This window comes from Pieris napi, chromosome 6 (genome assembly GCF_905475465.1).
Source record: "Pieris napi chromosome 6, ilPieNapi1.2, whole genome shotgun sequence".
Lineage (NCBI taxonomy): Eukaryota > Metazoa > Arthropoda > Insecta > Lepidoptera > Pieridae > Pieris > Pieris napi.
Genome location: NC_062239.1, coordinates 9,722,826 through 9,794,914, shown reverse-complemented (window position 1 = coordinate 9,794,914; position 72,089 = coordinate 9,722,826). Strand labels below are relative to the sequence as shown.

Sequence of the window (72,089 nt, the reverse complement as noted above, 5' to 3'; positions counted from 1 at the left end):
AAACAAAAACTTAAAAATCCATGTAATGATGTTAAAAATTTTTTTTTTTTTTTCTAAATATCTAATCTATAAATATCTATCTAAATAATATTTATAATCGTTTTTTTATTAATACAAGATATTTATTGATTTGCAAAAAAAAAATTCCAGCCATTTGTTGATAATTTTTTTTTAAACAAATTGATTAAATCAATATTTTTTTTAAAAAATTTAACACAACTTTATTACATTACAAATTTTGTGATTTTTAAAAAAAATTTTTCCTTAATAACAATTTTTAATTGTTTATAATCGTTTTTTTTAATTTTCAATTGTTTAAATAATTTGTTAAGAAATTTGACAGTCCTCTATAAAGTAACAGAATTTTTTTTTTTTAATCAACAATTCTATTGTTTATTAACTTACTAATTTGTTATAAATAAATATTCAACTTCTATTTATTTTTTTTCTAAAAGTAATATTCATGATAATCAAAAAATTTACAAAAAAAAAAATTTCTATACTTTGTTATATATGGTTGTTTTTGTTAATTTTAGAAGTTTTAGAAAAAAAATAAACAAAAGTTGAATATTTATTTATAACAAATTGGTAAGTTAATAAACAATAGAATTGTTGATTTAAAAAAATTTTTTTCTGTTACTTTATAGAGGACTGTCAATTATGATTTTTAGAAAAAAAAATTTCTTAACAAATTATTTAAACAATTGAAAATAAAAATAAACTATTATAAACAATTAAAAATTGTTATTAAGGAAAAAAATTTTTTTTTTAAATCACAAAATTTTTAATGTAATAAAGTTGTGTTAAATTTTTTTTTTTAAATATTGATTTAATCAATTTGTTTAAAAAAAAATTATCAACAAATGGCGGGAATTTTTTTTTTTTTGCAAATCAATAAATATCTTGTATTAATAAAAAAACGATTATATGATGATTTAGAAAAAAAAATTTTTTTTAACATCATTACATGGATTTTTAAGTTTTTGTTTAAGTAAAAAAATTGTTATAAACAAAGTATAAATATTTTTTTAACTTTTATGGCACGATCTTGTTAAGTATGTATGTAAGAAAGGCTCTACGAAGCAAAATATTTTTACGACCATTATTTAAACATTTTTTTCACTTACAATTAAGACGGTCGTTCGAGAAAATTTCGTTAGTTAACAATTATTTAACTTGTTGAAAAATTAACTTTAAGTAAAATTTTCAACGGGAATAAATTAATTATAGTGTTCAGAACACACCATAATTTTTTCAAATTAAAAAAAAAATATTCAATACCTTAAATAAAATAATTAATGTGCCGTAGTCGCTTTTGACGCCACGCGCGAATCCTAAAAATGTCACCCGCAGACCTATTTTCAGCGTTAAATTAACATTATAAATAATGGAGATAGAGTTCTGGGAGTCGGAAGTTTTTTATTGGAAATTTCCTCCTCTTTCAGTATCTTTATTGAAATTTCTTAAATATTAATAGTTTATTAAATATTGGCAAAAAACTAAATGCCATTTTTTTTCATCTTTAATGGTCTATAACTTTTGCAATTTTTTATGTGCTAATACACGCTTTTAGCACATTTTTCTAGACGTCATTCCGGATGATTCCAATGAGCTATCGCACATAATTTTAAGAGCAGTATCTCTATTTTGTTCCATTTTCAACTTGTCGACTAGACTAATATAGATTTTGCATACCTATTTGTGAAATTAAATCGTAGCGTCAACATTGATGCTTGATCTTGATTGTTTTGCGCGCAAAAATATCATCAAGGTTATCAATAACAAAAATACTATCACAAAAAACTCTTTTAACTTTGATTCATTGCTTTATACGTATCTTGACGTTTCAAGACATTTCAATGTGAAGTAATGGGGTGAACCACGATCAATACAAAATCTAAGACAATATCATATTTTTTATTTTATAAAATTTTTGCGATTAATAAATAACACATAACTTTGTAATATTAATAACTTTTTTTTTATCTGTCAGGGACAAAAATTTAATACCAGATAATTTTTAAAATTCTGACATTAAACCGGTTTTAAATAAACACATTTCAAAATGATTTAGTAGGCTAATTTCATTTTAATTAAAAAAATAGTTTCTTATCTAGCAAACATAGCAACTGTAAAAATATATATATATATACATTTTCAAGTACTATTGACATTATCACCCTGATAAAAATTTGCAGGGGTTTTAAGGTGACATTTTTATTTTGAATTGCCTATTTTTATCTCAATAGATAACGGTAATCCGTCACTACTTCTTGTAGAATTTCAATAATAATTTATTTATTATTTATTTATTTATTTCGTTTTATTACATCGTCTGAAACTTTTACGTCTGTGTGTTGCATGTCGCGTGACGGTCGCAGCAGCTGACCGTGTAGTGTATAGACTATTATTTAATACTAGCGGACCCGACAGACGTTGTCCTGTCTTAACTATGAATATTGATTTCAAATTGGTATAATGAATTAAAAAATATTTCAGAAACAAAGTGTTTATTATTCTAATGCTTTATGTTATACAACATTCTTTGTTTGTTTTTCTGGCTCGCATATTATTATATTATCAATATAATAACTCCGATCGAAGCATTTATTTTGAACGATATTCATTTTTCTTACATCCTCTGACGATATTGACGATTAGTTGTGTTATGTCAAACGCCATAAGGTTACACCAAAAAGTTCGAATTGTATGGTGGTTAAGTATTCTTGACTTTTCTAATTTTCCGCGCAATTTTTTTCTTTTTTTCTTTTATAAGAACCTTCTCCTGACAATTACAAACACAACAAAAAAAAATCAGACAAATCGGTCGAGCCGTTTTCATGTGATGTCGTGACAACGGAAAACGGGTTTCATTTTTATATATATAGATGTGCATTTTGTATATAATCTAAAAAAATGTTAAGTACATATTATGTATGTCGTACTCTCTAAGACAAGTTCAATAAAAATATTAGTTAGAGACTTAGTCTACTTTTATTATTTCCCATTATCATTCCAATTTTCCAAGTATAAAATTAAGATTGATAAAGCTAACAATAGCTTACCCTTATGAAATATTATTCCAAAATTTTTTAGTTAAATGTCTATAATGTGAAAAAAGTTTCACTTTTACCGTGGTTTCATAAAACCACACAATCCTTTTTTATTTTTAGAGACAATTAATATCTACAGAGTTTTATTACACTCGCATATTAAGAGAGAGAGAGGAAGTGCTTGGACCTTATATTACAGTCTCTTTCTGAACTGTACTATAAAATTAAATAAATCAAATCACTACAACGTTGTTTTAGGTCTGGGCCTCATATTTCTGTATCTCTTTCCGGATCATTTATACATCTAATAGGAAAGTAGTTGATCAGCCACCATCATCATCGTGCTTGACACACGCCGTTGGCGTTTTGGGTCTAAGCAAGCTAAAGTATTTATAAATCTTTTAGTGACACGTTTAGTCACAGCCGTGTGGTCATTCAAAGTAATTTGACTTTGACACTAGTCATAGACAAGTGATGTTATTAAGGGAAATAAAACAGAAGATTCGTTAACAATTTATTTAACATAAAGTATGAATTAAAGCCATTAAAATATCTCTACGGTTGATTAATTAGGTAAATTAATCAAAAATAATCTAAATTATCTGGTGTCATCTAAATCTCAGTGCATCTATTTAATGTTATTATTTAAAAACAAATTTAAGGAATAAAAGGACTAAATCTGTGCTGATATAACTTATTAATTAATTAAAGATTATAGTATTGTCTTTCATTAACTTAACCTTTACACATTCAAAGAAAATACTTTTTAACCGGATTAAAGTTATGTATTATTATAAATTTACAATTATTTAACATTTTAAATTTAACCGACGTTTCGCGTGCTTTACAGCGTGCGTCGTTAAATTTAAAATTATGTTAAATAATTGTAAATTTATAATAATAAAACTTTAGACCGGTTATTTTTTTTTTTTAATTAAAGATTAGTTTTTAAATCATCGTCATACAATGAACGTGTAGATATAACATTGGCATAATAGTAGGCGGAAGCGCGTGGAGTACGAGGGCGGTCCGGGTGTGTGAAGTCAACGTCAACAAGACCAAACTTCGATCTAAAAAATCAATAAGGATATAATAATTAATAGATAAATAAATATGTATCGTCAACACATATTAGAAAGGAAATTCAGAAAAAAAAACTCATGTGTGCAATTCACACGTGGTAGAAGTGAAACCATCAAAAACAAAGTTTTTATAATGAATAATATGTAAATTATACTTTTTTCACTAACTAAATGTAGGACTATGTTAAATTTTCATTTATAAGTTTAATATCAATATCAATCTTTAATTTGATAAAAACTAAAATAATGGAAGTTTGAAATTCTATGATTATTACTTATTTAATTTTTTGCACATCTATGTTTTTTTAATTCAGAAAATGATCAAATACACGCCAATTTAAAGTTTATACACTGCACAAATCTTCCCATCTCATTCTCTCCCACGCTAAATCCTACGAATTTATGCGTCTGACTCTTTTTACTGTCGCTTTTTCCGTTGCATCCGGTTTGAAATCACAACGATTCTAAAGAAGTTTCACTTCAAAAATTACAGTACCATTTACGCAAGTGATACGTAACAAATAATTATAAAATTATCGGTTTTTTGTAATTTCTGCAATAAAAACAGTTTTAAAATTATATAATGGTTTTGACATACTATGTGCTTGACTAACATGATCACTGATACTTTTAACTCGTGTTATTCCTAAAAAAATACTAAAACTTTTAAACTATAATGCTAACATATATATTATATATAACAAATAGCAGACCTGCCAAGCGTTGCTGTGGCTAAGGTTTTTGTTATATTACATAGTAGCAAACTATTCAAGGGAAACGGTAGGAGAACACCAGTCATGGGGACCACCATGCTTTTTTGGTGGTAATGCCATTCAATTATAGCTTATGTGAAACGTTGGTACTTTCAACACAGCGCCATCTGTTACAATTGTATCAAATAATAAACAAATATTTTGCAATAAAATAATATTGAGGGTATAAATTGAGATGAAAACTATCATATCTTTTAAGTTGGATCAAACTAAACACGGTGTGCAAATTTGATTGATATTGGTTCGGTAGTTTAGGAGTCCATAGCGGACAAAAAACGTGACACGTAATTTATATATATAAAGATAAATAATTATTACAAACACAAAAACATTATGCTATACATAATATTGTTACGAACAGTTTTCTTAATTTTTTTACAATTTAGAGAAGTTTTCAGCAAGCTGAAATGTGATTTATGGCCGTTTCAAAAGTTCTCCAACCACGTTTCAGTTATTTTCAGACGAAGTTATGATAATGAAGCTTAGTGATTAATTGCTGTTAAGTGCGCCTTAAAGCGAAATAATTAGTGACAGTATTATGTGCGTGAAATTAATGAATTTTTGCGCGTATAATTCTATTTTACCCTTAAAGAGATCTATAGCTTTTCTATTCCATCCCCTAGCTCGTAACAATACTCTGATACTATCTCAGTAGATACGGAAATAATCAGAAAACTAAAGATTGTTTTCCGATAAAATTGTGAAATGAATTAAAATCTTGGCATATTATGAAACATATTACTTACACGTAACCATCATTCCACTCAAAATTATCCAAAAGTGTCCAAGCCGTGTAGTAAGTTACGTTCACATTGTCCTCGGTTATGGCGAGATACACCTGTCAAACATCTATATATATAAAAGAAAGTCGTGTTTGTTACAACACTTATAACTCGAGAACGGCTGGACCGATTGCCATGGTTTTTGATTTGTTGGATTTGTTTCCGTCCCGAATAGCAGAATAAGCAATAAAATATCGGATAAGTTATCGAATAACAATAAATTAATTCATTAATTTTACGAATGCAAAAACCATATGGTGCCATCTGTTGACAAAACTACGCATCATTTTACGTCGAATTCGTGTCAGTTCAAGAAATTCCGATCTTGAGGTGAATGAGGAGATGCATAACCATGCTTTGATCCTGATCAAAAGATGTTGGATATCAGAAAGTGCTTAACATGCAGTATCGCCATATTGACGCTAGAGAGAAGATGCCTAATGTGTAAAACTGCCATTCTTCTTTCGCAATGGCAAGCAATAAAACAATTCTGTATTTGCAAAATAAGTTGTATTAATGTTATTACCTTAATGAAATCCTAAAATAAGTTAAATTAAAGTAACAAGGATATTATAAGGTTGTAGGGCGGAACGAAGTTAGCCAGGTCAGCTAGTTATTAATATACTATACATAAACATTACTAGAGATCAATATTTTATACCCTCCGGCCAGATTAAACTCAAATACACCGCTCTTAGGTAGTAGTTTTATAATATTCTACAAATGTGTGAAGAAGATTTTATTACTAATTTTCTTCCTATAGAGCAACATATCAGCCTTGCGATTCTGTAACTCACTTTAAACAATAAACTACAAGGAGGGACCTTATCAAAATGCCAAATCGTTAAATAACTGCTTCATGACTGATTTGAGCGCGACCGCCGCTGCGAAAACCGCTGTGAGAGTTCGAAAAGTGAGTTACAGAATCGCAAGGCAGAATTCACTTTTTCATTCTTAGACTAAATGAAGAAAGTTACCATAAAAGGTATTTGGAAAAGAAGTCTTTAGCAACGTGCATCTTTCAATTGAAGTTTGAGGTTGGTAAAAAACATCGGGTAGCTGGCCTTTAAAATAACCTTAAACTTGCTGAACCGACTTTCAAGAAAATAGCACACCAATACTAAAAAGGCCGGCAACGCACTTGTGAATCTCATAGCATGGGCTGCGGTGTAAACATCCATGAACCTCCAGCCCGTTTGCCTTCTCTTATAAAAAAAATATAATTCGCAGCGTGAAGTACTTTTTTCAATTCGAACGTACCTGTTCCAAATGAGTCTTATAATAATTAACTCTATTAACATCATTAAGGTCCCGTTTATCACTGGCATAACCATTTTCCATTATTCTATATTCCATGTCCCCGTAGGTCTTCTTCAACCAGGACAAGAGACGTCGTAGTCCTTCTGGGTATTCCTGCAATTCACAAAATGTTAACTTTAGTTTATGTATGTTAGATCGTGTTGAATACTTTATATATGTATTGACGGAGAAGTACCCTAATTTAATCAAAAATATCTCCATACCATTATCATTGAAAATCAAAAGCCCTGAAAGCGTTAAGCACCTTCGGGGCTACCCTTTAAGACTAAAGGTGTCTGCCCACTATCCCGTAGCATACCATGACCGTACTAGGACCGTTTCAGACAAAAAACTATTCTTTGTATTGAGAAGTATGAGACTATGCCCACTAGACCGTTCCGTCACCGGCCGACACCGTAGCGTGCCATGCACGGGCCGTCAACTATTCGTTGGATGGAATATTTTGCCGGTGCGGACACGCACGCACACGTGCATGGCAGGCGACGTTGCCAGACCGCTGCGCGCAGGCGGCTAAACGGTGACTGAGCGGGGAGTATGACCGTTACAAACTCGTTTTAATCAACTAAGTGCCTAAATAATGTCCAATATTCTCCTTCCGTTTTGCGTTTTTTTATAGAATTGTGAATCCAGTAGCGTCGAGTGTTTTTTAGGCATTCCTCTTCATCAAAAATGATAGCAATCATTGCCAGTTGTTCAATCGTTAGTTTCCTTATAGCCATAAGTAACTATTTCAATATTTCACCACATTAACGCGTCTACGCAACACTGATATTAGTACGAGAATGAACCGATGCCTTACGAGTGTATTGAAAAGATTTCTGCCGTGTCACATACGGGCATCATACAGATAAAATACGGGTTACACTTACATACGCGTTGTAAACGGGTTCAGAACACTGTCGGCCCGCTTCAGTGGGCGAAATAGAGCGTACCGGATTGCTTTCCGGGCTGGATGCGTTCCTAGCACGGTCATGGTATGCTACGGGATAGTGGGCAGACACCTTAATTATATGGATATCCAATAATTGGCGGTAGTTGGTACTCCTGGACAAAGTACTGTTTAAAACAATCATGAAATAATTTAACGAATGTTAGCTTTTAATATTTATTTAATTAAATTCTAAACATTTTTATGAAACATATTCTTAAGAACAACTACAAGTGCGCATGTGCAATAATTACTCATTTGACTTGTTCGTATGTTTACGAATTGTTACGAATTGACTCGAATAACTGCCCGAAGTGGGATGGTCGAGTTGGAGTGGGGAATAGATGATGACAGAGGTTGTAACACATACGCACGGGCAATTCCTTTGTTCAAGTTTGAAGTTATACGTAAAATCAGTGTGTGAATTATAATGAATCAAGTCATCATTGGAGTGTTTAAATTCCTACCCTAAGAACTAGATCAACTCATTGGTCTAGTGGTTAGTACCCCTGACTGCGAATCCATGGGTCCCGGGTTCGATCCCCGGCTGAGGCGAACATCGATGTGATGAGCATTTGGTGTTGTTCTTAGGTCTTGGGTGTTTAAATTTGTATTTATATGTATATCTATCTATAATATGTATGTATATCCGTTGCCTAGTACCCATAACACAAGCTTCACCAGCTTAGCATGGGACTAGGTCAATTGGTGTGAATTGTCTTTAAAAAAAAAAAAAAACTAGCCCTTACACGATGAAACCAAATATCGATGTCATTATCCTAACATCGAAAATCTTTAGACTCATATGAAATCAGTATTTAGCAAGCGTAAAAAAAATATTTAAACTCTTACTTATCATTATCGAGAATTGTAATGGTTTATCGTAAGTTATATTGTATTAATACAGTGTTATTTTCCGTTATACTTACAAAGAACCAATCAGAAGAGGTTGGTGGCCACTCTGGCGCAGGTTCCAATAAGGCATTTATTTCTTCACAGCCGTATAAAGGCCACTTTCCAATGTTTTCTCCCTCTTTCGGACTTCTCACTAACCAGCTGGTATAGTAATTTAAGGCGTAGAAATCAAATGTTCCTACAAAATCAGGAATGATGTAAAAATTGTTTTTAGTATTTGGTAAAAATTGTGGCGTGGTTTTAATATCACACAATAATGAAGAGCTGTAAAAAGGTTTAGGGATAATAAATTTCCTATGCATGAAAATGCGCGAAAGACGGATGACACCAGTGCATTTTGTCAGTGCAAGTGCCTCAGTGATAGATCCAACCGAAATAAAAAAAAATATTTTTCTTCATGATGCATGGATAAAATAAATATATTAAAGAAACTTAATGAATGTGAGAAAATTCATTCTACCAAACGTAAAGATGCAAAGGAAACACATATTTGAAAGCCTAAAACTATTAATTTTTTGTTTGTTGTTATTTAGCCAATTTGTCATTGTATCGGTTAATATTAAGGTGTATATTGCAGAACAAAATTAAGATCACTAACGGTATTGATTTAAATCCAAAGTTAAAATGAATATATCTACCTTTAATCAAATTGATCTCTTCAGTAGTCAACGGTGGCAATCTGGATCTAGTGTAGCCTTCCTGGGCACTTTTCTCTGCGATATATTTTTCTACGGCTGGAGGCCAACCGCCTTCTTTTGAATAGATTGCATGGGAGTATAGTCCACCCTATAAAAAATTAAAAAAATATACTAAATGTGTATTATCAGTTTTATTAGGTGCATTCGAAAATATAAGAATTAAACAGCTAACTAAGCTGGCAGTATAGGAAAATTATGTTTTTATTTATTTGTGATCCAAACATCTATTGAGAGGGCTGACCCATACCAATGGTCAGATTTTTAAATACTCTTCGAGGGTGTACATCGTAATACTGAGAAACCGCGGACGAAAATGTAGCACTCAAGGTGGTTTAGAAGTTTTTAAGTTTTAATATAGTTTTAAGGAACTTTGATGAACATCCAAAAAACTAAAGCCATGACCAATAGTAGGAATTACAGAGTAATAAAAATAGATGACAACACAATAGATTATGTATCTGAATATCTTTATTTAGGTCAACTGATATCCAACCATGATTCAACTACAAAGGAAATAGAGAGAAGAATTGGAAATGCATGGAAGAGGTATTGGTCCCTAAAAGAAGTTATGAAAAATAGTCAAACAAGCATGCACATCAAGAGAAAACTTTTCAACACATGCATCCTACCAATTCTTACATATGGCTGTCAAACATGGGCACTTACCAAAGCAAAATGTGAAAGATTAAGTGTAACCCAGAGAGCCATGGAAAGAAGCATAATAAAGAAAAGAAGAATTGACAAAATAAGTAACAAAAAATTAAGAGATAAAACAGGGTTTGCTGACGTTGTGTATAAAACAAAAGAACTAAAATGGAAATGGGCTGGACATACCATAAAAGCAGATAAATGGAGCAAAATTGTAGCACTATGGCAACCAACAGGCCATAAAAGAAACAGAGGTAGGCAATTTAAAAGGTGGGCCGAGAAATCATGCAAATGGTTGGAAAGACCTGGACGAGATTGGTATACAATAAGGAAAAATGGAGGACAATAGGGGAGGCCTTTGCCTGTAGGCATACAGAATCAGTTATCGTAGATTAAGAAAAAACAATATTTATAATGTACTAGATGACCCCGTGAACTATGTTTCACCAACATATATTTCTGTGAAAACCTTTAAAATAGACCAAAAAGATCGGACCTCATACAGCAGACAACATATTATGAAACACATATTTCTGAAAGAATCTACAAATAAATGACTACCAAGTGACAATTTTTTATTTCTAAAAAGACGTCCAATTTCCCAACTAAGAACAGTTTTTATTGGAAAATCCAATTGTCGTTTTTAGTATTTTTCTTTAATTGTTATTTACGTTTCCCACCGTTTAAACCTTCCCTGATCTTCCACAAATATTTTAAGATCATAATTAGCCAAATCGGTCCAGCCGTTCTCGAGTTTTAGCGAGACTAAACGAACAGCAATTCATTTTTATATATATAGATATATTTTGTATTTCTGATATAAAGCTATAAATAAATATTACTTTGAGCGAACAAGCGGGTTTAGGCAGGCAGGCTCTCAGCATGACCAATACGTGAAATCGATGAACTATCGTAATAGAAAAGTGACAATACATATTTTATATGAATTGTATAGAAAATCTAAGAAGCGCCACGTGGCCATCATTGGATTCCTTTCTTAATTTGGAACTAAACAGAAACATCTCACCTAACTTGTAATCGTTAGAAGATAATAGTAGCAATAAAATAAAATCTTACATTCATCTGCAGTACAAGCTCGGCTAAATCTTCGTATTCCTCTGAGTGTGCCTGAGGCCAAATAATTTGATTTGTCAGCGAAACTTTTCCTGAAACAATTTCATTTATTAAACAAAAGACCAAAATTAAACCTAAAGAATTAAAAGTATATGGTTGGCAGGTAATAAATAAGATTTTCATCCAATTATTTGCTGTATTATCGGAATAAGAGTAGGTAATACTCGCTAGATTAATACGAAACTTATTTTTTTTTTATAAAAAAAATATTGGTTGTTTGTAAAGTAGGTTTACGATCGAGATGTTTACGTGATAACGTCTTATTGGTGATATAAGTTTTTGGGAAGTAAGGAATTAATGAAGATAACAATTTTTTCAAATATTAAATTACATCTATCGCTTTATTCACACTTTTGATGATAAATTTCGGGTGTAAAATGACAAGTTTACTTATTCGACTATGATATACATTTTTCTTCATACATTCACGGAATGACTGGCAGCGCTCGAGATGAGACGGGAGATCGGTCCGTCTCTCTCTCGTTATACCTGCGATCGCGCTCGTGAGGTTTTGGTGTGACACAAGTTTCTGAACATGTCACCCGACTAAAACGATTTTAAAGACGTTATCACGTCAAAAAACAAAAAGTAAAACGTAAGAAATGGCTTAGGAAAACAAGATTTAAGTAACAAGGCACTAACAAAGAGACTAGAACTTTTGTCAGTTCACTCAACGGTCAATAAAAAAGGTAACAGCGAATCATTACCAGCGAACGAACGCCGCGAAATCAACGGTGTCGATCCGTCCCAGTTCATATCGCATACTTAGCGATGCACTCAACTCCATCTTTGCCTATTATTTTTTTCTATCAAATGATATGTTTTATGATATTAAGGGTCTGTTTCACAATGTACGGATAAGTTCTACATAACTTCCAAATTAGCTATTTATTACTTATTGGTAGGATAAACACTATTGTTGCGTTTCACGACTGTCAGATAGGGCTATTCGTCACATGAAGTCCATCATAAGTTATGAGTCCGATGAAGTGTCAAATAGCACAATTTATTTTACAAATAATTTATGTGTTGCATAGCTATTTGGTACTTTATCCATACATTGTGAAACAGACCCTTAATCTATCTAATTGCACTGTTAACTAAAATATGATTTTGTCTCCTGTCAAATTGCACGCTGTGTCAGAATGATAACCATCAATATAACATCATATTACTTTAAACACAAAACCCTTACCCCCATATTTAGGCTTATACTCCTCGTCATAAAGCCTCCAAGCTTTCGCGTGAGCCAACAGCACGTTCTTATTGCACAGGTAGCTTCCAAACCCTGGACTATATATACCAGGGGCAAACGAGCCCAAGGTGTAAGTACCCTCACAAGCGACAATACCCTCATTGATGGTAATCCAGGATTTTACGCGATCACCAAAGAGGTCGTATGCCACGCGAGCATAGTCCGCAAACCATTCAACTATGAGAGGATTGGTCCAACCACCTGAAACGAAAGTTTTAAAAATTAGTCTTTTTGCCTCTTTTCATCTCAGCGTAATTACAGTGTGTCAGAGTGAGATGAATGATGTTATAACTCTGAATATGTTTATGGAAGGGTCGATTCATAAACATTTAAAATCCAAGGTAATCAGGCGTTTAACTAAGAAAACCCTTATTCACACTTAGCAGACAAGGAATAGATGTTGCACGCCGAAATGAAATGAAAGGAAAAATTAAGTCTCCGGCGTTTCAAAGCTGGGGGGGGGGGTAAAAGGTTCCCATTATACAAAAATAGACTCCAAGGGTATTAGAGTTGCTAGTAGAGTAACTCTCATATGGCAAATCCAATACGTTTTTTGACAAACAGGAGAGACACTAAGCGCTAAGTTTGAACTACTAATAAAAGTATTCTATATTTAATTAAACAATCAATTATAATAAAATAACTATTTACATTCGCTTTATCAGGATGTATGTAACATAACATATATAACATATATATATAAGGAATAGATAAATAAAGTTAAAAGGACTTTGAAGTAATATTTTCGCCGCTTTGATTGCATCCCAATTTATTTCACATAATTTTAAAAGCTTAACTGTGGTTTCACCGCGTCGCTAGTAGATTCATGTTGGACAATGTTTTTTCAATTAATTTAATTTATTTAATTCATGTTAACTTCCTCAAGAAATGAAGTATGCAAAATTATTTTTTATAATAATTACAGAAATTTGTGCGCTTGAGCAGCTTATCTTTAAGTACAGATATTATGCAGCACGCATTTTCAATACGCTACCACACCACAAGGGAGCGCGTCTATTAATAGCCTACTTGTCGTGTTTTTCTTTATCTTATTCTAGATTTGTGTTGTACAATTGTAAATAATAATAATAAATAGTCGGTGCAAACAAATTCAATAAGTCATAGTTACGTAGTTCATCCAACCAAGATATATATAGGTTCTATTATTATTTAATGCAAGAGACGATGGCAAGAGACCGGACGGTATGAGTTTGATTCCATGGAAGATGGGTCGGGTACTGGTATGGGATGCAACCTGTTCAGACACGCTGGCCCCTTCCCATCTACATGGAACCAACTACAGAGCTGGTGCGGCTTGTGAAGCGGCTGAAAAAAATAAAGCACGCAAATACAGGGGTCTGGGCTCAGAATATGATTTTGTCCCATTCGGTGTCGAGACCCTTGGTCCGTGGGGTCCTAGCGCTTTAAGGCTTTTTAAAGATATTTCAAAAAGGTTAGTCGACATCACAGGAGACCGAAGATCTGGCAGCTACCTCGGACAAAGAATTAGTCTAGCAATTCAAAGGGGGAACGCTGCCAGTATCTTCGGAACCTTGCCTAAAGGGACTCCTTTTAATGATATATTTTAGTTTATTTTAAGTTTATTTATTTATTTCAATGTATATTATTTTATTATTAGTTTTATTATTTAAATATGATTGTGGTATAATATAGGTTCTTGGGCCAATATCGTCTACTATCTACTAAAATATCTATCCATCGTCTCTATATAAAAATAACATTTACCCAGATCCTGCAACTTCTGCGGTAAGTCCCAGTGGTAGAGAGTGATAACAGGTTCGATTCCCTTCTCAAGAAGGCCATTAATAACGTCATTGTAATATCTCTTGCCGTCCTCGCTTATGTAGTTGGAGAAACCATTTGGCAGTAGCCGCGGCCATGATAGTGACAATCTGAAAAATATAGGTTGGACGACTTAAAACCCCAATTTTAAACAATTTTTTTGCGTTGTATTTGTTATACCTATGTACGTACTGATTTAAAATAATATAAAAAATACGTTATAAGAGTTTACAAATTATAATTGTATTGCTTGATCAAGGCGTTTTCGTTATTTTTTTGATAATAGCCAAGGTACCTATTATAATCATTTTCTAATTGATTAACTATGACAGCTTTGCGTATGTTAATTGCTGTCATAACTATAAATTACATCGTCGAAATGTAAATATTAATATGTCTTGCCAATATTAGTAAATTATTTCTGTTAGATACTATCATTATACATTATGAGAACAAAGGTAGTCAATATTTAAACTCAGATGTAAACTTTATACAGCTGGTTCCTACGTGGAAATACAACCGCGCAAACATTAACAAACGGTAACTATTGTCGACAACGGCGAAATGAAGGCGATTGAGGAAGCATTCTACGGCTGATCTTGCTCGCTCACTTGGATTTAGTGTGAAAATATCATTAAAGCATCAGAAAGATAAAAAAGCTAATAAGTGGTTGCTACACGAACTAAGTCATGCGAGACTTACGCGGCGAAGCATGCAAAGCACTCCTGAATCGGCATAAAAAAGAGAGAATTCTAAATCGGCTCTAACAGCGGCATTCGCTGTTAGAGTTCGGCTTCGGCATTCAATAAACAATAAACTACAAGCTCCCTCCTTATCAGAATGCCAAATCATAAAATGACTGCTTTACGACTGATTTGAGCGCGACCGCCGCTGTGAAAACCGCTGTGTGAGTTACAGAATCGCAAGGCTGTACCCTGCAATGAAAAGCATGACGACAACCGTAAGCGTTATATAAAAAATGCATCTTAAATTACAAATATTCAACTTCAAAGATAAAGACCTAATATTAATAGAATAAAACGTTTTCACAGCTATATCTGATACTGACCTGTAGAAATCTAGTCCTAATTCAGACGCTAGTTGAACATCTTCCCTCCACTTGTGATAGGAATCACAGGCCACATCGCCGTTTGATTCATCCACTATGACTGAAGGCTTTTTGTGACTGTAGGTATCCCATATACTAGCAGACTTGTCTGTTTATAAGAAGATTATTTTATAAACATAAGATGTTTTAACTGCTGTCTTGAAAGGAATTCAGTGTTTCTACAACTGTTGATTTTTTTTTTTAATTTAAGATATGAATAGTAGAGAGAGAATTTTTAGATTAATGTTGTCTCACAATGATTTCTTTCGCCGTAAAGCGAGTGTTAATAGCTCACACACAAAAAATATTGTTGTTTAGCCGGGAGTCGAATGTACTACGTCAGGGTAACACTGTTTTTCTACAACGAAATATCTTTACAAATAAAACTGTTTAGCTGTATGGGCCCCGATATACAAAATAAATACAGATAGATTAGAATATATAAAAAGGCGGTTTGTTAGAGCTTTATGCTCAAAGTATGGTCTTAGGCGCAAAATTAATCTTGACCAGCGTCTGGCCCACCCTCGGATGGTAAGTCTTGGAAGGTGGAGGAACACCTGTGCACTTTACATAAAATAGCACATCAAGGTACCGTCGCGTTCTGTGCTTATGTCAAGGCCACAACTATTTATGTCAAGTCAAAAGTCAAAAATCATTTATTCATATAGGTAACACAATGTACACTTATAAACGTCAAAAAAGAAATAAACATTAAATGCTTCCAATTATACATTTTGCCAGTTCTCAAATCAAGAGCGTAGAACGGAAGAGAAGAACTGGCAATAAACTCTCCGCCACTCGTTTTAATCTCCAAGATTTTTTTTAAACAACGTTTGTAAGGAGCTGCAACCATTACACCATGTTCCACATGACATCTTAAGTAATAAATAATAGTAAAATAAATTAAAAAACTAAGATTTGCCCTCTATCAGCAGGAGGCATGGTGAAATAGGAGCACGCACTTACATTCTCGTGGGAACAACACGCAAATACATAGTTGACATCAAGTACGGTCAATCACCACAAGTAGCCGTTTACGATTATGACGCATGGCCAATTGGCCAGCCATCGGCCCTCTCGCTATTTTAGGGAGAAAGACAACCCGATGCATGTACACAGCCATGATACCCACAGTATCAACAATGTATCCCGGAATGGTCCGCTCGCTAGAATTTGCAAGTTTTATAATTCTTGGTGCTCTCATGTTGATATTTATCACAATAGGTTTTATGAATTTAAAAAGATTATTCGCGGTGAACACTTGCAACCTGAATAACTTGTATTTTTTGTCATCAAATTTAATATATGTTTACTGTATGTTAATATATAGAAAAGCTGTGTACAGGTGTACCTAATTGAACTTCATGTTTACAAATGGTTTATAGTAACTTTATGTATTAAATCAATCTGTGATCTGTTTCTGTACCGAACATGTAAAAATAAAATTAAAAAAAACAACTACATATATCTATGTTACAAAAATTGACATGATATCAAATAAAGTTTCCTCAGTATCACACACTGTAAACTTTCAAGAAATGAAAGCACTTTTTTCCTATAGTATTTGATTCGAATTATTAATAATGTTGTGGTTGTTAATTATGAATTTGGCATGAATATTTACTCACCACTAACATTCCAAGCCCCTTCAACTTGATAAGACGCGGTCGCCGCTCCGAACTTAAATGCGTCGGGGAATCGCCGCTCTCCGCGTACGACTGCTATTAACGCACTAGTAATATAAAATATATTAATCTAATAACTTTAAAATTATCTTGTTTTAACTTTATACTAATATTTAAAGTTATCGGGATAAATAGATATATAGATCCTAGTGTTTTTTTTTTTCATTAAAATTTGAAAAAATAACTGCTAAGGCGAGGCGATAATTCACTTTAAAATTTTATGTCACCGTTATAAAAAATCCATAAAATACCATACATACCTAAAAACGATTAGCTTTAAGCAACACATTGTTTCGACTGAGTATACAATATACATTGCCCAAGAATTGTGATAATATTATCAGTCATCAGCTAATTTAATCTTATATCCGATGGCTGGCCATGCGTCTTGTTCGTGAATGGATGCTGCTTGTGGTGACTGGTAGTACTTGAATTCGTGTATGTTGGTTATTTCGACTATGTGTTTGCGTGTTGTTCCCACGAGAATGTAAGTGCGTGCTCCTATTTCACCATGCCTCCTGCTGATAGAGGACAAATCTTTGTTTTTAATTTATGTTATTATTATTAATTACTTAAAATCACATGGGACATGGTGTAATGGTTGCAGCTCCTTACAAACATTTTGTAAAGCAAAAAAGCGATTAAAAAGAGTGGCGGAGAGTTTTTTGCCAGTTCTTCTCTCCTGTTTTACGCCCTTGATTTGAGAACTGGCAGTTAATGTAAAATTAGAAGCATTAATATGTATTTCTTTACTCACGAGTCATAAGTGTTTAACATTATGTTACCTATATGATTAAATTATTTTTACTTTACTTTACTGTATCTTATATTTTAATACATACCTACATACTTACTTATTTAAACAAGTGGCGACAAAGCTCTACATGGCTACGAAATTATTATAAAATTGATATCGTAACGGCCGCCCAACTTAACGAGATTTCATACTTTATGGAATACACATTTTGCGCATTGATTTTTACTCTACTTTGGTACCACGGTATTGGTTGATAAATGTTAATAACGTACTTATTTTATCACGAACAGGAAAATTAGTAAACTCCCTGTTAAAGATTATTTAATAAGACACTAGAGTGTCTCTCTGGCTTAAAACTAGTAAGTAAGATAAGTAAATTTACGAACTATTGGTCTAAGATCCCGCTATACAACGACCTTCACCGAGATGCTTATTTAATGAAACTTTTTTTATATATAATTTAATATGTCAATAAATATAATCCATATGGGTTGCCTAGCAAATTTCAGTCCAGAGTATGTTTAATTAATTTAAAAAAAAAATATTTTTTTAAACATTTCACCGGTATGATTATTAGATAAATTCTATACCAATCGAAAGTATGAAGCCCATAGAATATGCAAACGTTAGGTTGTTTTTAATCAATTCATTATTTATGTGTATATTTTTTATGTGACACTAAAGTATATATACATCTTTAGTATAAAAGAAGGTTATAGTGATACATATATAATACTACCCTGATTCAAAATATTGATTGAAAAAAGTTCAAAAAATTTACTACATGCAAATTATAAAAAAAATTTTTTTTTTAAATATTAATTAAATATACTCTGGACTGAAATTTGCTAGGCAACCCATATGGATTATATTTATTGACATATTAAATTAAATATAAAATAAGTTTCATTAAATAAGCATCTCGGTGAAGGTCGTTGTATAGCGGGATCTTATACTATATACTATCAATCTGGTTCACCAAAATGTACAAGGAATGAAAGCTACTTGAAAATGAGTTGTATAAATGTTGCTGTAAAAATGTTGACATATTGTGTATTACAGAACACTGGTTAAAACATGTGAACTTGTGTTCAAATTTTGTATTCATCAGATTGGTAGTTCGTTCTGCAGAGGAAATGCAATACGCGGTGGCTCATTCATTTTGCTTGGTAGAAATATAATATAAAGAAAGTAAGGACATAGTGAGCCTCTCTGGGGAACGCCTTGTCTTGTGTGGAGCTGGAGCACTTTATCATTGTTAGTTTGTATAGCCCTCCTTCAGCTCAATATCATAGCTTAGAAAAAATATTAGAACAGGTACTGTACAAATTGCAAAGTCCAAGAAAAATTTATCGTTTGTGGAGACTTAATGTAAATTTGCTAGACAACTTTAGTTCAAGTAAACGTATGCTTGATCTCTTTAAATCATATAATTTAATTAATAATTTTATTGTACCTACTAGGGTAACAGCCACGACGCACAGTGGTCTGAAATCCCAAAAATCTGGCCAAAATATGAAGCCATTGGAATTCCATGAATTTTGGTAACCTTACGTTTTCGGGGTCGCTGATCACGAACTCGAAATTTAGAAAAACAAAATGGCGGATAAAGTACTCCAAAAAGTTTCTTCGAAAACGTGTTTAATTCCAATGAAAGTATGGACTCGGGGGTTTTTGGGTTCGCTGACCAAGAATTCGAAGTGAAAATTTCGAAAAACAAAATGGCGGATACGGCAAAAAAAATTTCAAAAACGTGTTTAATTCGGCTAAGTCTAGACTCGGGGGGTAAATGAATGAATGAAATGTAATGACAGTTGACATTTGAAGATTTGGGAAGAAGAGCATTGGAATATAGTAATTAATGATTATTACAATGACAATGAACATTTATAATATAGTTTAGCACCTTTCACAATTTATCACTCAAAAAAGTCAAAAGTCAAAACTGTCGTGCCATCATCGTCAGATGCATCGCACGTCAATTCGAAGAAATCTGTCTAGATTCTGTAACTGAAGGTGAAATAAATAGTTCAACTACGTTCAGGGATAACTATTGATGATCTTAGTTTCTTTGGAGGAAGTTTTCACTAACTCGATATTATTGGATCTGACGTTACTAAAAGTCTATCCGATAACACATTTTTCACATAAATTTTATCAGAAAAAGTACTGTGTGTTGGGTCTCATTTTTTTACGACGAAAAAAAATCAGTTACGCCATTAGCTTTTTTAACAAAACTTGTATGTTTTAAATCTACAAATGAGCTATTCCTGCGATCTGAAAGTCTTCAAAACAGAATAAACTATATGCATACATACAGTTTCGTAACCTATATTTTTTTCTATGCCTTAAAGGTATATGATAGCTGAAGCTTAATGCTTCGAAATTAGAAGGTAGAAAATTTGGGTGTCACCAAACCGAAGGAATATTTATAAATATACAGAATTTAATAACCCATTTATTTAATTAAACTTAATCGTCATTGAAACGTCGTGTTTGGTTATAGCGTTTTACTTTTCATTAAAGGAAAAATCTATAGCGGTAAGTGTCAAAAACTGTACGTTACAAACAATAATAAACTTAAAAATATATTTGAAAATAAAAAAATATCCTAGCAACTATATTTTTTGGGTTATGATTCTTTTTCCAAATTTTGAAAAGATTTTTGGCTCTGGTGAAAATTTGCTATTTTCAGCTTGCTTGCTTGCATCGACATGTTCTTATGGCAAAGAACATCGTGAAAAAACAAGAATTTCTTAGACCTTAAAATCTAAGTTATATATCAGGCACACAAGAGGTGATCACTTACTTTATAACAAAACTAACTGCGCAACACATTGACGTAAGAAGTTTGTATTTGCTGTAAGCCTCAAAACAGGAAACAATTTTTTTTTTCATAAATTTAATCAGACATAGTACTGCGTCGATTACTTTAGATCTTATTTTTTACGACGAAAAAAAATCAGTTACACCATTCGGTTTTGAAACAAAAGTAGTATGTTTTAAGCCTACAAATGAGCCATTCTTTCGGTCTAAATAGTGGAAACTATAACTATGCTTAATGCTGGCCATAAATACTGTTACATTAAAACTTTTCTTTTTTTAATTATTTTCAATTTGGATCACGTACATTTTAAAAAAATCTTTAGATATTGCGCCATTTCACATATTTTTGCGTGTTAATTATCAAATTACAATATGGAATGGGGTGTTAAAGAAAATAGGATTGCAGTGATCGCCTTGCACAAAGTGTGTATTGAGCCGTCGGTCATATTCCAGATACTTCAAAGCTTGCTATCAGGTGTATGTTCGTATATCGTACTATCAACAGATACAACAACACTTCGTCTGTCGAAGACCAGAAAAGATCGGGGCGGTTAGAACTACAAAGGCTGTTAAAGCCAGAATGCATCAGAACCCCATTAGGAAGCAAAAAATCTTATCGTGAGAAATGAACATGAAAAACATTTTTGTGAAAATGGAGTGAAAACTTCAGCCGAAGCGTATCAAGATATTGCATAATGTTATGAAACCTCACAGCAATACACTTTTAAAAAAAAAACCGTGGACTTTCCTGCAGGATTTTACACCTGGTCAGAAATCACTAGCCAAGCCTGGCTTGAAACCAACGTTCCCGACTTTAGAAAGAGCTGGCCCTCATTTAGCTCAGACCTCAACCCTTTAGGCTTCAAATTATGGTCAGTTTTAGAGGAAATGGCCTACGTTAAGCGACACGGTGACATTAAGTCTTCTAAAAAAGCGTTGGAGGCAGTGGCGAAATTTCCACAACAAATCCATAGATTTGTGGCCAATCAGATTAAAGGTCCGTATAAAAGCAAAAGGTGGCCAAATAGAATATTTTTTTTTATTTTTTGCTGAGACTATAATAAATATGTAGGTATCAATTTTAATAACATTCGATTACTTCATTAAAAAATGCGATTTCATTTGTAACAGAACTTATGGCTGGACAAGGTACAACCCCTTCATACCTATTTGTGAAATGAAATCGTAGCGTCAATATTGATTCTTGATCTTGATTGTCTTGCGCGTAAAAATATCATCAAAGTTATCAATTCAATAAATCTAAAAATAGTACATCAATCGTATTGATCATTGATTTTGACTTTGATTGATTTATTTACTATCTCGACGTTTCAAGACTCAATGTGAAACTCGGTTAAACGACGAGGCGTCTAAGACAATATCATATTATCTTTATATATATAACTAGCCGTTTCGCGCCCGCTTTGCTGGACGAATTAAAATAAATTTTATGTTTCATTATTTTATTTTTTTTCATATTTTTGTTATTCTTCTTTTTAACTTCCCGCTAAGAAAATTGAAATATTTCGAAAATCGAGTTTTTAACAGATGTTGACGTTTAGAGGTTCTAGGAAGCCTCCCCGAATGTTTCCGCGGTGAAGTCCGTATGGATAATTTTTCATAAAAGTAAAACAGCAATAAAAAAATGAAGGAACGTTGGAATTTAATAAATAAATAGCCATAAACCATCTAGGAAAAATTTCGCATCGAATGGTGGTAGTTTCATGTCGATACGATCAGTGGTTTAAGCGTGAAAGAGCCTCAAACGAACACCATTTTCTTTTTATATATATAGATAGAAGAAGATTCTTCTGTGAGTGTGTATGTCACTGAACTTCTCACAAACGACTGGACCGATTTTGATGCAATTTTTTGTGTGTGTTCAAGGGGATCTGGGAATGGTTTAGATTCACAAATCATCCCGGCAGGTGGCGCTGCAGTCGGTACTTTAATATCCTAATAGCTTGAAATATCATGCAGGACAACGTCTGTGGGGTCCACTAGTATTTTATAAAATCTTTTCGACTTATAACTTTCCAATATTAATAACTTTTTTTAATCTGTCCCAGACAAATAATCCCAGACAATTTTGACAATAACGGTATTAAATAAACATATTTTAACATGTTTTAGGAGACTTAAGTCATTTGCACAAAAAAATATTGTTCACATAATATCTTATAAACATTCATACTATTATTAACATTTTCAAGTACTATTAAGATTATTATCCTGATAACATTTTGCGGTGATATAAGACGAGATTTTTATTTTGGATTGCCTTTGGTTATCTTAATAGATAACGGTAATCTTGTGGATTTTCAATAATAATTTATTATTTTTAGAAACAAATATCTATAGGGTATTATTATAGAATTTCATATTAACAGAGAGCAGTGCCGGTTTTAGCACTACCAGTGCCATGGGCGAGATTTATACGGCGCCCCGTAACTGCAATTCAGAACCATATGAAAAAAGGTAAATATATTATGAAATTACCATTTATTAAAAAAAAAACAGCTTTTTAGCAATTTCATTCTCGATTGACAAAGTTGCCAAGTTTGTCAATCGGGATTGTGATATTGTCGATCGCAGATAGGTTTTTATCAGCTTAAGTTTAGAGAAACTCCTCTCACCACTAGCAACCGTTACAGGTATAGTTAATAATATGCGCATTGCTATCCATACATTTGGATACAGTTCTAGTAAGTTGCGATCTTTGATAAAATTTAAAACAAAAACAGGGGTAGACACATTCTGATCAGGCAAAAAGATATCAGACTTATGAGTTCATCACACAACATACACCCATCTATATCTGATTTAGAGTCTACTGTAAATTTCAATTAGAGATCACCACAGAGTTTGACAAGGTCAGGTGTTTCCGGAATCTGTTTTATATTGTAAAAAAAAAAACAATATTCCAAGAACTCATTTAATAGACCACAAGCCCATGAACAAAAAATACCTGTGAAATGACCCAACCTGAATTACGCTTAGAAGGCTGTTACTATATCTGAAAATAGCTCTGAGCACTATGCCGTCATTTCTGAGCGGTACATGTGAGTACGTGAGTAAATGGACTTTCTCAGGTACAATGGGGGAATTTCGACTAATTATTAATGTACGGCTTTGTTATAAGTGTATAGATGATTAAAAATAAATGTCGAAAAACCTAGTGCCGTACAAAAGTGATGGTGCCGGAAGTCGGTGCAAATTTTTAATTCGACGACAGTTGCAGAAGCAATATAGGTCATTTATTACTGTACGGCATTTGTGTGATTCCTTTTGGACACATATACAGATACTTTACCCGTAAACGCCGTACATATTTCCAGCGGAGCGGTCGAAAGCCAAGGGTCGGAACCCTACCCCTACACCCATATACCCTAAGGTCATTGTAAAATGTACGGCAACATGTTAAAAATATTATTTAACACGGACAATAATGTTTTATAATTATGCCGTCCAAATATTATAGTTAATATTTGTGTAATTAAATATTTATCGAAATTTCAGGATTTACCAAGTTTTTACTGCTGTAAGATCAGAGAATAATGTACGGCAACTTGTTTTTTTACATAATGTTACTAAATATTACCGTTGTACATTATAGCCGTTCATTATAAATGGTAACAAATAAAAATATTATGATAAAAAAAATATGAAATTTCCGAAATTTAGATCACTTTTCAAATGCTCCTAGAGTAATATGGGGAGTAATATTTTCAAAGATTATTGTTATTTTATATGTAACAAGTATAAATAAACAAAAAAAACCAGATGCCGTACATTTTACTCCAGATTATTCTTTACAGCTGATAAAAACTTCGACGACGTTTGAGGTGTCCCTTAAGGTCATTAATAACTGTACATATCTGAGTATACTACCATAAGGCTGTAAAGTATATTTACAGCCTTATCGTACCAGCAGAGAGAGGTAAAGGAAAAATATTTTTAACAAAAATAAAAATATAATACAGGGCGTCCCAAAGTTATGAGACATGAAGGGAAAGTACCTTAAATATCGCAGATAGGGTATTTTACTAAAAGAAGACTTTATGTTATTTTTAAAAGTAAGTAATTCTGCATTCAAAGATTTTTTAAAAACTACTTGCCTCGTCTGGAAATCGAATCGGCTTAAATTAAAAAAAAAAACCCCTACTTTTATGATGCCAATCGAAAGAATGGCCAAAACCTAATAACTTTTCTAAAGTAACAGACTCGTAGGGGATTTTTTTAGGCCGAATACGATAGATAATGTTTTTAATTTGATTAAAAAGATATATTCACGCTGTTCCTTTCTTTTAAAATACTATGTTACTTAAGAAGAGTTATTAGTTTTTGGCCATTCTTTCGATTGGCATCATAAAAGTAGGGGTGTTTTTTTTTACATTTAAGTCGGTTCGATTCCCAGACGAGGCAAGTAATTTAAAAAAAAATCTTTGAATGCAGAATTAATAACTTTTAAAAATAACATAAAGTCTTCTTTTAGTAAAATACCCTATCTACGATATTTAAGGTACTTTCCCTTCATTTCCCATAACTTTGGGACGCCCTGTATTGGTAGGCGGTGGTAGCGGACTATCGAAAGTGTACGGCATTTATCTTTTATTGAAGATTGTCTAAAGTATTAATAACCTGTGTTATTGCCGTACAGATAAAAGTCACCGGAAAATGACTCTTTTCTGAGGAAAGTAATTTACCCCATACACCTATGTGTTCCACAAAAAATGTACGGCATGCTGGAAAATGTTATCTATTTGTGAAGTACTCTCAAGATCATTTAATTTTATGTTGTTTCATTTCATCATCACCTATATGCTAATCAGACATATGTTGCGACCCTTGGCTTTCGACCGCTCCGCTGGGAATATGTACGGCGTTTACGGGTAAAGTATCTGTATATGTGTCCAAAAGGAATCACACAAATGCCGTACAGTAATAAATGACCTATATTGCTTCTGCAACTGTCGTCGAATTAAAAATTTGCACCGACTTCCGGCACCATCACTTTTGTACGGCACTAGGTTTTTCGACATTTATTTTTAATCATCTATACACTTATAACTAAGCCGTACATTAATAATTAGTCGAAATTCCCCCATTGTACCTGAGAAAGTCCATTCACTCACGTACTCACATGTACCGCTCAGAAATGACGGCAAAGTGCTCAGAGCTATTTTCAGACATAGTAACAGCCTTCTAAGCGTAATTCAGGTTGGGTCATTTCACAGGTATTTTTTGTTCATGGGCTTGTGGTCTATAACTGTTCAAATCTTTCATTGACTGAAATTAATGTAGTGTCCAAAAGACAGTTGAAAAATTAAATCTTAATTTTTTTTTTCCGGAGAAGCTAGCAAGCACCGCCTGCGGTGCCCCTTTATATCCGGCGCCCTGGGCGGTTGCCCAGTTAGTTAGTTAGTTGCAGTGCCGGATAAAGCCAGCGCGGGGCCGTAGCAAAATCTGCCTAGGGGCCCTTGGTTAGGCTTTAGGATTTAAATAGTTCGCCTGTTTCCTCGAAATACTTATAATCGATATTATATAAAAATCGATTAGAAAAGTACAATCTCGGCTACGTGAACTCGCAAAATAAATGTATACCTATATAAAAATAAAAATCTGAAGGGTACAAATAACTAGCTAGTCTAAATATGTATATCGAATTTAATTAAAATTTGAAAATTAACGTTAAAAAGATAAACACGTACTTATTTTTACGATTATACTAGACGAAGTCGAGTTTATTTTTACGTGGAAGTGAAGCATAGACTAAGCGCTTCGCGTTAAAGGTATGCAAGATATTTGACGCTACTATCTAAATTAATACTTTTTTTATTACGGTCAGACAGGCATTGGAGCGCGGGGCCCCTAAGTTCGCGGGGCCCGTAGCATTTGCTACTCTTGCTATATGGCTAATCCGGCACTGGTTAGTTGCCCACCCTAACGCCGCTACTGAGAGAGAGTGAGAGACTAGAGCCTTGAACCTATAAAGTATTTTTCTTAACCGTATTATAAAATTCAAGTAGTAAGATATAATTTTAAATTAATTACAGTATAAACTATTTGTAACGTCATTCGTTATATCGAAAATACTCTCCTTGTTAAATTTGTTTGGTTTAACACAAAACCCATACATTAATTCACTCTTTACTACTTACTTTACTTCACCGCGGAAACATACGGGGAGGCTTCCTAGAACCTCAAAACGTCAACATCTGTTAAAAACTCGATTTTCGAAAATTTTCAATTTTCTTAGTGGGAAGTTAAAAAGAAGAACAATAAAAATATGAAAAAATAATAATAATGAAACATAAAATTTTATTTATTTCCCATTATTATTCCTGCGAAGCGTACGGGAAATTCTCTTCTTAAATAATACTTTATTAGGTCTGGGCCTTAAATTTCTGTAAGTATGTTTCTCGATAATTTGTCAATCTAATAGGCAAGTAGGTGATCAGCCTCCTGTGCCTGAAACACGCCGTCGACTTTTTGTGTCTGAGGCAAGCTGGTTTCCTTAGGATGGTTGCCTTCACCGTTCGAATGTTAAATGCACACATAGAAAGTCCATTGGTGCACAGCTGGGGAACGAACCTACGACCTCGCAGATGAGAGTCGAGAGGCCAACACTACTCGGTGCTAAAATTAATTACTACGAGAAAACTATTGAAAATAATAAACCTATACTTGTGAATTTGCATACATATGCTTGTGTTTCTGTGTATATGTGATTTCTTTATTAATTTTTCTAAGTTAAATCGACGTAGGTAGGGACAGAACACCTACTAATTTTCAAGGCAGTTTTTGCCGCGCACTACTTCTATGTGGAACCAGCTGCCAACTGAAGTATTTCCGAACCAATTCTTAAAAGGCCGGCAACGCACTCGCGAGCCCTCTGGCATTGAAATTAATATGACTTAACATCAGGTGAGCCTCCTGCCCGTTTGCCCCCCGTTCTATAAAAAAAAAATAAAAAAAATAATGAAAAATATAAATAAAACAAATATAGATAGATATCTGAGGCCAAGGTTTACAAAAGGTAACAATATGCATAAAATAAAAATACAATAAGAATTTTTACATTTATTGTACAAAATTCACAGCGCTTATCATTAATTAGTATTTAACTACTATCTTAACCTACATAAAATAACACTCCAATTCCTATAATTTAACTTAGGATTGCAAAGATAAAAATTTGTACATATTTTCATTAGTCATATAAAACAGTCTAATTGCACCATCAAACTGTACCTCTCTCTCTTCATCACAACGTAAACACATTATGATAGAAAGAGACATTAGACCTATTAATTATTTATGATATTCACTACCTAAATATGACGCAATGCTTAGTTCATAAGGCAGAATGAACGAAAATGTAAAGCGGGCCATAGACGGACCGCATGTTGCAGTCAAGACCGACTGCAATATGCGGTTTGCTCAGGAACTGCTCGAGCGGTCCGTGTATTGCGAATATGAATTTAGTATGGAAACTGCAGATCGCCGTGACTTGACTGCAACATGCGGTCCGTCTATGGCTCCCTTAAGCCTTATATAGTGTGATGTAAAGATCAAACTTCTCTAGCTAAATCCTATCGCTAAAATACTAGAATCAAGCCGGTGAATTTCACATACTGTGTTTTAATTGACGTCATGAAAAAATTGCATTTATTAAGGAATTCATGTGCTATATAATATACTATAATGAAATTGTCCGACAGCTTAGAGCAGACATTTCTATAGCTCGTATTCTACGCGAATAAAACCTGTGAAACCATTTTTACATTCCAAAGAACACAACGAATCTAACCACAAATTCTGATGGAGGTGGTAGAATTAAAATTACGAGTCCAAAGTCCACATAAAAACTACCCTCACACAGATATAAGTCCCGGTTTCCGTCCGGGCCACGCTTCTTTTGCGTATTTCTTCCTTTTGGGCTCGTTTGACGATGCTGCTGACTCTTCTTGAGCTAAAAAGCGGAATTACATTAATAAAAAAAATATTTAAATGTTTAAACTAGGGTTACAATTTAAATGTTAGACTCATAACGAAATTTCGACTATGATTGGTCAAACGTACGTATGACGTAGCATGTCGCATGCCAACGTGGCCAATCACAATAGAACGGAACATAGCGTCATAGTCGTAGAATAGAGACGGATCTGACAACCAGTAAACTTTACAGGGTATTTCAAAATAAAATAATCATGTAAGGTTTTGTCATAATTATTTTAATTCATATTCTGTTACTATGAAATTAGCATACAAGCAAACAAAAGGGTTTGTTTTGAAACAAAATAAAAATAATAACATTAAATTTTTTTTACACAGTTTTCTAGACAAATCACATGTTTTTATCAAATCCGTCACTTTACCGACTGATTAATTTGAAATTTAAAACACGTGGTTTTTTTTTAATGTAGCCGTAAAATTTAGTCTTATAACTAACTAACGTTAGTTTAGTCAATGTAGTATCCAATTATGATAAAAAGTGGATTTTGGATTTTTTTCAAATCCGACATTGTTCTACGATCATGACGATAGTATCGTTTAGGCTTTCGTTAGACATCCTATACGATTCCACAAGAATCGCTAAAAGTTTAAAAATGTGTATATTTCTTTATGTTAAAATATTTGAAAGTCAAGGACAGTACTGATAATTCAATTCTTAATTAAAATTTATAATTAGTTCTTTTTTTGTTATATCAAATATAAATTACTTTTGTATAAAAAAGTTATTTTATTTCGCTTAATTTCGCGTTCACATATTATAGTGACGCCATTATTTTTTATATGTTTGTTATATCGTGTTTATCCTAATTTCGTGGTCTAAACAAAAAATAGTCTGGTTTTGACGGGCATAATATTAAACAATCACAAAGTTGTTCTTCAATCTTGCGCATTTATCAAAGCGATCCAAACAAATGTATTTGAAAACAATACTAAAAATGTATAAACCATACTAACTTCTTTAAAAAAAAGCTTTTAATTAACATAAATGTAAAAATGCCCAACAGTTATCAGAAATTTTAGCTGTATTAAGCGTTTTTTTTTACTTAAATGGCTCAAAAATCATTAAAATATTTGAATCAATGAAGCTAGAATCTTACCTGAATTTGGCAGCGGCGGATGTACGCTGAGATGCGGCTCGGGTCCTTCCATTTCCACATCAGGAGCTGGATTTGGTAATGATATACCCAACCTACAAAGTATCGTTATTTATTATCCAAAAAAAATATCAATAACTAGCAGACCGGCCAAGCGTTGCTGTGGCTAAGGTTTTTGTTATATTACATAGTAGCAAACTATTCAAGGGAAACGGTAGAAGAACACCAGTCATGGGGACCACCATGCTTTTTTGGTGGTTATGCCTTTAAATTGTAGCTTATGTGAAACGTTGGTACTTTCAACGCAGCGCCATCTGTTAGAATTGTGACTATCAAATAATAAACTAATATTTTGCAATAAAATAATATTGCGGGTATAAATTGAGATCTATCCTATCTTTTAAGTTGGATCAAACTACACACGGTGTGCAAATTTGATTGATATCGGTTCGGTAGTTTAGGACTCCATACAACGTGACACGTAGTTTATATATACAGTAGAACCTCGTTAAGTCGAACCTCGATAAGTCAAAAACCTCCAAATCTCGAAAAAATGTTTTGTTCCCTTCCCTTAAAACACCAAAACCTCCATTACTTGAAATCTTGACCCTCTGTTAATCGAAATAATCACCGAGTCCCTCCAAGCCATTTTGGTACATATTTTCACTCTATAACTCGAAAAATTAAATTTGCCCTCTGTATCTCGAACATAGGAACGTTATTTTACAACCTTTACAACTTGATCATTTGGAATTTATTATCTCATTGGTTGGAACAAAAATAAGTTACCGACTTTAAGAACTTGCCGACAATGTGAGTACACTATTGTTTCTTAGAAAACATTTTAGGAGTATACAATAATAAATTTATGACTCATGGAAACACGTGTTTGCTTGCTTTGCAAAATTTATAAGAATAAACCTCAAACTCTTTATGTCGAATCAAAATCCGCCTAAGTCGAAATCCTCCATAAGTTGAAAACTCTATAACTCGAATTTTTTGGCGTCTCCCTTGATGTTCGACTTATAGAGGTTCTACTGTATTAAGATTAACAATAATTATGATAAATTCAATGTAATCTTTATTCTAGTCTTTCTAGGGTTTTGACTTTTGACCCTAAATCTAAGGTCTTTTACCCATATCATAAAAATTTACTAGTATTTTATACCCAATTGAACAGTGACCGTCAGGTTGGCTGACCAAATTTGACATCGCAATCAAACTATACGCCATATTTTCCTACCTATTTCATACTATTTGCTACCTCTGCAGTCTGCATTAAAAAGAAGATAATCAAGAAATAAAGTTACCGGCCATTCTGACGCAACCTGTCGTCGTGACCACCATCATTTAATTGGGTTCTAAGAATCTTTGAGTGATAGCGTTTTTATACATATTTACTACCTATTTTCTACCTGAGCAAACAAACTTAAAAATAGGTCTCAGAAGCCTATAAAAAAATATTATTAATATAGCCATGACGGGTCTAAAAACGCCTACAAAAAAGGTTAAGCAAGAGTTCGGCACGTATAATTAATCACAGCATAGCATTGTATATATGTTTGGTCACATTGAACACGAAGAGCGGTAAGACTTTGGAAAATCATATAAAATCGAATAGGGTTTATACTTTATACGCATGTGTCAAAAAAAATTCAGGGCAAAAAGTATTTTCTTCTCGTGACGTCATTTTTTGTCACTAAATTACTCGAAACTTCTGTGAAAGTATTTAGCTATTATACGAAAAGCCATACAAGGTGTTGCATACGGCATTCTGGACTCTGAATTGGCTTTTTTTTTTCGCGCATGGCGCAGGCTCAGGTCCTTCGACCATGCCGCCTAATCTTTCGTAGAGTTTTTCCTTTATATATTAAGTTGATTTATCTGAATTGCTGTGTACGAAATGGCATCTTGTAAAACTAACCTGGCTCCAATAAGGCTGAATGGCGACGACGTAGGCGCCGGCAAATCCGAGTACAAGTTGGTGCTGCGAGATATCTCTTGCAGGCGGAGGGAGTGGTGTATGTGAACTGAAAATTCAATAGAAAATTAATAGCTTGTAGGTGGATATATGACAAAAAGAAAAAGAAAACAATAAAACCTTTATAACAAAAAAGGGTGCGTGTACTTATGTACGCGCGTAAGAAGTTATACTTCTTTGGCATAAACATAGTTTTCGATTGCATGCAAATAATTAATTACAATTAAATAATCAAAGTCTGGAAAAGGAGTCATCATAGTCAATAAAGTTCAGTTTACATTTGAAATATTAAATAAATAAATATTTATTATTATTCTCTTACATTAAGTGTAACATAAATTCTATTATTATTCGAATGTTGTTTTTAAATTATGTCCAATGCCGTAGCGTCTTCCGTGGGAAACTTCATTCTGTTAATTTTGAATTAATTTTGTCACGGTGCGCGCGCATCGTAAAATTTCACGCTCATAAATTTTTCATAACCCGCCTAAAGAAGTTTAACTTCAAAAAGATAATGAAACCCTCATTATCTTTAAGCTCATTACGTCCCAACATACCAAACCAACATACCGTCGTCCAGGACCAAATAATTCCTGCTATTATTCGTAGGTTTATTAAATATATTCAATAGAATTGAAGATGTGAGCGTCATTTGTTTTTTTATTTCTATGATAAATTAAAAAAAGGCACTCTGTAACTATGTTTTACCATCGGACGTCGAGGCAGAACACAATATACCATCCGAATCACCCCGTTGTTGCACAACTGAGCGTATTTGCCTCTCATCACCACTATGTGGAACCAGCTGCCCACTAAAGTATTTCCGAACCAATTCGACTTAGGGTCCTTCAAGAAAAGTGCGTACCAATTCTTAAAAGGCCGGCAATGCACTCGCGATCCCTCTGGCATTCAGTATCATTGGACATTAGGTGCCCCTCTCCCCCGTTATATAAAAAAAACCGACATCGACATTGAACCAGACGGGTTCATATCTAATTTCAATCTTAACAAAAAAGGTAAAATCGCTATCGCTATTGGGAGTTATAGAGTACCAGCTGACAAACGCTTATTCACAATTAGGCCTCTTCTTGTATTAATTCAATTTAGTGAATAACTAAACAAAACTATGTTTACTGAAACTTACTTTCATCGGGATTGTGTAGTTTGATCTTCTTAGATGGTATACTGGAATTGGGAACTATAGTTGACCGCACCAGATTCCTAAAGCGACCCACAGATGGATCAATGTCTTCTGGATTTATTATATCCACCTCTTCATTGAATGACACATTCCGTTTCTGTTTCTTAGGTGCTCCACTTGGCATTGTGGATGCTCGCTTCGTACCAGTTGGAGGCTGAAATTTAAATTTTGTTTATTGAATATATAGGGGGGGGGGGTCGGTGTTGGTCTTAGTGGGGCGGCATAATCTATGTCAGGGAATATGCTCCTATAAAAAGCTAAGCATACCGAAGCGCACGCCTAGGCAATGGAGCTAGGCTATCAGGCGCGCACCGAAAGTTCTTCATACACGTCCACGCCATCTCTGTACTATCGCAGTGGTACATAGATGGGCCCACACTAGTTCTACCTTGTGGGCCGTCTCCTCCGGGCAATGCTGTGATCTGCTACGAGCTCCATTCGCAAATACCTCGAGATCGCAGTAGCAAAGTATGAAGAACGAAGGCGAGTCTTCGGCGCCTTAACCGAACCAACTGACTAAGGGAAGACAACCCTGACAGAAAATCACAAAAAAAAAATGGAAGCAAAACCTAAAAACAGTATACCCCAGGAGGGTACCGGTGTAGCCGGAGAATCCCTCTCTGAGCCTTGCTCAGGCTGTCCCACGTATTCTGGGGGGGGACAAAGTTTTGCTAAACAAAGATACACTCGCAGAAGAAACCTGTAAGAGGGTGGGAACCCAGGCCCCCTTACCAGTTAATGCTGCTGATTCTAATGTGAAGGATAAAAAGCTAGTTCAGCAAGCCTTTCATCCTAGCCTATTTCTGGCTCGACCAAGAAGCTCATCTCTAAGTTCAGTAGCAGATGTTAACATCCAAAGCCCGACAGCTCTATTGAATAGAGTGCAGACAAATTCTAAAGACATTCACATAGACAAACAGAATCCTCCTAACTGGCAGAGAGCACCGACACTAAGGAACGCCAAAAGGAAAAAAGTTTCCTCACCATCTCCAGATAGGATACCAGTTTCCAATCAATTCAGCGGCCTTCCAGTAGATCAGGAAGCAAATAATGATGTAGAACAAACTAAAAAGATATCTAAACCTCCGCCTATAATCCTATATGGTATTGAAGACCTAGCCAAACTTACCGAACTCCTGAAGTGTGCCGTAAACAAAACCGACTTCGTCTACAAAATAATAAACCAAAACCAGCTGCGCATAAATTGCGCCAACGTGGAGGTTTACAAAAACATAATAGACCTTATCCGTGAAAAAAGACTGATCGGACATACATTTAACAGGAAAGACAAAAAACCGTATAGAGTGGTTATCAAAAACCTACATTATTCAACTCCTATCCTTAAAATAAAAGAAGCACTGGAAGACACGGGAAACGTAGTGATAGGAGAAATAATAAATGCAAAGTATGGACCTGAAAAGAAACCTACATCTACATTTTTTGCAACCCTACAACAAAGTCCGAGCAACAAAGAGATAAAAGGTATAAAGTACATAAACCACCAATCGGTCGTTATAGAGGAACCACGTAAAAGGAACTCCATAGTCCAATGCCAAAGATGTCAGCAATATGGTCACTCTAAAAATTACTGTATGAGGCCCTATCGCTGCGTGAAATGCGCGCAAGCACATAGAACAGGAGACTGTCCAAAGCCTGATCGAAGTACTCCAGCAAAATGCGCCTTGTGCCTCGGTGCCCATCCAGCCAACTTTAAAGGCTGTGAAGTATATGTAGAAATCCTATCGAGAAAATCTAAAAGGCAGTATACCCGCGCATCAAGGATAAATAATAATAATCCGGAACGACAACGCAGCTCTAAACAGATTCCACCTGAGATGAACACACTACCACAGTTAGAAAATAATAAACCTATTGGTGACAAAAACTCCCAGTCACTATCACAACCACAACACTTATCTAGGAACAAAGAAATACCTAACCATGGAAATTATCGATCAAGCTACGCCGATGTGATAGGATCTAACCAGAATACTTATAATACACCAAAACCTACAATTGAAGAAATGTTAGTCAAACAAGCTGAAAAGTTTGATCATATCTTACAACAAATGAGCACTTTAATCAATTTAATTACAACATTAGTCACGAAAATGTCCAAATGACTTCCCTAAAGATAGCTACCTGGAACCCAGATGGGCTATTGCCTAATCTAGAAGAAGTAGAAGTACTACTACACACACACAACATTGACATATTATTAGTGTCTGAATCTCACCTTACAGAAAATAACAGAGTCACATTACGTAATTTTAATATTTATGCTACAAACCATCCCGACGGAACTGCACATGCAGGAGCAGCTATAATTATAAGATCAAACATCAAACATTATGAACAACCACAGTTTCAGAAACCCTACATACAAGCTACAACGGTTGCAGTTATAGATAGAAACGGTACGTTTAATGTATCCGCCATCTATTGCCCCCCCCAAGCACACTATAAAAGAAGAACATTTTGAAGAGCTTTTTATATCACTGGGGCAGCGATTCATAGCAGGAGGTGATTGGAATGCCAAGCATGTTCATTGGGCCTCTAGGCTAACGACAACAAGAGGCAGAGAGCTTAAGAAAAGTATAGATAACAACAATCTGACAGTGATTTCAACGACGGACCCGACCAACTGGCCGACTGACTCAAACAGGCTTCCGGACGTCATAGACTTTTTCGTCATGAAAGGCCTGTCTAGACTTTCTTACCAAATACAAACTTGTTTAGACTCGAGTACAAACCATGTTCCAGTTATATTGACTATTGGAATAACTGCCTTGAGCAAAGAACACAGCCTTAAATTGTACAATAAACGAACTGATTGGAACTCATATCGAGAACTGGTCCATGACAGACTAGACCTAAAAATTGCCTTAAAAAGTGAAGCAGACATTGATCACGCAATTCGCTTACTAACCGAAGTGATCCAAGAAAGCTGCTGGATGTCCACGCCCGAAATCACTGCTCGTCTGCCACAGAGTAAGACCTACTCGGACACCATACGACAAAAAATATTAGAAAAACGAAGGCTACGTCGAATATGGCACACTAGTAGACTGACATATGACAAAACGGCGCTTAATAAAGCGATACGTGATTTAAAATCCCTAATATCCGAAGCTAACGAAGCAGCCTTGAGTAAACACCTGGAAGGATTGACATCAACAAAAGCAACCGATTACTCGCTCTGGAGAGCCTGCAAAAACCTAGCTCGACCACTATACCAAAAGCCACCACTACGAACGCAGAACGGGCAGTGGATTAGAACGGAACGAGAAAAAGCTGAAGTTTTTGCCAATCATCTCAGTCATGTATTCAAACCGAATGACCCCAGGCCTAATGTAGATGAATCGGATATCGAACTAATCATTGACCAAGACCTGCAACTTGATCTACCATTAAAACTAGTGAGACCACGGGAAATTAATCGCAATATCAAATCTATGGACAATAATAAAGCGCCGGGCTATGACTTAATAGACAAAAAGGTCCTCGAAGAATCACCACGCAAAGTGATAGTGTACCTTACAATGCTGTTTAATTTTTTACTATACCTTAACGATATACCCATTCAAACACGCACTAATCTCGCCTGTTTTGCCGATGATACGGCATCCTTTACTTCCTCCAAAGACCTGGATTTGATCATAAGTCGCCTGCAACTTTCACTCGACTTATTGACCACCTTTTTCAGGAAGTGGAAATTAAAAATTAACGCCTCTAAAACAGAGGCAATTATGTTCTCCGGGACTAGATCGCTGCCTACTCGTACCCTCAATATTGAAGGATATGCGATTCCTTGGAGTCGCTCTGTTAAGTATCTGGGTGTCATATTAGACAACAAACTCAACTGGACCCTTAACACACAATACATCAGGCTCAAGAGCATGAAGGGTTTGAATGCACTGAGCCCCATCTTAAATAGAAGATCGTGCCTCAGTAGCAAAACAAAGCTAAGTGTATATCGAACCTTAGTACGACCCTGCATAACTTATGCCTGCCCAGTATGGAGCAGTACGTGCCCTACTAATTTAAATAGCTTACAGGTTGTCCAAAACAAAGCATTGAAATATGCATTTAACACTCCGTTTCGAACAAACCTCCAAAAATTTCACAATGAAATTAAGTTTCCGACTATTTATCAGTTTATATTCAAATTATCAAAAAAATTCTATTTACATAACAACCGAAAAAGTAAAAATAAATATATTAATAACCTTTGTAAAACGCGGATGAAAAATTTACCTTACATCGATAAATACAACAGATACAAATTACCCCATCACTTGTTTCTTGAGTGCGATGAATAACTGGTTATCGGTGGCCCGCGCAGGTGCGCGAGTGTTGGCCATCGCGTCGCGCGCGAACTCCGGCCTTATTATTAATATATATAGACCTGGATTACGCGTGCGTTGCGTGACTGATGCTCGCGCTAGCCTTAGCGGGTGACTGTTCCTATTGTGATTGCTTGCCGTCCACTTTTGTTCTCGGTGCTACCCCATTTATTGTTAGAACTATATTTAGTTATTCAATTTAGGCATGTCAAAATGCAAATCTCATCTAAAGATTGCATAATTACCAGGTAGTTTACCTCATTGTTATAAATTGTTTGTTATTGTTAAAACCTTTCGTAACATTATAACTTTAGTTTTATAAATTTTATAAGTTTTAAAAAAAGCAAAATAGCTGTAAAAACGTGTCTAGTTGTAAGTTTGTTACATTCCAGGAAATAATGTACACTGGATATGTAGCACTATAAATTTTTGTGAAACAAAATAAAGAATTTTTGAAATTGAAAAAAAATTGAATTGAATGCTGTTTAATGCAATCCTAAGAGCTGGGTACTACCCAGACTTATGGAAGGTATCACAAGTGACTATGATCCACAAACCTGGAAAACCGATTCACAAAATAACTTCATATAGACCCATTAGTCTGCTGCCTATAATGTCCAAATTATTTGAAAAATCGCTACTACACAGAATGCTGGACATAATAAAAGAAAAGCATATCATACCAGATCATCAGTTTGGCTTTAGGCAAGAACATGCCACAACAGAACAAGTCCACAGAGTATGTAGAAAAATAAGAAACTCCCTCGAGAGGAGAGAATACTGCTCATCTGCATTTCTAGACGTACAACAAGCCTTTGACAAAGTGTGGCATAAGGGTCTTTTGTTTAAAATAAAATCCTTATTGCCACACACATTCTATAGGATTCTACAATCATACTTGTCTAACAGACTATTCCAAGTTAAAGAAGGTGCCAGCACATCCGGTTTTTACGAAATTTGCGCAGGTGTGCCACAGGGCTCAGTCCTCGGACCCGTCCTGTACACACTGTATACATACGACCTACCACAGAGCCCAGAGATTACTATCGCCACCTTCGCTGATGACACGGCTCTACTTACCTCCAACAGAAGTCCCATTCTAGCCTCTAAAATTCTACAAAATGGCTTAAATAAGGTAGAAGACTGGTTGGCCAAATGGAGAATTGCAGTTAGTGTGTCCAAATCGGTGCACGTCACTTTCACGCTCCGAAAGGAAGACTGCCCCCCTGTCACTCTAAATGGCACCCAATTACCACATCAAAACACAGTCAAATATTTAGGAATGCATTTAGACCGCAGACTCACCTGGAAAAAACATATTCAAACAAAGCGAGACGAAATTAACCACAAATACAAGGGTCTCTACTGGCTAATGGGACGAAATTCAAAACTATCCACTGACAATAAGTTGCTCTTGTACAAAACCATTCTCAAACCCATATGGACATACGGAATACAGCTTTGGGGATCTGCTAGTGCCTCAAATATAATAATAATACAAAGAGCTCAAAATTACATACTCAAGCAAATATCAAATACCCCATGGTTTCTCAAAACTACAGAAGTCCATGAATTTCTTAATATGTCCATGGTAAAAGAGGAAATAATCACACATGGGTATAACTACAAACTAAGACTTCAAAAGCACCCCAATCAGCTAGCAGGACAGCTAACTATACCAGAAACTACTCGACGACTAAAAAAGCGGCGAGACATTTTTGATCAGGACAACCCAACAGACTGAGTTTAAATAAGAATAGGGAGGCTCCGCTGGGAGTAGCGCCTAACACGTCAAAAAGCTCTCAACGTATCTACTTATAGTCGCAAAGACTGATTGTATGATTATTTAAAAAAAAAAAAAAAATTGAATATATTGGTTCATTACAATATCAGTACAATGAGAACACTTAAATAATTACTATATATGTAATTATTTAAGGGTGATTTATACAGGGTGGTCAAAAAGTCGTGGATCAAACGCAAATAGGGGATAGATGAGGTCATCATCTGCAAAAAATTGTTCTACGGGAGGTCTCTAAGCTCAACCCCTGCAGAGTTATAATTTATTTTGCGTTTTATAAGAAAATTGACTGTTTTTTACTAATTCTTATTAAAATTTGAAAAAATTTACATCCTGTATCTTTTAAATAATATCCAATAGATTGATACTAGTGAGTTCTTCCGTTAGACATAGTATTTATAATTGTTTATTGAGTGTATTGAAGATAATACTAAGTTATACAATATAAATTTTTTTCAAATCAAAACTTTTTGTTTACTTCGGCCCCCACTGTGAAAAAAATTACTCTACCGAAAAGTGACCCTGTATTTGAAGTTTTGGCGCATTTAATAGGGATTCTGAAAAGGTATTACACATGGCCATGAGTCGCTCTAATATCTTTCTAGAAAGAATTACAAACCACGATTGTGCGAACAAATTATGACTCTGCAGGGGTTGAGCTTAGAGACCTCCCGTAGAACAATTTTTTTGCAGCTGATGACCTCATCTATCCCCTATTTGCGTTTTGATCCACGACTTTTTGGCCACCCTGTATATTACCCACTAGGCCAACACTGCTCTTTTAATAATTTTTAAACTTCTCAATTTAATAATAATAATAAACACTTTATTCATGACAGAAATATGGTTATGACAAAAGTCATCTATCGCTAGTCCCCACACTAGGGAGACTGTGTTGTAGGTAACTAGATTTCAATTTTTCCGTAGTACATGGTGCATGTTTAATATCATTTTTTGAAAGAAAAACTAGTCTTAGTGTTAAATCTAATCAAACACAAGTCATATAAGTATGCGTGAATGTATGAGTATGTGAATGGGTATATGTATTGAGAGTGTAGCTGTTATAATTGTCTGCTGTGTCTGTGTTAGTTTTTGGAGAGAGTAATTTCAACATATGTAGTAAATATATTACCTTTATTACGTCTGCATCGTCGTTCGTCGGGATTCCCAACATAGAGATCCTTCTGTTGTGTGCAGTGTTGAATTCTGTTAAGTTCTAAAATAAAATGTTAAATTTATAAATAAATTTAACTACATATGTATGTTCAAAACTTCTTATTAAATTTTTGACATAGCAACAGTTTAACCTAAGCAATCATCTATCTTTGCTACAATGTAAATGATTAAGTTTTTGATGAATACATAATAGGTTCATCTGTGGCATGGTTAATCTCAATGTGAATGATTTATAATTACAAGTCTATTTTGACTTTAAACTTTACTGAAATTAAAAGTCAAAATCATCATCAGTCCTCCCACTTACCCACAAATAATAATATAGAAAATGTTCACTTGTTTATCGGTATCAGAATATTAAACTTTTAGACTCACTGCATAGCTTAATTAATTCAATTTTGAAAAAGGAAAGGTTCTCTGTGGCAAACAATGTGACAACAAACTAAATATAATCAATCCTATTTTTATATAATTAATAGAATGTACTTACATCTAATTCAGTCTGTGTCTCTGGAAGCCCTAATAAGGCACCTTCTGTTTCAGTATTAGGTAATTCCTCCATGATACCTCTAGAATTACCAGTTGGCCTTTCTCTGTAAAATAATTACATCCATATATATTCATATATTGAACATGGTATTACTGGGACAGTCATTTTTCTGCATCTGTTTCAGTAATCATATTTTAAACAAAATTGTTGATCAGTACTCTGTGTTAAGTATCTAAAAAATATTGATCTACTGTGCACATTAATCTATAGATAAACACACAAAGGCTTTGTGCTCATTGTCAATAGCCAATGACTATTTAGGTACACATATTGCCATTTACATATGGAATGTATACAGAAACTTCATTAACATTTCAGAAAATAAGTTAGCATTTTAATAAGCAAAATTATGTATTTACAGACTAAAAATGACAATGAAAACTTTATTTTTATAAGTACCTTATAATATAATTCCTTGTTGATGCACCAAAGTGAAAATTTGAGTCAATAGGTAATTGTGTTGGCTTGTTTGGATCCAAACGCATTTTACCTATATATGTGCCATGTGCTGGAATTTATATTTCAAAACTTACAAACAATAAAATTGAAATACAATAAGAGAATATTAAAATCATACATTACAGTAAAATATTATATATAAATGGATACAACCCGTGAATAAGTGATCAGCCTGTGTCACACTTCATAAATTTTTAGGTCTTAGGTAATACTAGTTTCCTCATGATTTGATTATATATGTTTTATTAAAATTCCATAATATTATAAACAGTTTTATCTTTCAAACCTGTAATAGTGCACATTTACTTAAAAATTTTACTTACTACTTCCCAAATCCACTAAAAATGCTCTATTCAAGTTTTTATGATATACAAAAGCTGCATGAACCCTTGAACAACTTGCATGGTCAATGCAAAAGTCATTCATTTGAGGGTTTCTTCCAAAGAGGTAGCATTTCTTCTCATCAAGCATAAGTTTCTGTATCAACTTGTCACCTTTTAAAACATCTAAATGAAGGCCTGTTGGTGGTTTTCCTGCCCTATAATCATATTTAAGTACAAGATAAAAACTAAGCTCATTTATAACAAGTATGGGTTACAAACTAGGTATCATAAAACCTAGGTTAATAAATAAGAAACTCAAAAAATTAATTCCTATGTGACTAGAGCCAAATAATAATCAAAGAAATGTTTAAGTCGGTACAATAATAAATAATGTAATTGAACTACTAAAACTTATTAGTATAGATGCAAAATAGGATTGAAATAGGTTGGAATGTCGGCGAAATTTATTATACTTAATACTCACCAATTGGGCACCTCATAATGATTAGCCATTTCACAATATAAATCTCTTATTCTGATACCTAGATCAGATGTTATTATTATTAATAAATCCCAATTTTAATTCAGTTGCTAAAACACAAAACTTATCAACCTCTCATCAACCTACCATTTTTTATTTATTGAAAGCACAGAATACTGAGTGAATGAATTAAAGACCATGGTAAAATGTCATTTAACAATATTCCCAACACAAAAGCTGAAATCGACTACAGGATGTTGTTATTTTATGTGTGATATATAATATTATATGTAACCCAGAAACACCCAATACAAATGCGAAAACTAATGGTAATATTGAGAGGACACCATTAAAATTGCATACAAAAACGTCTGGATCCGCATTGCTGTCGCTATTGGAAGCTGCAAGGTACCAGAGGAGAATGGTCACGTGACAAAACGTGAGCTAATATCATTCCCATACAAATTCTTTTATCGTTAGTGGGTCACGTCTGTCGCAAAGTAAGTTGTTCATAAGAAGTTCTCTAGAGTCTAAACTCTAGACTCGTGTCAAAATATTGCAGTGGCCGGTCGAATTGGAGATATTTGTATAGTTACCTATTATTATCTCTATACCAATAAATATTTCCTTGCCTATCATAAATCTTAACCTTAGGGCATATCTGTCCTACAAAATCAGAATATCGCGAATTTAAAACCATAGATTTACGTATTCATTCGAGGGGCATTACCCTCTTGAGATAAATTCTATATTCCACCAACTGTGTGACTTAGGCCTGCCAACTGCCATTAAAACGTATCCTGTTATAAAAATCATAACTCTTTTATTTTTTTTAATTTATGTTTATTAAAAATGTAATACGCATACATTAATTTCAGTATAACGCATGCAGATAAATAAAAATATAACCAACATTTTACTTTAAATAATATTTTATTACTAAAACTTATCCATAGTACATTATAAAAAAATGCAACTGCAAACACCTAGGAAAAGATTTTGTGACAGCTGACATTTTCCAAGATGCGCAAGGCTGCCTGCGCGTGTGCCAGTGTCAGAAAAATTGATGATATGAGTGTTTATGTGTTTGTCACATGCGCCGGCGCTTGGCTGGTGTGCTAGAAGGCGGCGTCGAAGTGTTTGGACGCCGTCGAGCTCGGCGGGTATTGCTGTCTTCATCTAAAAAATAAACAATATGGCATGACAACAGAAAAAGTGGAAATGATATACTAAACTTCTGTCTTTTATGTAACAATGTATATAAATAAGATTGTTTTGTTTGTTTTATTTACCAGCAATGGAGCTGACTCTACTTTTCTGTGAAGACGATTTTCTGCTTGAGGAGCTATCGCGCGGTCCGGATGCATTTGAATCGCGTGAATCTCTTCTTCTATCTGAAATAAGAAATAGAACATTTTTCACTAAAAGGTTGTAACTACTAGGGTGCAGTTTGTCTAATATCTACTTATATTACTGCTAATGCATACTGCTGTATATAACAAAAATAAACCATATTTATATTAATTGAAGTTATTATTAAAATGTTAATTTCTAAAATTACATATATACTATACATGCATAAATCTAGGGCAATTTTTTTTTAACAATTTGATTTATAAGAATAAAGTTATTTAAAGTTTCTTAAGTTCACTTTACTAGATTAATTTAATTTAGATTTATAGGTATTAAAATTTTAGTAAATGTATTAAATTACCATAATCTTTTTCTGACTTTATACTAGGTGTGTCTGTTGATGCATGTGAACTTCCACTCTCCTTCCTTGTCTTAGTAGCAAGAGCGCCAATACTATCTTTACGACCTTTAATTTTACATTAATAAGTTAATGACCATTTTTCAATGCAGAAAACATTTGTGTACTATTTTTTTCTCTTGAATAGAGACAAGATCAAATTGAGTCATAGATATTTATATATTTGATAACCTTAGATCTTCTTTTATTAAGAAATAATTATACTAGCCAGAAGTAGTAACAATATCAACTTGATTTTCATTCTTTAGATTGAACTACAAAGGGTAAACATGGTCATACCATTGAGAGATACAAAAATAAATATTACAATACCTTTAGACGCAGTACTATCTCTTGATGCAGTTCCTCGAGAGTTGCTTCTAGGGGCTGGCTTTGGTGAGGGGCTTCTTCCATCTGAAATATCACAATCACATTAACATGCATAATTCTTTATTCCTAAAGAAGAAATGATTTCTAAACTACAATATTAAAAGATATGTTAAATGTTTCTACACACCATCACTATCATCCCCCAATATAACATCTCTACATTTTTGCTTCAACAAAGCGCCAAATTCACCGTCAGACAAACTAAAAGTTACTTCCTGATTCGGAAAGGGTATGGGCTCCGTTTCATCCAACATAGACGTGTCGTAAAGCGTTTCTAAATGCTTCCAAATATCTTGCGTGGATATTTCCTTAGTTATAGAGTTTGAAAGTTTCTCCCAAATACACGCCATTTGAAAATGTTTATTTATACCCACAGGCTTATGATTAGCCATTGCATAAAATAATTGAATTTCCATATTGACGTCCCAATCTAAAGTGTCCGCAACTTTAGTATCGGAAGATTCTTCTTCACTGGAAACCATAGTTTATTTTAAATGTTGCTGCACTTTCACTTGTATTCCTTTAATCGAATTATTGTAAATTCACTCTTATACTGTTATAATACATTTTTATCATAACTTAACGAAACTGCAGTGAACATTGAAAAATTATAATAACAAAAACAATCAATTCGCAATCATTTTTTTTTTTTTTTTTTTTTTAATTATTGGCCCGCACGGTTTGTGCATTGTGGCCCAGGGTCAAAAACAGGGAAACGGGTAAAAACATAAAATTATCGTCTGGAAAGGAATTTAGGAATAGAAAATAATGAATCTATAAAATAAAAGATCAATTCTTATAAATCTACATAAAAAAGGAGTGTAAGAAAACATATTTACATATATTTACGTTCATATTGTCTAAATTTTTATATTATTACTTAAGATAAAAGCTGCTAAAAGTTTATATACATGTGGGTCCAATGTTGAAAGTAAACATGATATGGATGAAGGGAAAGGAATTGGAAGGGAAATGAGACCTTCGAGAAGAGCCGACCGGTCGCGCCGAGGACAAACAAATATGATGTGATTTAAATCACCTACATCATATCCGCAATCGCACGTAGGGCTCTCATTAATATTTAACTTAGTAAGATGAGCTGGGGTGCAGACGTGTCCCAGTCGCATACGAGACAGTACTGTTGTAACTTTTTTACCGAATCTCAGTCTCCAAAACCAGGGCTTACTGGGTATAGAAGGTTGAATAGTACGATAATGGCGACCTTTTGAACTATCTTGAGACCAGGATTCAGTCCAAGAATTCCTGAGATAAATCCCTGAAAGAGACATCAAGTCATGCGCATAGTTTCTAAAAATGTCCACATCTCCACTCTCCACCGCCTCATTGGCTAAACGATCAGCTTTCTCGTTTCCAGATATTCCACAGTGACCAGGAACCCATGCAAACGATACGGAATAGTTTTCTTTTATACATTTTAATAGCAGGTTTCTAATTTCGGAAATGACAGGGAATTGATAATGTGATCCAAATGGGAACCGGGCTAAGGCATTCAAAGAACTTAGTGAATCTGTAAAAATTACAGTTTTTTGAAGTTTTAGTAGAAGGATGTATTCTATGGCTTTAACAAGGCCAATACATTCGCCAGTGAACACGGAGGATTCAGGAGGGAGTTTAGTTTTTTGAACAATATTGTAATTAGAGTGCAGTACACCAACACCTACACAGCTATCTTTGGAATGCTTAGATGCATCTGTAAATATTCGATGCCATTGTGGCCACTTGGTGTCAACAATATAGTTAAATGTTAACTTTTGGTTTTGCTCAATTTTCACAAGACCTGTGCTAGTATGTATATCAGGAGAGATTACAAGGGAATCATAACTATATTTGAACAATGGATTAGAAGTCGCTTGGTGAGTAGGAGCCTCAAAATAAGTAAATCTTCTGTAACTTTCAACCAAACATGGTGGGCGTTTGTTTTTCCAATAACTACAATTGGGGATTAAAGATGCCAGGCAAGTCAGTTTAGGTGTTAGGATATGGTTACTGAATTGGATACAACGGAATAGGAATTTATCAGACAGAAATTGCCGTCGTAAGCTTAATGGAGGCTCTACACACTCGACTCTCATACAGTTGATTGGACTTGACTTCATAGCTCCTAGGACTATTCTCATTGCTTTAGCCTGAATACTATCCATTTTTTTAAAACCAGAAATATTTCCTGGTTCCAACAGAAAAGTACCGTAATCCATTACACTTCTGATTATGGCGTTGTAAATCAGTTTTAAGGAGTGTGAATGCGCTCCCCACCAGATGCCCGATAAGCATCTAAGAATATTCAAATTACGTTCACATCTTGCAGTTACATATTCACAATGGGGTACACCGGTAAGCTTGGAATCTAGAATTACTCCTAAGAATTTGACGTCATTAGTCGAGGGAATCAAAACACTATTGAACTTTACATGGACCGGGGGAGGCCTACGCATTCTGGAAAACAACACAACCCTACTCTTGGATACAGATAAGTCTAAACCATTCGAATTAAGCCATGATTTTAAAAATGAAAGGGAAGATGTTAGAGCTTGGCAATTATTTTCAATCGATTTTCCCGATTTGTATATAAGAAGATCGTCTGCATATTGTAATACGTTTGCTGATGCCTGCAATGATGTTTCTAAATCATATGTGTAGATGTTGTAGAGCAAAGGACTGAGCACAGAACCCTGTGGTAATCCTTTCCACACAGTCCGCGATAGTTTGACATCTTCGATAAATAAATTAATGTATCTTTCTCTGAGCATATTGATAATAAAGTTTGACAGAATCGGTGGTACATCTAAGTAAAGCAATTTTCCCCTAAGAACCGATATAAGAACATTGTCATAAGCTGAGCTTATATCTAAGAAAGTAGCTACTATCGACTCGTTGTTTGAAAAAGCTAATCTTATGTCCGTAGTGAATATACCTAAGCTATCCATTGTGCTTCTACTTTTCCTAAAACCGAATTGTGACGTTGCTAATAAATTTTTACTCTCTAAAAACCATTCTAAACGGATTTTAACTAGGTGTTCTGCTGTTTTCATTAAAACAGAAGAAAGGACAATAGGTCTGTAAGAAGAAGGATCATCGGCTGGTTTATTGTCTTTTAAAATAGGGATAATAGATTGAGTGATCCAAGACTTGGGAATGCACCCAGAAATCATAATAGAATTTATAATATTTAAGTACAGCATCAGCACACGGTCCGAAAGGTTTTTCAAAAAAGAATATGGAATCCCATCTTCTCCTGGAGTAGAATCTTTTACGTTATTGAGTACACCTTTAAGTTCGATCAAAGAGAATGGAGCGTTTAATCCAGTTTGGTCATCGGAAATGTAAGCAGGAATAGATAATGGAGGAAATGCCTGTTCCGGTACAGAAGGGGGTGCAAGATGATCCATGAACTGATCAGCTAGGGTTAGCGGTAATTTAGAAGAGGGAGAATTATTATATGCAGATCTAAATCTACGAATATTACGCCAGACCTCTGACGGGCTGACGTCTGGGCTAATGGAGGCACAAAATGATTGCCAACCATCATATCTCTTTTTCTTAAACAATTTTTTAGCACTACGGGCAGATTCTAAATATAACTCGAAATTTTCTTCTGACATCTCCTCACAGTAATTTTTTTCAGCCTGTTTTCTTTTTTTTATTGCAGCTGTACATTCATGATCCCACCAGGGAGGCGAAGGAATTTGCGATCGGAACTTAGTTTTAGTGCAAAAAGATTCATCGGCAGCTTCAATCAAAACCTGAGAAAGAATTTCGGCAGAGATCTGATCACCTTCTTGAGAATAAATACTAGTTTTCCGCTCTACTCGTTGGTTGAATAATTCCCAATCAGCGTTGTTTAATCTGTATTTAAAACGAGGAGAGCGAGTGGTTTTGGTAGGTTTGTGTGAAGGAAAAGTAATTACAAGTGGAAAGTGGTCACTACCATACGAAGATGCAAGAGGGTGCCAGTCCAAAGTTGAAGCTAAATCAGGTGAACATAAAGATAGATCAGGCGCACTTGCACCTTCACTTGGACCAGTAACACGGGTTGGCAGCCCAGTGTTTAAAATACAGATACAATGAGAATCTATAATATCTAATAATTGATCTCCATAATAGTTGGAAGAAGTGCTTCCCCAGGATTGATGTTGGCAATTAAAATCACCTAGGACTAAGAATGGCCTTGGAAGGATGGAAAACAGTTGATTAAGATGAGAAAAAATATTTACATTAGGACGAGAAAAATAAATAGACACTATACAAATTTTATTTACAATAGCAGCAATGACTGATAAGTCATCTCCGAATGAGGGAAGTGGAAATAAGGAATAGGGGAGATTATTTTTAATGACTATGGCAACACCGCCATAGCCGTCAGGTCTGTCCTGTCGGAGAATAACATAACCTGGAATTCGAAAAGTCAATTCCGGGCGAAGCCATGTTTCCGACAGAGTTGAGACAAATGGTTCAAATTTATTATGCAAATGGATTAAATCATTTTTATTGCAGATAGCGCTTCTGCAATTCCACTGGATTATTTGTTCGCGTTCGTGGCGCATAAGAGGATTTTAATTGAGTTAAGGAAGCAATCATTTGGCGGCGTTGTTCGGTTACGTTGTTGTCAGAGTTAGAATTAGATTTAATTTCAGTCAAAAGTTGGATTAAATCAGAGATTATGTCATTATTGTTAACGTTACTGTTTATTAAAGCGACCCCGTTAGAAGGAGCTGGAGCGTCGTAGTCCTTTATCAAATTGAAGTGTTCTGTTTTGTTATACCCCAGTCGTTTTAGTTTGGGGGATGTTGGTTTAGAAAATATTGTTTTCTTATAAGATCTACTATACGACGGAATCGAGGAAGAGGAAGGCGATACATGTGGGACAGGAGAATTAGGAGTATTCTGGATGTTTGAAAACTTAACTATATCAGCAAAAGATTTTGATACTGGATCATACACTTTATTTGCTTCTGCGTAAGATACACATCTCTCAGCCATATACAATTTAATTTTAGTCTGCCGTTCATATTCTGGACACTTTCTGTTTGTAGCAAAGTGTAGACCAGAACATAGGCAGCAAGTCGCGGCATCATCTTGTATGTTGCATGTGTCCCCAGTATGGCCTTGGCCACACTTGTAACAGCGGGGCCGAGAGTTACAATTAGACTTAGTATGACCAAATCGGCAACAAGAATAGCACTGAATAGTGGGGTATGCGTAAAGTTCCACGGGCAGGGCATTGTAGCAGACAAATACATGTTTAGGAAGGGTTTGACCATCGAAAGTTATTACAATAGTCTGTGATGGCTTCCACTCAGGAGGGCTGCTGTTACGTACTTTATAATTAAGTCGTCTAATTTTTATAATTCCTCCGCTGCCTACAGGCAGAGAGATGTTGTCTAATATCTCTTCGGGAGACCATTCCGCGGGAACGCCTCGCACCAGGCCCATTCGGGTCACATTAAATGAGGGAATAAAAGCTTTGTAATTATTTCTTGCCAGGCAAGGGTTATTAATAAATTCGTTTGCACATTTGTGGTCAGAGAATGATAGGGAAATTCTGTTTCTGCCTATCCTTTTGATGCTACCATTAATTATGTTTTTAAAAGAATTTTTCTTGAGGAAATAACCAAATTGAACGGGATGAAGGGAGGGGATGTCCGTATCTGAAGAAACTTTTTGCGCATGAACTACGAATGGCCCTATGTCATAGGCCTCATAAGATGTTCGGCCTGTAGGATTTTTTATGGACTGAGAAACGTCTGATGGAGGTGATGGGTGCTGTTGGGTATTAACAGTTGCAGTATCTACACGGTCTACTTTGTTCTGAAAACTATCTAGAGCATTAGCGTTCTTAAGCCCAGTACATATTGAGGGAATTTCGATTTCCGGTATTTGGCACGAGCAATCAGTGTCCTTTTGTTTGTTCCGACGCGTCGGATCGAATCTTTTTTTCCTTTTGTTGCAGTGTTTGCAAATTTTACCTACTCGCATTCTTTTTCGGTCATTCCGTTGATCCACATCTGTATCTACACTGGACTCGTCCAGTTTAGAAAATCTATTTTCTATTATAATATTACAAGCTACCTCGGGGGGCGAGCCCCCGGTATCCGGGGGCTCGTCCATTTTTTCGCCTGACTCCAGGCCTTGAGGAAAAAGTATACAAACTTACCAGATACTGTAGAATATATACACAAATGAATAAACAAAACTATTAAATTAAACTACTACATACAAATATATACAAAACTGATCTTTTATACAAGTTAAATTAAATTTAAAAATTTCACAAGAAAAAACACTCCCGCCACGACCAACGTTTCCCGCGCTTTTTCCTTCGCAATCATTTAACATTCATACGAAGTCAACAGAACAGACTAAGAATGCATATTGCATAGACTATGATTACATTAATCAACGAAAGTGATCCCTTTTCCGTAACACCACAATCGGTCAAAGTCAAATTGTGTGTTAACATAAAACAAAAACAAGAAGTGATTTTAAATCTTAATCACATTTAAATTTCTCACTTTTTAAATAATTACAAGGTGGCCTTATCGCTAACAAGCAATTTCTTCCTAGCAACCCTGGTACGGAAAAATAATTACTAAGGGTAAAATGGGGTAAAGTGCATATCTAAATTAACAAATAAAATTACAAGTACTGTATGTACAATTACAAAACTAATATCTATAAAAAAATTAAAAAACTAAAATCTAATCCTAAGTATCAAGAATCACAATTAAGGTTCCATAAGACAATAAAAATAATATCTTACAATGGCAATAATATAGTATAAACACAAAAGTCACGATTGAACAGAAGGAAAGGATATGGTTAAAAGACGTTTATGTAGAAGACTTTTAAAATACATACTTTAGAATGTTGGCTGGGGTTCGGGGAGCATATTTTAAAACTGTATGCGAAGATTCTAAAAGACTTGCCTAAAAAGGATGAGCTATAGATATAATTTCGTGAAATAAGAGGAGAGTAATAGATGGAATTTCCAAAATGCATCTATCAGAGGATGCGTAATATATAGTAACAAGAACCCAAGAAAATAAATATTTTTTTAAGATAAGAAGGAGTTCTGGGATTGAGAAATTATAGAAGATGGAGGAGAAAAGCGTCACGCTTATTCACGGTACCTGCTGTTACGCATTCATGTACACTTACATTGCCAGAAAGCTAGCAAGTGCGTTGCCGGGCTTTCTTTTTGAAATTGAATTGGTACGCGAACGCGAACGAATCTAATATATAAAATTCTCGTGTCGCGGTGTTTGTGGTTAAACTCCTCCGAAACGGCCCGACAGATTCTTATGAAATTTTGTGTGCATATTGGGTATGTCTGAGAATCGGACAACATCTATTTTTCATCCCCCTAAATGTTAAGGGTAGTCCACCCCTAATTCTTTCATTTTTATTTTAGATAAAAAATTCATTAATTATTTTTTTATGATACAGCTTTAAAAAATACATACAACCCCTATTTTTTATTATAAATGATATACATGGCAAAACGACGTTTGCCGGATCAGCTAGTATTTTTTATATATAGGATTTATATGTTTATGTTGACGCGACTCGTAAAGTGGCAACCCCACTGTAGTGTAAAAGTTTTTTGTACGCTGTGGTTGCTTACAACTTAAAGTTACAGCCAAAGTCCTTTGCCTTTCCCATTAGGGATAAATTAATATCATCATCATTACAAGTTGCCAGGTCATAAAATCCCAAAAAAAAAAACATTACAAGTTACAGCTTAATCAGTGTGACCAGATTTAGTAGATTTCTACTTTTTTGGTAGATTTTGAGGTACTGTCAACAGAATTTAGTATGTAAAAATTATTTGGTATATTTTAGTAGAATTCACGCTTTTCAGTTAGTCTAGTACTTTTTTTGGCATATCGAATAAAAGCGAGGTATTCCTCTTTCATCGATTGGATTATAACTATTTAATGTCCATTCTTTTCGTTACCATTCGTGCCGTGAGCATAGAGTGTGATGTGGGAATTCCTTTATTGAGAATTTATATAATCGAGTTTAAAATGAAACATAAATATACACAAGGATATCGCAATGAATAGGAGCAAGATCCCTTATTTAAAGTTGGTTATGTAAATCTACAAATTTTACGTTATTTTTCAAAGTGATCAGGCCCTTATTCATAAAAGTGAAACATATATACAAAACATGACGAGTTCTATTTTGAGTTGCTTTATGAAGATAAATTATATAAAAACTACTCCGCTTCAGTCAATAGATCTGACAGAAGTATGTTCAAGTTAATGGACTTAAAATTGCTATAAGACAATGTTACCCAACATAAAGACGAAAAATGTTTATTTTAAGTATCATTTTAGAAATTTTTTTTTTTTTAGAATTTAATTTAAAAAAAAAACTTGGTTTCTTTTAAATTAAATTCTTATTTTTATTATTCTATCGTTTTATCAAGAAAACATTCATGTTTTACGTTGTAACACAATAGCAAAAAAATATAATAGATTTTTCTCGTTCCTTTCGGTAGAATTCAGTAGTTTTTAACCTCTACAAACAGTAGATTCGTCAATTAAAATCTGGTCACACTGAGCTTAATTGTTTTTAATTTTCGTTTGTCGATGCCTCCAATCTCCATGCTACCTAGTACTGCCTATACCAATAAATACTAATTATTATTACTATACATAGTTTTCGTTATCTTCTGCATCGATCTAATTTACATTTGTACATACAATACATAAACCATGGGAGTAGAAGTGGAAACTATTTCGCCCGGAGACGGTGGGTACTGTTCAAATAAAAATGATTTAGGAAAATTAATACTGGGCTTACCTTGCTGAAATTTTTTAGGCAACACTTATCCAAAACCGGGACAAACAGTTGTCGTGCACTACACTGGAACTCTTCAAAATGGCAAGAAGTTCGACTCCTCGAGGGATCGTGGACAACCCTTTAAGTTTACGCTAGGGAAAGGTGACGTTATCAAGGGGTGGGATCATGGAATTCCAAAGGTATTTGTCTATGCTTATTTCTTTTATCCCTTTAGTTTGATCTGATTTTGTCATATTTGATAAACAATTTTATTTCTTGCAGATGTCAGTGGGAGAACGAGCTTCATTAACTTGCTCTCCTGATTTTGCGTATGGTTCACGAGGCCACCCTGGAGTCATTCCACCAAATGCAACACTTATCTTTGATGTAGAACTTTTGAGAGTAGAATAGCTTTTAGTATATATTATGTATAATGTTAATGTAAATTTTATTTTATTGTTAAACAGTATTTTTGTTTCTTAAATAAGTTTATACTTGTGCTGCAAAAGCTAGTCTGTAAATGTTACTGAGAGTGTTAAAATAAGTACAAAATTCTACTTTATAAGTGTTACTACAAAATTAACTCAAACTATGTTAAAGAAATATTTTTAATTTAGTTAAACTAGATATAATCTTTTAATTCATATTAAGTGCACAGTTTCATTGTTAAATACTTTAGTTTCTTCAATCTTTTTTGTTTTTCTTTTGAATTTTAACGAATTTTGCACACACAAGGTTTTTCTGAGATTCAAGATGTGTAATTTGTAAAATAAAAATAACTGAATATCAGAAGTTCTTAATGCTTTTAATTTTTATAAACAATATAATTATGTATATAAACTTAATTAGAGAACATATTGTGTCCGTACCCCTAACACATGCCAAAAGATTATACTTGACTATAAAAAATAGTATACTAGTTCACACTAGGATAGTAGTTCATTAATGGTACAACACTGTTTTTAGAAAATGGTGTCCTACATAAAGCACAACTTTCTAATGCACCATAACAACATTGCATGCAGAAAAAATGCCCACATTGTAAAACACATGGTTGTACTATTTCTTCTAAGCATGCCACACAAGACCTACTATTGTCCACTTCATTTGGAAAATCAGCCATCTGCTCAAGGTGTTTCTTGGCCTGGTATAGGTTCTGGCCACAACTTATAACTGCATGCAATAGTGTAACTATGCCTAATAGCCTCAGATGCGCATAATAAGCAGCTGCAGCTGGTCTTACATGGACATAGTTTATTCTTGTCAAGGATTTACCAATTTCAAGTGGACCACCATTAATGTATGACAATGCTCTATGTATGCTTTCAATTTGTGGTAAAATATTACCCAATGCCTTAAAAGTCACTAAAAATAGATTTTGTGCTGCTGGTCTTAATGTTGAATTAATTTCAATTTGCTTTTCTACACTACGAAGTAATCTTTGTGTAATGTTCTCACCGAAGGCTGAGAGTAAAATACTTATGAGGCGGTTACAAAATGTTGGTAGTTTGTGATAAGAGTCATCAACTTGCACAATACCAGAATATTCTTCACCAAGTGTTTGTAACTCTCGTAGGGTTGTAAAAGATTTGTAAAGTACAAAAGAAATAGGAATAGCTTTGGATGCGTGCTGAGAGGAAATTAGTTTCGCTAACGATGCAGATAATTTCTTTTCATATAAATCGTCTTTTTGCCAAGCACGAAGTACCTCAGCAGGCTGCGCTGTAGGTAAAGCCATGGATTTTTCTGGTTCCTTAAATACTATATATTATATTAAACACTAGTGGCATAATATAGTAATAATATAATAGTTTTAATATTCCAATTAAGCTTAGTCAACACTTATGATTAACAATATAATCGTCAATAATGTTTTATAAAAATTAAGATTTCTTTAATAAATATTAGTAGTTCAGTAATAATATAATTTTATACATACAAATTTCAACTTCTTGTGTTTTTGTTAATCATTTTTTCATTATCAGCTGATTGTGACTGGGCCACATTCCACAGCTATATACCGCAATTCACAGAATAATGAGTAGTACGAAAGAGTACAGAACCACTTCATTGAAGAATATAGGGGTTTAGATGATAGATCTTAGATTCCCAACCGTTTGATAACAATATATGTAAAATAACTTCATAACAATATACCCATAGTATTTAAAAGTGGACCTTATCCTGGTGGATACGATTTTAATGAATGAATGAATAATTAATGTTTATACTTAATAACCAAAATACGATAATTTTATGGCTTCCCTTAAATAAGCTTCTATTTTGTATTCTCTGTGACTCTATATTAAATGAGTTGTGGCCTTACTTTAGTCTGAGAACTGTGGTCAATGGAGTATGGTCTCTATATAAAATTTTAATACCATTGGTGAAAAGTTTAGCTTTAATGTCGTTATACGCTAGGTTTACTGAAATTAGTTTTTGACTGAAATATATTTCTTCCAAAAGTTATTGCATTAAATAATGAACTAAATGCTCTGTAGTTATTATTTACATACTAAATAAATACCAAGGACTAGCAAACAATATATTATAAGTTAATACAATGAAATAATTTAAGGCATTGAATACAATAGAAGTAATTATAAAAAATGGTTGTAAATGCGCCAGATTCACCTACTACAGCAGAAGTTATCTTTGTAATAGAGGCAACATCAGCAAATAGTGCATATATCAGTGAATTAAAAACTAATTATATTGTCCCTACATTAGAGTAAGTTAATTATCGCATTTGTTCTGGAATTTGAATTTGAAAAGATGAATGAAAAGAAGATGTTTAGGAAATATAAATGAAACCTGCGTTCATTCTAGTCTTATGTGAAATATTTTCAGACTTTTTAGGTGACACAAATATTTATTCTAATAATAAAAATTTTAGGTATTTTCATGGTGGACCATTAGAAGATGGGGTTGGTAGTGGATCAACATATGGAGTAGTTGCTTATCAATCATCTGATTGCTATCCCGCCTCTCCTGTGTCAACTTATGGTCCTTTTACGTGCCCAAAAGATGTTGTTGACACTGTTGACAAAATACAGTAAGTGTAGGAAACATCACTTTTATTACTCCTGGATAGTTCAGTAGAGGATAGTTAACACGTATACAGTGGTTTGATATAATGTTTGATTGTAAAATGAGATTGCCTCACATAAAACATAAATAAAAAATGAAACACCTATATAACTACCTATGCCATATTAATGTGTACCATATTCAATGGCATCAGATTATGTTCTTATTTGATAAACATATATACCAATGTCTGGAATGTAGAGTTACATTATAAGCTCCCTTATATTTTTTTGATGCCATTTTATGTTTAAATATTTGCAGATACATAGGAGGTCATGCAGAAAATAGAGCATGTTTAACTGAAGCATTAGCAATGGCTCTATCATGCTTAGAAGAACTTGGGCGTACAGATATTCCACGACATATTATATTACTATGCTGTTCACCCCCTTATTCTGCATATGCTGGTGGCCTGGTTCCCCCTGGTATGTTTTTACTATGTGTCTTTGTCTTGCATGTGAAATTTGGAGTCTTATGTCAGAGTTAGACCCCAAGACAATCTTTTTAAAAAGTGTGACCCACAAACACCAATTGTATGGCAATAATTACATTATTATTATGTAGATAAACACACTAGCAGTCTTACAAGCTGATGCGCACATAGTTGTAGATTTGAAGAAATTATGCAACCTATTTTAAAAGAGTTCAAAGAGGGTGCATTTTCCTTACTTTACTTTTCGGAATCCTATTCCAGTCAGCAACTGATTGGTATGGGATAATATGGTCTAGGGAATTTGCATTATATTGAGTGGTCTTCAGTTTTAAAGAACTACCCCTCAACATGTGTTCTCACTTAAAATGAGGAGCTTCTCAATTCCTGGAATATTATAGTGGCCAGTAAGGATTTTATAGGTTTCATTGAGATTACCTTAATCGCCTACTTTCTAAATCAGTAAGGTCAAGTGCTGAGAGAGCGTGCTGATACGGTTTGTTGCTAAGTGCTCTGATTATATTCGTGTATAAAAAGCATGACAAAGTTTTAGAGTGAACTTTGTATTACATTAGTGGTTTATGAATGTTGCAAAGTGTTATTTGTAAAGACTGTAACATATTTGAAGGCGCTCCAAGCACAGTGGAGGCAGCTGCAAGAACAGTGTGTGAACGTGGAGCACAGTTATCTGTGTTGTCAGCGCGTCGATTGTCCTCTCTGTTGCCGATCTATGAACACGCTGGAGGGGATCTTCATGCTGCCCAGCAACGGAACTATGCAAAGGTGTGTATGGTGTCCACAGACTATAAAACGTGGTTAATAATACTACGTTTTTAATCTATTTTAAAAAAGGCGGATATATATTTAGATAATATAACTATGATGTTATTTAAGCTACCAAATACGTGAGCTAAACTTTGTGTGTTCAAACCTACATGGTTTGTCCACAAATTTCTCGAGAAGTAAAAGTAAATTGGTAAATATATATGTTGTATATGTATGTTTAGGAAGTGTTCCTTGGTTGGTACAAACGAATTAACAAACAAATATGGTGGTAGGGTATGCCGTTCAACCATCACAATTTGACGGTTTCACTATACACAATAGATTACAATCTACCGAATAATAATACGTTAAATTGTAAACAGTACGTTGAGGTTCACAATCTTTCGACAGTTCACAATCTCGCGAGATAGATTTCAACCTAACGGCATTTACAATTTTAAGGTGGTATAATTTGGCATATTTTTTGTCTATACACAAAAAATATGCCAAATTATACCATTTGATCAGTATCTTCTAGATATAGCCTATGGGTAGACCCTTGGCTACCGTCTCCACCGTTGGGGGACATTAATAACAACATAGGTAATCATGCTGACAGGCATGCAAATCTGTTTAACATTCCTAAACTACTGTTTGTTACCACGGTAACGATTGATTTTATTCTTTATATTATATTTATCTATAGTCCACGTTCTATAAGTAGGCCGAAAAAGCGTGGTAACAACAGTGATTTGTAAAAAAAATATGCTTGTTAAATTTTCTTTTGTGACAAAAACGTTGAATGGTTAAATAATGAAAGAATATAAATTCAATTATTTTTGTGGAATATACTCTTTGTCTGGCGACAAAATATATGTATTGTTGATATTGATTTTTTTTATTTTTTTAGTATTGACTTATCAGACACATTTTATATACAGCATTAATCTTCTTACAATTCCCTCTAAGAATGATAATCTACTAATCGAAATTTATTAGACATAATCTTTAGAAATAAACTAGCTGATCCGGCAAACGTCGTTTCGCCATGTATATCATTTATAATAAAAAAATAGGGGTTGATCGTAGAGGGGTGAAAGTTAGGGGTTGTATGTATTTTTTAATGCTGTATCATAAAAAAAGAAATTAAAAATTTTGTCTAAAAAATAAAAATAAAAATTTAGGGGTGGACTACCCTTAACATCCGGCGGGCTGATTTGTGAATCTAAACCATTCCCAGATCCCCTTGAAGACACACAAAAAATTTCATCAAAATTGGTCCAGTCGTTTAGGAGGAGTTCAGTCACATACACACGCACACAAGAAATATATATATTAAGATATACTAAACTGTATTATCTTAATGTAAGGTGATTTGTGTATCAGGACCCACGTCACCTAGTGCTACTCCGCGGATACAGTCTGAAGGAAAGGCCGCCCAGTCCCGCACCGCCGCCCGCCCCAGACATACAGACAGACGTGTATGGGTTAGTTATTATCAGACACACAACACATACTTACATTTTATTATTTAGGATGAATATTTCTGGCATAGTAGGAAGTAATCCAAGTATCTTGGCCAGATTCGACCGACGCGACGGCTCATTGGTCTAGTGGTTAGTACCCCTGACTGCGAATTCATGGGTCCCGGGTTCGATCCCCGGCTGAGGCGAACATCGATGTGATGTGCATTTGGTGTTGTGCTTAGGTCTTGGGTGTTTAAATATATATTTATGTGTTAGGTCTATCTATGTGTTTCGTGGTATGTCTAAGGCATACCAGTTTCTTCACGATGTTTCCTTCACCGTACCCTGAAGGAGCCCAGCTCCTCCGACTGAATTGCCTTGGGTACTAACATAGGGTATAGCATTAATAGATATACAATATCTATAACTGTATTTTGAATATTATACGCGAAGTGATTTTTTATTATATTGACAGCCAAGGTCGTGGCGCTGTAGCAGGCCCTCGTGTACCGGCGCCTTTTCCACGTGCAACGAATCCAGCAGTACGTGGAAGTTGGTTATCTGGTGTGTCAGGAGTGCCAGGTGTAGCGGGACCTCCACGGCAATCGCTATACACCAATAACTCTGCTCTTCTGACACAGTTGGCCCAGCCATCATACCCACCACCGCCGTCACAGGTATAATTATAATATATGTATGTCATAGATTAATAATTGCAAAATTGGTGTCACTACCGTCGTCCGACATTTTTACTTAATACAATATTTTTACTTAACAGTCAGTGCGCACGTGATCGTTGAGTAGAAAGAAACTCTACTCAAGTACTCAACGATCAATTCTACGCACTACTTTTTGACAGATAAATATGATTTATGACTCGAAGCCTCAGTTCGTCTTATATATTAAATTCTCGTGTCACAATGTTACCATACTCCTCCGAAACGGCTTGACCGATTTTTATCAAATGTTATGTGCATATTCAGTAGGTCTGCTAATCGGCTACTATCTATTTTTCATACCCCTAAGTGATAAGGGGTGTCCACCCCAAAATATATTTTTTTATTTTTTGGACAATTTTTTTTTGTTTTTATGATACAGCATAGAAAAATACATACAAACCCAAATTTTCACTTCTCTACGATCATCCCCTATTTTTTTAGATAGTTAGTTTTTTTGAACTAAAAAAATCCTAGAAATAATATACATGGCCAAACAAACGTAAGCCGGGTCAGCTAGTAATACAGAGGCATTGGAATTGATATTATGAAAAATCTAATAATAATAATTAACGTTTTAGCGAATGGTCCAACCTGGTCCAGTTAACCCTGGAGTCAGCGGTGGGCCAACGTCGACGGGGCCCAATGTTGGCGTGTCTGGAGTGGCCGGTGTTAGTGGGGTTGGAAACGTGGCTAATGTTGGCAATGTTGGCCAAATGCAGCGGACTTTCATATGGAGTGGGGTACTGGAATGGATGGAGAAGGGCAAAACGCCCGGTGATCAACAGAAAGTCACCAAGCATTTGCCCTGTCAGGTATGGTTAATAATAATATGTTTGGAATTAATAAACTCAAAATCTAAACCCTTTTTTATTTTTTTTAATGGCAATAGTTTTAACTTTATGCCAGTTTAAAGTAGGGAAACTATACGCGAGAAAAAATAAACAAAGATATCAAAAGGAAACAAAGGGATATTAACTATACTCTGATTTTTAATTCCGTAGAATTCTGACATTAAATACCTACATAAATGTTGCTACTAAAAAAGTTCTCCACCGAAAAAGGGACCAATTTGACCCATTGATTTTTTTTATGTTTTACCTACTAAAAGGTAAATCTAAATATTTACTTACTCAAGTGACCTATTAATACAAAAATAACAAATATTTCAATATCATGAACAATATATCGAAATAACTAATTCCAGGTTTAGTAAACCTTTAAAATAAAATAAAATGTTATCTTTACTTGTGCGTTTTTTACTGTTTGTGATGAAAAGGAACGTGATTACCACTTTTAATGTGGAGCAACGCACTTAATAAAATGGATGCATTAACTAACAATAAAATGTATGTATGGACTCGTATTTCACTGACATGTCAAAAAATGATAGCTGTCAGAATTCTACGGAATTAAAAATCAGAGTATAATTAAAAACGAAATATGTACATAAACATATTACATCTTAATATTATTATAGATTATGAAAGAAAATAATACAATAAAGGATAAAGCAAAAGGCAGGATTTTAGTCGGAAACGGAAAAATAACGCCCAAACCCTTTTCAAAGTCTTTCAGCATTAAATTGCTGGATTATTCCTATATATATTTTACTTTTTATGTTTAAAAAAAACAGTGACGCTACAACCTTTTAGGTCTGGGCTTCAGATATCTGTTTCATTTTGTCAATCTAAAAGGTAAGTAGGTGATCAGTTTTGCCTGACACTCGTCATCGCCTTTTTAGGTCTAAGGCAAGCCGGTTTCATCACGATTCTTTCCTTCACCGTCCGAGCGCTAAATACGCACATAGAAAGAGAGTCTAATGGTGCACAGCCGGGGATCGAACCTACGACTTTAGGGATGAGTGGCACGCTGAAGCCACCAGGCCACTTAAATGTAACCAATTTTTCAGGTGTCAGCCAACTCGAAGGATATTGAACCGGAACTGAAGGTTGATACTTGGCCAAGCAAATTGCTGATGCAATTGATGCCAAAACAGTTAATCAGTAATATCGGAGGACAGTATCTTAAGGATAGCAAGTCTGTCTTGTTCCATCTGCAACAAAATGAAGCATTAGATGCCCTCACCAAGGTCATGGTCAATGGGTTTGTAAGTACTTATTTAACATATCTTCTATATTATATATAAGGAAAATGGTCTTCGTTTGAGGCTCTTTCACGCCTAAACCACTTTTTTTTTTAATAAAACGGGACAAACGGGCAGGAGGCTCACCTGATGTTAAGTGATACCGCCGCCCATGGACACTCTCAATGCCAGAGGGCTCGCGAGTGCGTTGCCGGCCTTTCAGGAATCGGTACGCTCTTTTCTTGAAGGACCCTAGTCGAATTGGTTCGGAAATACCTCAATGGGCAGCTGGTACCACTGATCGTATCGACATGAAACTAAACTAAAGCGTCAACATCTATTAAAAACTCTATTTTCGATCATTTTCAATTTTCTTAGCGGGAAGTTAAAAAGAAGAATAATAAAAATATGAAAAAAATAATAATAATAATGAAACATTATAAGTAAGTAATTAGAATTTTTTCTTTGATAAGTTATTTTTTTTGTAATGTTTTTTTTTTAATAATCTCTATATGATCTTTATATGTATGTCATGTTTGCCTATAAGTGCTTGTCACATTAGAAATTGTATTTTGTGTTTGTTTTTACCAATGTCTCAGTGTGCCAAGCGTTGGCAAGCTTTTACTCAATAAAAAAAAACATAAAATTTTATTTATTTCCTATTTTAATTCGCCCAGCAAAGCGGGCGGGAAACGGCTAGTCTCTATATATATAAAACTAGCAGACCGGCCAAGCGTTACTGTGGCTAAGGTTTTAGTTATATTACATAGTAGTAACCTATTCAAGGGAAACTGTAGGAGAACACCAGTCGTGGGGACCACCATGCTTTATTGGTGGTAATGCCATTAAATTGTAGCTCATGTGAAACGTTGGTACTTTCAACAAAGCGCCATCTGTTAGAATTGTGGGTATCAAATTATAAATAAATATTTTGCAATTAAATAATATTGCGGGTATAAATTGAGATGTAAGCTATTTTAAGTTGGATCACACTACACTCGGTGTGCAAATTTGATTGAAATCGGTTCAGTAGCTTAGGAGTCCATAGCGGACAAACAACGTGGCACGTAATTTATATATATTAAGATTGTCACAATGTTCGTTACCATACTCCTCCGAAACGGCTCGACCGATTCTTATGATTTTTTTATTTAATTGTATAATATTGTATTTAATGGTTCAAATTTGGCATATTTTCTATAAGTCTATATATAGGTATATACTTAGTCTATAATAATACTCAATAAGGATTTTTAAATAGGCCGGCTGCGTACACTTCTCCCCGATGCCGTCACCCCCACAATGTGACATCAAAGTGCTGATCCTCCTCTACACCCCTGACAAGAAGGCCTACCTTGGCTTCATACCCAACAACCAGGCTACTTTCGTCGACCGACTTAGGAAGGTGATTCTATATATATATTTATTGTACAATAATAAACACTCTCAATGCCAGTGGGCTCGCGAGTGCGTTGCCGACCTTTTAATATTTTTTTAATTATAAATACTAATTGCAATTTTTGGAATAAAACTATTATGGGGCCAAATGATTTTGATAATATTAGTATATATACTAACTATTAAAAATATATCATCCAGGTTATCCAGCAACAGAAACTTAGCAAGCAGCCAACAGGTGGACCTGCGCCTGCCCTACCACCTGCCACTATGCCAGGTGACACAATATTCAAATATTTTAATCATATATTTTTTTGCAGTCGGTAAAAAACAGTTATTGAAACTTAAAAAAAAGTGATGTATATAGTTTCCTTTTTTTAAGATTTGTCCTGGATAGGTAAAATTGGGTTATTGGAACCAGAATTATTTCTGCTTAAACCGTCTAACAACAGAAAATCGGCCAAAACATTAAAATCAGTTCAGTAGTTTAGAGGCTTCTGAAGGAACATAAGAATGTGTAAAATAGGTGAATAATGAGTTATATTTATTTCTTCCTTTTTGTTGCTATCTGAATTCAGTAAAGTTGTTCTAAATAAGTAAATAAATATTAAAAAAAATTACTTTTTATATAATTTAATATAATGCTTGTAATAGATGTTTAAAAGATATGTTTTCGAATTTTAGGTGGGGCTATGGGCAGTCCGGGGATGTCTGGTGGGATGGGTATGAACCAGGGACACCCGCCGCAGCACCCACAACATGCCCAGGTATGACACCGTTTTTTTTTTTATGTAATAGGAGGCAAACGGGCAGGAGGCTCACCTGATGTTAAGTGATACCGCCGCCCATGGACACTCACACTGCCAGAAGGCTCGCAATTGCGTTGCCGGCCTTTCAATAATATTTTATATTTGAGCTAAATTCTGTATTCATATATAGATATACAATAGATCAGATTAGGGAGCGTTCAAGTATTACGTCACGCAATTTTTGGAGATTATTGGACCCCCCCCCCCATATAACGCGCCGTAACGTTTTTCTGTACCCAAGTATAGTAATACGTTTCGTGACCAAGTAGTGACTCTTTATAGCTAAAAGTTACCATTATGTGGTGTAAAGTACTGGAAAGTCGAAATTAATATTAACAATAATGCGTAATTCAATCCCCGCCCCGCATCGGAACGTTTTACAAAAGGAAAAAAAACTCCCTTAAAACATATTATTGTAATTTAAAAAAACATAAGTTTTAGTGTAATATTAAATGTATTATTGTACAATTTCAGCAAAGCATGATGATAGGTGGTGGTATGGGTGGTCAAGTCGGCTCCCAAGTTGGGCAGGTCGGGCAGGTTGGGCAAGTTGGGCAAGGTGCCAAGGGGCCGAGGCCGGTCAGCCAATTGGACGGCTTGGAGGCAGCAAGGCAGCAGAACTTGGAGAAGATACAACATTTGCAACAAACCTTAGAGGCTGCTCATCAACAGGTTTGTAAAATGATTTTTTAATTTTTCTCCATAATTAAAATTTAATTAAAATATAATAATATGAATAAAATTGAATCGCAAGATATGTAGCTTAGCTCAGAACTCGAAGATGGCAGGACCAATTCGAGTAATTTTTATTTATGCCTTGAACGCTGGGAAGTTTTATGGATAGATAATTTGGAAAAATTAAAAAAAAAACAAAAAGTTTAGTACTTGGGTTTATATTCCGTAAAAACTAACTGTATCTATAGTATAACATAGCAAAATGTTCCATATGTTGGTATTTAACTACTAAAATGGTGGGCTAAGTAAAAAATATCATATTGAGATGAAAAGCGGGGCAGTTTAAAATATAATTCAAATGTTTAGAGTTCTAAATGTGTGCCAATTTCTATTCAAACATATTTCAAAATTTGATTTCATTTTTATAACAATATAAAAACTCTTTTCTAGCTTCGCTTAAGTAACGTTTGTCTACAGGAGGCGCAGTTTAAGTCTCAGATGGACATAATGTCTCACTTGCACGCCGCCCAGCAACAGGAGCAACATTATAAGCAACTCGAGGTTATATTAAAAATATATTTACTCACATTTTTAAATATTTATAATTTAATAAAATGTATGAAGAGAAGATTTTTGAAGTAATTCTTGTATTTAAAATGTAATTACAAAATAATGTTTTGGACTTGGAATTCAAAGCCTATTCCCGATCTGTTATACAAGTGTATATGTATAGAAGAGTTGAAAGACAAATATGAAAGGCACAAGCTGGACCAATATCTAAGATGGGGTTCCAACTCTACCCTAATGACCTAACCTAAACTTTATGAAATAAATTCTAAATTAAATATTTTTTTTGTGTTGTGTTTTAAATATTTTATTCGTTAGGTTGGAAATAAATTATAATTAGTAGGACACGGTGTCTTTTAAAAGTATCTAAATTGGTGCTGGTTTTTTTTTAATTGGCTCGTGTTTATATTAAATAGATTTTAAAATTTGGTGTAATACATAATTAGTAATCAATTAATCAGTTTTTCTTAATTTCTACCGATTATGAAGTGTTGAATGCGATACGAATTTCGTATTTATTTCATAAAATTTAGATTTTTAATGTGTCACGTGACCACAATCACCTTAATATTTTTAATTTAAATCTATGACATTTAAACGTTATTGCGTGTATTTTCGATATTCCCTGAATGCGCTGTTTGACAGAACGAATAATAAAATGTTATTAAGAGTAATCAGCATAAAACATACGCTTAAAAATATTAATTTATACGTCACATGACGTGAAATGGTCACAGATTACTATAATCGAATCGATAATGACATAACACGGTTTTTGATAGTATGTCTTTGCTTATCTAATTCTATCTTGAAATTTAATTACATCGGAGACTGATTTTTAAATAATTTGAAATGGTTTTTAGTATCTTCTTTCCCACCCATTTGTCCGATTCCTTTTTTTTTATTTAATTATAATATTTTTTTTTGTAAAGCATTAACAAATATACGGAATGGGATTTGCTAACATAAAACTTTACGGCTTCCAAATAATGTTTAAAATACTACAATTGCAGGAGCAACAACGCAAGCATCAGCTGCAGCAATTGCAGCAACTGCGGGGTGCGGCTGGACATCCGCCGCGACTCATGCCCAGGGGAATTATGCCCACCAACCCTGGATTGAGGCATTTATTACAACAGGTATCATAATACATATAACTCATCACATATATATATTAACACCAGTATAAAAAAATTGCATCAGGTATTTATTTTATTGTATATATGAACTCGAACATCACACGTGTTGAAACGATGACAATCAAGCACTTATGAAATATATATATATATAGCAATATATATATATATATGTAAATACATAAATAACAATTAGGTAGGAATTTAACAAAGCGAAAGAAAAAAAAGTACGTGCGTAAAAAGTACACATGTCAGAAGTGAAACTTATAGGCAAACTAATTTTTAAGTCTTGTTCATATTTCATATACAAATCTAAAACTTTAGATTTCCGAGACTTAGAGGGAGGGAAAAAGGAAGATATGTCAGGAATTTAATTGTCATTAAAATATTAAGTGTCGAAAATTAAGACAAATAATAAATTTAATTTTTGTCATTTATCTCTTTGACAATATAAACACGTGGCATTTTAATTTACAATTCGTCATTTGAGATTTATGTTTTATGAATAAACATAGTTGGATATTGCCTGATGACCCACGATAGCTTTGACGATACTAGAATAACATCATCTAGTTACAGTTTTAGTAAATTATTAGGATACACGTAACTTTATGCATTAGGATATAATTAAGCATGCACTAATCATTGACATCAAATTTTTATATTAGGGAGCGTTCAAGTATTACGTCACGCAATTTTTGGAGATCATTGACCCCCTCCCCCCCGTGTAACGCGCCGTAACGTTTTTCTGTACCGAGTAAAACGTTTCGTGACCACCCAGTGCCTCTTTATAGCTAAAAGTTACCATTCTGTGCTATAAAGTACTGGAAAGTCGAAAATAATATTAACAATAACGCATAATTCATCCCCCGGCATCGTAACGTTTTACAAAAGTAAAAAATAATCGTTACGTAATACTTGAACGCTCCCTTAGATGTTCTAAGTTGGATACATATTTAAATTATATATTAAACGTCTAGTCGATAAATGATTTCTAACTCAGGATACCTCTTGCTATATTTAAATATTTAATCGCTCTCTTTAGAATATTTAGGTAGGGTTATTTCAAATGATTTTTATATAACTATTAAAATAGATTTATTACTGATTACTTAAGTTATTATAGATACGGAGATTTCATCGAATAAATTTGAACATTTAAATAACTAACTAAATCTATAGACTGCCGTTTTTTGAAGCTATTTTTGACATTATGAATTCATGTCATGAATTGATCATGAATTTAAATTAACTACAAAACAACCTTTATATACGATAATTCAGACAGAACATTTTTTTTTAAATTGGCGACTTATATAGTTTTAATGATTAAAGGTTTTTTAATATAAATTTGAAATGGTATGTAAATCTTGAAGTAACCTGACCTGATTAAATAATCAATCATCATCAAGAAACCAATTCTTTAGAATTTCTATTCCAGCATTATTCATAGTCATGTAAAAATATAATTATGGAATAGTAAAGTTCTTTGTAAATTATGTAGAGTCAAAATAACAGTAAAAACTTCACCTCTATGTATATTCCATGATTATACCAATTCATTTTCATGTCAACTGAGAGCCGCTGTCATCATTACATCATATTAACTCATACTTTCAATTAATAATCATTGCACTAGCTTTCTAGCATTTCTTCATAGTGCAGTCGTTTTTACCAATGCTGGATATACTTCAAAATGTTTTTATATATATATATCAAGATATAGTTTTTTACATTACAGTTTATATTATAGTTATTTTCCATTGCTATATTTTCATTCTCAAATACATATGTCAATTGTTCAGAATTCCTATACCACAAAAAGTATTGTGCTGTGCTCCGCTGTAAAGATATTTTTTTTAATAATTTATAGGGGATGCTGACAGTTTTAAATAAGATAAACAAATATTTAGAACTCCCAAAGTATAACTATTATTTAATTAAAACTTACATCAAACAAAATGGTCTGTAAAGACATGGGTAATCCAGCTTGGTAAACGGTCCGTTAGCCGTAGTAGTGACTGAATACGGCGCGTATGTTTTAGCAACAGGCGGCGCCGCGACCCCAGCGTCCGCACATGTGACCTCCGCACCGCATAAGTAATGCTTCACTTTATTTACTAACGCACAGCCCGTCTCAATAATTTACAATTAGTTAAAGATTCCGTAACTTGAATAGACAACGTTTAAGCTAGTAAAAAAAGAACTTAAGCTAATTTTTTTAACTTAGCCAAGTGCAGTTCATCATAGATATGCAAGCTACAGAATAAATATAAAACAAAAATTTTGGGATGGTAATAAATATTTTTTTTTTAAATTACTAATTAGTAAATTATTGAGTGTGCTTTTTACGTTTGCGAAAATTTTCTTTTATTTGTTTTGCGTTTTTTGCTTCATCATTTAAAACGAACTTTATTTTCGTGTTTTAGTTTTTATTGTTTTCTCCAAAGGACGTATTTGACTAATATACGAAAACAAGGTTCGAACAATTTTTCTTTTAACATGACTGCATGAATTCTTATTTTCATTTGTATGTAATATAGAAGATAACATGTTTGTTCTGTCCTGTTAACTGGTGTATAATTCGTAGTTCTTGTAAATTAACTTTGTGTAAAGGAGCGTTCAAGTATTACGTAACGCAATTTGTGGAGATTATTGACCCCCCCCCCCCCCTAAGTAACTCGCCGTAAAACGTTTCGTGACCACCTAGTGACTCTTTAGTTACTATTATGTGGTGTAAGTAGAAAAAAATATTAACAATAACGTGTAATTTAATCCCCGCCCCGCATCGTAACGTTTTACAAAAGGACCCCCCCTCCCAAAATACGTTACGTAATACTTGAAGCTCCCTAAGAAAGTTAAAAAAAATATGATCCAACAAACTCTGAAAATTATTATTTTAACTTTATAAATTCGTGTTGGTTTGACAGCTTTTATATAGCAACATTGGGGTTACGGTGGTGTGTTTTGGTGTTTTGTTTGTTATTATTTGAATTGTAATTAATTTTAAATTTTGTGTATAGCAACCACAATATCGGCCGCAAGGTGGCGCTGTGCGTCCTACGGCACAGTCGCAGCAATTTGATGATGTCAATAATTATAGCGATTTTATGTAGTTTTAAAGTTGATGAAAAACAATTTTAAAATATAGACATTTATATAACAGAACTCAAAAAAATATTAATTTCAAAATAAAGCTTGCATTTTAAGAATATTTTGACATGTATAAATTGTTTGGTATTTGAAAATCATATAATTTCATTAAAGTTCCTCCGTAAGCAAGGTTTATTAGCAATTATTTTTAAAGCTGATTCTTAAATTGTAAATAAAAAAATTGAGAACGAAACTGAATTGAGAATCTTGGACAAAATAATCCTAAAATTGTTTTATTTGTAAACTAATAATCACGTCGTAAAATTTAAATAGCGATGTAAGTGAATGAATTTGAAGATGTATGTATATAATTGTTTTTACAATTTTATTAAACGTAAGAAAGATGAGATTTGTGTTTTAATTATTTTTCCAATTCTTAAATATGTATGTACTATATGAGCCGGCCCATGTGGGCTACAACCGGCCAAAATTAAAAAAAAAGTATACAGGGTGTGGTGTAATACAGAAGACGTAGCAAATCATAAAAATATAATTTATGATTAGTGAAAATCTCTCGGATTTCGAGATATTCGACATTTAAAAAAATGACACTCTTCCTCTTATTCAGGTTCCATATTATCATTCATTACGCCACATCCTGTATAAGCTGTCAAATTTAAAGTGTTGCAATGGGCGGCATAAGCTGCGTTTGAGTATTAGCTTCGCTTTATATGTCAAAAACAAAATTTCATTGGACAAATGGAAGTTATACTCGGCGCTAAGGTTCGATTATTATATTTAAATATTGATCACACATTTCATAACGATCAAACCAAAACTTTGTTCTTCTAGTATTTCATTGTTCCAACTTGAAAGATTAAGGTCCATATTCTTATCTCAAGTTACAGTCTCGTCTTGAGCGCTGTCAAATTTCTCAAACTGCATACAGACAAAATAGTTTGACAGCTCTTGAAACTAGATTTAAATTTGATTGATGTTTAGAATGCCGCCGAAAGTTATTTCTCTGAATTATTACGATAATTGTGTTTGGCAACTGTACAGCATCTTGACTAAGGCCCCAGGATTGGATGAATTAAAAAGCGGAATGATAAAAAATATAATTTACTTAGCACATATCATTGGCTAACATATAAGACATAAGAAAATATTATATACTACTAATATCAAATAATTATTTGTTAGCACATTCATTCAACTTCGTAAGTAGTTTCGTAGTCGTAGTTTTACCGCAAAGCACTTCACTTTCGCACTAGGGTTTAATATTAATCGAGCATAATATAATCGCAAATAGCTACTTTGGGCTGTCAAGAATAATAAAGGCGCCATTTATACTCTGTATCATGCCACTTTTATTTCAGCTGATTCGCTAAAAGGTTATTGTTACAGTTGGCCAGAGTCAGTAGATGTCCTGAAGTATTTTTATGTTGTTTTCTACTAAAGGAACTTTTACCCGCCAAAGGGAAATAAAACATATTACTTGATTTAAGAGTCGTTGCTAAAATAACGTTCCATTACACGCCACACGTCAATTTATTCTTGACAGCTTGTGAATAAATTACCATAGACATAGAAGCTAATGAAGTAACCTCATTACCTATAAGATAAACTTAGCCTGAACATTTGCCTTTATCTAATTGATAGGCCAAGGAATATAATCCATTACATCTATAGTAAAACATTTTTACAGACCTCTAGCAAAAAGCTCTGACAGACAAGACCCACACACCAATTAAATTTGTATGCGGTTCGAATAGAGTCACGTGACTCATTGAGCTATTGTCATTACCAAACAATTGAATGTGTTATAAATAGATATGTATATATATAATCATTTAAATAAATATAACAATAACGGCGCGCGTACAAATCCATTCCCGCTCTTTCTGGATATGATAATTCAAGGCGAATTTGCGTCTGTACTCCGTAACTTCGACGTTTTGGTTATTTTTACTTAAACAGAGGACATACGGGCTGGCTTACACCTGTGCCTCTACTCTGTTAAAGCGCTTCGCACGCTGAAACCAATAATTGGTAGAATTCAATACAATGGGTTATTACAATAAATGAAAACACGACGCCGTCATGCGTCAAGTTTGCTAATGCTAATCATAGATGGCGCATTTTAAACCTTTTAATTATATAACTCTTCTAAATTTTCAGAATTACTTAATTTAATTTGCTTCTTATTGTAAAAATCCAAGGCACCTGCCAATTACAATATTGTTGGTTTCATTGAGTTCAGAGTTCTGACACAGATTGCCACAAGGCTCGTTCGTTGCCATTTCGACATAGTTCTAATATGTTAGCACTATTGGAATTGGGACTACTCGTTATATAAGTTACGGCCTGAACCCAGGAACTGTAAAATTATCGTACAATGTTATGAATCCCAAATGTACGATAATCAATGGAAGTTACAGAGTACCGATGCTTACATTTTTGGGAGCGTTCAAGTATTACGTAACGCAATTTTTGGAGATTATTGACCCCCCCCCCTCCTTCATGTAACTCGCCGTAACGTTTTTCAGTACTCAAGTAGTAAAACGTTTCGTGACTCTTCAGTTACTATTATGTGGTGTAAGTCGAAAATAATATTAACAATAGCGTGTAATTCAATCCCCGCCCCGCATCGTAACGTTTTACAAAATGAAACCCCCCCCCCTCTCCCAAAATTCGTTACGAAATACTTGA

The 72,089-nt window shown here is 34.0% G+C and overlaps 6 protein-coding genes across 10 annotated transcripts in view; 2 read left to right on the top strand and 4 right to left on the bottom strand.

Annotated features, from left to right (window-relative positions):
• LOC125050567 (myrosinase 1-like) overlaps window positions 1-17,571 on the bottom strand; it is a 36,232-nt gene extending 18,661 nt beyond the window's left edge. Inside the window, exons 1-11 of one of the 2 annotated variants that reach the window (XM_047650492.1) lie at window positions 17,445-17,570; window positions 17,128-17,231; window positions 15,461-15,608; window positions 14,335-14,501; window positions 12,529-12,789; window positions 11,277-11,365; window positions 9,492-9,639; window positions 8,868-9,031; window positions 6,951-7,103; window positions 5,655-5,746; window positions 3,938-4,123 (exon numbers count right to left, since the gene is read on the bottom strand). In XM_047650492.1, the coding sequence (XP_047506448.1) occupies window positions 3,988-4,123; window positions 5,655-5,746; window positions 6,951-7,103; window positions 8,868-9,031; window positions 9,492-9,639; window positions 11,277-11,365; window positions 12,529-12,789; window positions 14,335-14,501; window positions 15,461-15,608; window positions 17,128-17,231; window positions 17,445-17,500 (1,518 nt within the window). In that variant the 5' untranslated portion in view covers window positions 17,501-17,570 and the 3' untranslated portion in view covers window positions 3,938-3,987. Of the gene's footprint in view, window positions 1-3,937; window positions 4,124-5,654; window positions 5,747-6,950; window positions 7,104-8,867; window positions 9,032-9,491; window positions 9,640-11,276; window positions 11,366-12,528; window positions 12,790-14,334; window positions 14,502-15,460; window positions 15,609-17,127; window positions 17,232-17,444 lie in introns of those variants that run through there. The other variant, XM_047650493.1, reaches the window with a different exon arrangement.
• Window positions 17,572-27,828: 10,257 nt separating this feature from the next.
• On the bottom strand, window positions 27,829-42,378 carry LOC125050201 (nuclear inhibitor of protein phosphatase 1). Its single transcript, XM_047649885.1, has 9 exons — window positions 42,202-42,378; window positions 41,718-41,932; window positions 41,335-41,443; window positions 40,876-40,978; window positions 40,342-40,425; window positions 33,006-33,216; window positions 31,805-31,910; window positions 29,884-29,975; window positions 27,829-28,742 (listed from the first exon to the last, which is right to left on the bottom strand). The coding sequence occupies exons 1-9, from the start codon at window positions 42,228-42,230 to the stop codon at window positions 28,645-28,647; spliced, it is 1,047 nt and encodes a 348-aa protein (XP_047505841.1). The 5' UTR covers window positions 42,231-42,378; the 3' UTR covers window positions 27,829-28,644.
• A 734-nt stretch (window positions 42,379-43,112) lies between these two features.
• On the bottom strand, window positions 43,113-44,979 carry LOC125050202 (MRG/MORF4L-binding protein). Its single transcript, XM_047649886.1, has 5 exons — window positions 44,466-44,979; window positions 44,282-44,362; window positions 43,913-44,017; window positions 43,491-43,592; window positions 43,113-43,377 (listed from the first exon to the last, which is right to left on the bottom strand). The coding sequence occupies exons 1-5, from the start codon at window positions 44,818-44,820 to the stop codon at window positions 43,289-43,291; spliced, it is 732 nt and encodes a 243-aa protein (XP_047505842.1). The 5' UTR covers window positions 44,821-44,979; the 3' UTR covers window positions 43,113-43,288.
• Window positions 44,980-52,930: 7,951 nt separating this feature from the next.
• LOC125050227 (peptidyl-prolyl cis-trans isomerase FKBP1A-like) lies at window positions 52,931-53,907 on the top strand. Its single transcript, XM_047649930.1, has 3 exons — window positions 52,931-53,116; window positions 53,186-53,346; window positions 53,429-53,907. The coding sequence occupies exons 1-3, from the start codon at window positions 53,080-53,082 to the stop codon at window positions 53,555-53,557; spliced, it is 327 nt and encodes a 108-aa protein (XP_047505886.1). The 5' UTR covers window positions 52,931-53,079; the 3' UTR covers window positions 53,558-53,907.
• A 25-nt stretch (window positions 53,908-53,932) lies between these two features.
• LOC125050226 (peroxisome biogenesis factor 10) lies at window positions 53,933-55,175 on the bottom strand. Its single transcript, XM_047649929.1, has one exon. The coding sequence runs from the start codon at window positions 54,882-54,884 to the stop codon at window positions 54,063-54,065; it is 822 nt and encodes a 273-aa protein (XP_047505885.1). The 5' UTR covers window positions 54,885-55,175; the 3' UTR covers window positions 53,933-54,062.
• A 293-nt stretch (window positions 55,176-55,468) lies between these two features.
• LOC125050225 (mediator of RNA polymerase II transcription subunit 25) lies at window positions 55,469-69,784 on the top strand. 4 transcript variants are annotated; one of them, XM_047649928.1, is made up of 16 exons: window positions 55,469-55,877; window positions 56,043-56,201; window positions 56,498-56,661; window positions 57,295-57,449; window positions 58,818-58,918; window positions 59,373-59,574; window positions 60,195-60,428; window positions 61,526-61,723; window positions 62,961-63,104; window positions 63,299-63,374; window positions 63,782-63,864; window positions 64,381-64,578; window positions 65,032-65,142; window positions 66,162-66,287; window positions 68,330-68,384; window positions 69,308-69,443. In XM_047649928.1, the coding sequence occupies exons 1-15, from the start codon at window positions 55,756-55,758 to the stop codon at window positions 68,366-68,368; spliced, it is 2,112 nt and encodes a 703-aa protein (XP_047505884.1). In that variant the 5' UTR covers window positions 55,469-55,755; the 3' UTR covers window positions 68,369-68,384; window positions 69,308-69,443. The 4 variants fall into 4 exon arrangements, with proteins under 4 accessions (XP_047505884.1, XP_047505882.1, XP_047505883.1 ...); XM_047649926.1 differs by lacking the exon at window positions 68,330-68,384 and having other exon boundaries at window positions 58,818-58,912; window positions 69,308-69,784; XM_047649927.1 differs by lacking the exon at window positions 68,330-68,384 and having other exon boundaries at window positions 65,059-65,142; window positions 69,308-69,784.
• The last annotated feature ends 2,305 nt before the right edge of the window (window positions 69,785-72,089 follow it).

Bases quoted from the DNA above. Each gene is read 5' to 3' on its own strand.
- LOC125050202 (XM_047649886.1), bottom strand. From the start codon at position 44,820: ATGGTTTCCAGTGAAGAAGAATCTTCCGATACTAAAGTTGCGGACACT. The intron at 44,363-44,465 runs GTGTGTAGAAAC...GTGATATTTCAG, and splicing joins ATTGGGGGATGATAGTGATG to ATGGAAGAAGCCCCTCACCA. The intron at 43,593-43,912 runs GTAATTTAATAC...TTCTTATTTCAG, and splicing joins AAAGTCAGAAAAAGATTATG to ATAGAAGAAGAGATTCACGC.
- LOC125050225 (XM_047649925.1), top strand. From the start codon at position 55,756: ATGGTTGTAAATGCGCCAGATTCACCTACTACAGCAGAAGTTATCTTT. The intron at 56,202-56,497 runs GTAAGTGTAGGA...AAATATTTGCAG, and splicing joins GACACTGTTGACAAAATACA to ATACATAGGAGGTCATGCAG. The intron at 63,375-63,781 runs GTGACACAATAT...TTCGAATTTTAG, and splicing joins ACCACCTGCCACTATGCCAG to GTGGGGCTATGGGCAGTCCG.
- LOC125050226 (XM_047649929.1), bottom strand. From the start codon at position 54,884: ATGGCTTTACCTACAGCGCAGCCTGCTGAGGTACTTCGTGCTTGGCAA.
- LOC125050201 (XM_047649885.1), bottom strand. From the start codon at position 42,230: ATGGCTAATCATTATGAGGTGCCCAATTG. The intron at 29,976-31,804 runs GTTAGTTTTACA...GATACTTTGTAG, and splicing joins TTCAGCCTTATTGGAGCCAG to GTTGGGTATATCATTACCAA. The intron at 28,743-29,883 runs GTAAGATTCTAG...TCCGCTTTTTAG, and splicing joins TCCGCCGCTGCCAAATTCAG to CTCAAGAAGAGTCAGCAGCA.
- LOC125050227 (XM_047649930.1), top strand. From the start codon at position 53,080: ATGGGAGTAGAAGTGGAAACTATTTCGCCCGGAGACG. The intron at 53,117-53,185 runs GTGGGTACTGTT...GAAATTTTTTAG, and splicing joins AACTATTTCGCCCGGAGACG to GCAACACTTATCCAAAACCG. The intron at 53,347-53,428 runs GTATTTGTCTAT...TATTTCTTGCAG, and splicing joins GGGATCATGGAATTCCAAAG to ATGTCAGTGGGAGAACGAGC.